The 68,948-nt window shown below is 41.3% G+C and overlaps 7 protein-coding genes across 9 annotated transcripts in view; 3 read left to right on the top strand and 4 right to left on the bottom strand.

Moving 5' to 3' along the window:
• Positions 1-6,848, bottom strand: part of aco2 (aconitase 2, mitochondrial) — a 9,471-nt gene extending 2,623 nt beyond the window's left edge. Inside the window, exons 1-15 of the mRNA XM_062442894.1 lie at positions 6,791-6,848; positions 4,735-4,877; positions 3,857-4,115; positions 3,667-3,759; positions 3,404-3,562; positions 3,147-3,297; positions 2,650-2,754; positions 2,448-2,539; positions 2,010-2,115; positions 1,712-1,869; positions 1,544-1,617; positions 1,346-1,457; positions 949-1,227; positions 604-795; positions 1-63 (exon numbers count right to left, since the gene is read on the bottom strand). The exon at positions 1-63 is cut by the window's left edge and continues 70 nt beyond it. Coding sequence (XP_062298878.1) covers positions 1-63; positions 604-795; positions 949-1,227; positions 1,346-1,457; positions 1,544-1,617; positions 1,712-1,869; positions 2,010-2,115; positions 2,448-2,539; positions 2,650-2,754; positions 3,147-3,297; positions 3,404-3,562; positions 3,667-3,759; positions 3,857-4,115; positions 4,735-4,877; positions 6,791-6,826 — 2,022 coding nt within the window. The 5' untranslated portion in view covers positions 6,827-6,848. The remainder of the gene's footprint in view (positions 64-603; positions 796-948; positions 1,228-1,345; positions 1,458-1,543; positions 1,618-1,711; positions 1,870-2,009; positions 2,116-2,447; positions 2,540-2,649; positions 2,755-3,146; positions 3,298-3,403; positions 3,563-3,666; positions 3,760-3,856; positions 4,116-4,734; positions 4,878-6,790) is intronic.
• Positions 6,849-7,296: 448 nt separating this feature from the next.
• phf5a (PHD finger protein 5A) lies at positions 7,297-9,219 on the top strand. The gene is made up of 4 exons (XM_062442854.1): positions 7,297-7,389; positions 7,704-7,727; positions 8,640-8,806; positions 9,027-9,219. The coding sequence occupies exons 1-4, from the start codon at positions 7,338-7,340 to the stop codon at positions 9,114-9,116; spliced, it is 333 nt and encodes a 110-aa protein (XP_062298838.1). The 5' UTR covers positions 7,297-7,337; the 3' UTR covers positions 9,117-9,219.
• A 1,934-nt stretch (positions 9,220-11,153) lies between these two features.
• Positions 11,154-22,956, bottom strand: tefa (TEF transcription factor, PAR bZIP family member a). 2 transcript variants are annotated; one of them, XM_062442977.1, is made up of 5 exons: positions 22,752-22,956; positions 16,472-16,858; positions 15,745-15,974; positions 13,399-13,610; positions 11,154-12,832 (listed from the first exon to the last, which is right to left on the bottom strand). In XM_062442977.1, exons 1-5 carry the CDS (start codon positions 22,834-22,836, stop codon positions 12,811-12,813), a joined length of 936 nt encoding a protein of 311 aa, XP_062298961.1. In that variant the 5' UTR covers positions 22,837-22,956; the 3' UTR covers positions 11,154-12,810. The 2 variants fall into 2 exon arrangements, with proteins under 2 accessions (XP_062298961.1, XP_062298960.1); XM_062442976.1 differs by lacking the exon at positions 22,752-22,956 and adding an exon at positions 18,471-18,778 and having other exon boundaries at positions 11,155-12,832.
• A 4,984-nt stretch (positions 22,957-27,940) lies between these two features.
• zc3h7bb (zinc finger CCCH-type containing 7Bb) lies at positions 27,941-39,580 on the bottom strand. 2 transcript variants are annotated; one of them, XM_062442961.1, is made up of 21 exons: positions 39,403-39,580; positions 38,172-38,233; positions 38,037-38,073; positions 37,640-37,837; positions 37,292-37,450; positions 37,018-37,158; positions 36,827-36,869; positions 36,481-36,722; positions 36,020-36,314; positions 35,613-35,671; positions 35,362-35,461; positions 34,935-35,096; positions 34,633-34,838; positions 34,405-34,505; positions 34,064-34,245; positions 33,363-33,442; positions 32,853-33,115; positions 32,634-32,739; positions 32,034-32,142; positions 31,243-31,376; positions 27,941-31,159 (listed from the first exon to the last, which is right to left on the bottom strand). In XM_062442961.1, exons 2-21 carry the CDS (start codon positions 38,228-38,230, stop codon positions 31,124-31,126), a joined length of 2,712 nt encoding a protein of 903 aa, XP_062298945.1. In that variant the 5' UTR covers positions 38,231-38,233; positions 39,403-39,580; the 3' UTR covers positions 27,941-31,123. The 2 variants fall into 2 exon arrangements, with proteins under 2 accessions (XP_062298945.1, XP_062298946.1); XM_062442962.1 differs by having other exon boundaries at positions 36,490-36,722.
• Positions 39,581-42,881: 3,301 nt separating this feature from the next.
• On the top strand, positions 42,882-48,912 carry rangap1b (Ran GTPase activating protein 1b). Its single transcript, XM_062442700.1, has 15 exons — positions 42,882-42,993; positions 43,119-43,246; positions 43,872-43,931; positions 44,016-44,195; positions 44,314-44,448; positions 44,934-45,092; positions 45,207-45,320; positions 45,410-45,509; positions 45,688-45,772; positions 45,878-46,067; positions 46,415-46,498; positions 46,602-46,704; positions 46,852-46,940; positions 47,182-47,303; positions 47,509-48,912. Exons 1-15 carry the CDS (start codon positions 42,882-42,884, stop codon positions 47,591-47,593), a joined length of 1,746 nt encoding a protein of 581 aa, XP_062298684.1. The 3' UTR covers positions 47,594-48,912.
• A 2,449-nt stretch (positions 48,913-51,361) lies between these two features.
• Positions 51,362-55,760, top strand: chadlb (chondroadherin-like b). The gene is made up of 10 exons (XM_062443186.1): positions 51,362-51,538; positions 51,718-51,912; positions 52,052-52,207; positions 52,305-52,450; positions 53,025-53,306; positions 53,401-53,620; positions 54,192-54,465; positions 54,555-54,967; positions 55,077-55,243; positions 55,460-55,760. Exons 1-10 carry the CDS (start codon positions 51,362-51,364, stop codon positions 55,758-55,760), a joined length of 2,331 nt encoding a protein of 776 aa, XP_062299170.1.
• A 540-nt stretch (positions 55,761-56,300) lies between these two features.
• Positions 56,301-66,963, bottom strand: l3mbtl2 (L3MBTL histone methyl-lysine binding protein 2). Its single transcript, XM_062442394.1, has 18 exons — positions 66,886-66,963; positions 65,741-66,182; positions 65,506-65,620; positions 65,281-65,414; positions 61,754-61,826; positions 61,408-61,487; positions 61,197-61,314; positions 60,740-60,874; positions 60,479-60,567; positions 59,701-59,947; positions 58,948-59,018; positions 58,329-58,433; positions 58,059-58,206; positions 57,869-57,951; positions 57,490-57,724; positions 57,322-57,387; positions 57,067-57,231; positions 56,301-56,980 (listed from the first exon to the last, which is right to left on the bottom strand). The coding sequence occupies exons 2-18, from the start codon at positions 66,089-66,091 to the stop codon at positions 56,781-56,783; spliced, it is 2,415 nt and encodes an 804-aa protein (XP_062298378.1). The 5' UTR covers positions 66,092-66,182; positions 66,886-66,963; the 3' UTR covers positions 56,301-56,780.
• Positions 66,964-68,948: the final 1,985 nt, after the last annotated feature.

The following is a 68,948-nucleotide window of genomic DNA, read 5'->3' as shown; positions in this document are numbered from 1 at the left end:
CTCTCTGCTGGAGCCCTCGCCGTAATTGTCGTCTCCAACCACGACCCATGAGACGCTGTTAGCCTGCACACAACAACAAAGAAGAAGAAGTGTTAATACTGGTTCGTGCTTTAAATGCACACAGTAGTCCTGCTGTAGAGATCTACATCGTAGGTTTAGATTTATAAGATAAGATAAGATATTCCTTTATTTGTCCCACAGTAGGGAAAATTACATTATTGCAGCAGCAAGTGAAAATCGAATTAACGCACAACTATAAATACAATGTTAAGACAGGTAGAATATTCATAAGACAGGTAGAATATTCAGTGAGAGCAAAACACAAGTCATGCCTCCATTATGGACATTTATATAAAGCATGTTTCAATTTGTAAGTCTGACTTTCAGGCTTTAAACTGAAAAATAGCGCAATATCGTTCCTGTGATTCCAGAAAGATTGTAATTGATAAAACAGGAAAAGAAATGAGTTAAAAGTAATAAGAGCAACAAGGGTTTGTATTTAGAGCATGAATAAATTGTAGTAAAACAAAGTAATATTCTGCCAAAAGAGCAGCTTTGACCTAATAATCCAGTAACCTGAACCCCCGCCCCTGCGGTCCTCACCTTGTAGTGCCGGGCCACATCAGGCACACCTCCGTACTCTCCTGTCAGGTAGTTCTTCACCTTGTTCACGCCGTCGTTCTCGCTGTTGACGGCACCGATCAGCATGTTGTTGGAGATGTTGTCCAGGTGACCGCGGAACTTCAGCCAAGGCCCGGCGGCGCTGATGTGATCTGTGGTGCATTTGCCTTTCACCTGCGGAGACAAAGAGAGAGAGAGAGAGAGACAGAGAGAGAGAGAGAGAGAGAGAGAGAGAGAGGGGGGGGAGTTAAAAACAACCACCACAAATGTTGACATTGAAAGTGCAGCAAGCTGATTTAAAAAAAAAAAAAAAAAAAAGGTCCTTACCTTGATGAGAACCTGCAAGTCTTCCAAGTCCTTTCCACTCCATTTGTCAAAAGGCTCCAGCAGCTGCAGCCTGTTGCTCTGAGGGCTGACGTCCACCTTCAGGCTGGAGCCGTCGGCCGGAGGGTGCTGGTAGGTGTCCTGGCCTGGGTCGAAGTCCCTTGAGGGCAGCTCATCTCCGTTGGGGGGGTCCAGCTTGAATTTCTCGCCGTTGGCGGCTGTAAGGTAGTCTGTCTCCGGGTTGAAGTTTAGCGTGCCGGCGATGGCCATGGCGGTGACAATCTGAAGGAAGAGGAGATGGAAAACCTGTCTTTTGGAGATGTATTCTAGCGTGGCAGCGTCGAAACCAGTAAAGCCGGTGCTGAAAACCCAGCAGTGTGCGTTAGTTTAGTGAGTTTACCTCGGGGGAAGTGACGAAGGCGTGTGTTGCGGGGTTAGCGTCGTTCCTGGCGGTGAAGTTCCTGTTGAATGAGGTGACGATTGTGTTCTTCTCTCCCTTCTTCACGTCTTTCCTGAATACAAAACACACGTCTTGTATTAACACCTGAGTCTAACTAAGCTATTTTTTTCAAGATTTAAAACTTACGGCTTCCCTTACCTGTCCCACTGTCCAATGCAGGGTCCGCATGCGTTAGCCAGGACCACACCACCAACATCGCCCAGAATCTTTGACTAGAAGAAGACGCAAACACATTTACTCACATCAGCCAGAGTATAAAAGGAGATGCAAGCTCTGATGTTTTTAAAATTAAATGTCAGCACTTACGTATCCATCTCTTTCGATGGTGGCACGGATCTGCTCGGAGCCGGGGGTGACGGTGAACTCAGCTTTGCACTTCAGACCTTTATCCAAAGCCTGCTTGGCCACGGAGGCGGCACGGCCCATGTCCTCGTAGCTGGAGTTGGTGCAGCTGCCGATCAGACCTAAAAAAGAAGCGGAGAGGAGCCAGACGTAGAATGACATAAGTAACGCACCAAGTCCAGTCATTTTAATCTAGATTATATTATTTAGTGAGGTAAGAAGCAGGAGTATATGCCATCATCCATCTCCAGTCAGCTCTTACCAACTTTAACCTCCAGGGGCCAACCGTTCTTCTCAGCTACAGCGCCGACGTCAGCCACTGGGTGAGCCAGGTCAGGGGTGAACGGTCCGTTAATATGGGGCTTCAGCTACAGAAAGACACGACGTAACACTTTAACAACAACATAGTTGGATTTGTACAAATAGTAAAGGGAAAGCTTTATTTTACAATATCTAAGACTTATAACTTTTATAACTTTGTAGACTAATATAGAGTATTAATCCCTCTAAAGTACATCTCATAAAACAAATAGTGGTATGCCTTATTAGACTAGAGGTCTAAAGTTGCCCATGGATGGTTCAAATCTACCCAAAGACCTTTGTTTCATGTCACCTCCTCCCAGTATTTTCTGTCACTCTCCACTTTGAACTGTCTAATGAAGCCAGAAGTGTGGAATGCTAATCTTAAAAATGGACAAACCTCATCCAGATTGATCTCGACGACCTGGTCATACTCGCAGCCCTTGTCTGGCACCAGAATGTCTGAGAATTGGTCAGACAGGGCGGCGATCTCTGAGAAGAGACAAGAGGAGATGACAAACAAATCAGTTTCATTGGCTCTGCATTAGTACGATTCATTTGTTATTGTGTTGACATTGATTCATTGTGAGGTCTTAACATACGTCCACGTCCAGTCTTCTCCAGGTAGGTCTTCATGCGGTGGTTGTAGGGGAACACTGAAGTTGTGGCTCCAATCTCAGCTCCCATGTTGCAGATGGTGGCCATTCCTGCACGCACACACACACACACACACACACACACACACACACACACATTAGTGAGGTTACAATCTCGCTGTATAGTTTCTATACATTAGCTCTAACACAAACAAGTTGTATCTAATGTGAAATAGAACAAATCACCATGTTTGTTCACAATAACTTTGGGTAGAAAACACCTGCGTCACCTACATACAATTTAATGGCACAGCAGAGACATCAGATAGGTCAGACCACTGTGTTTAACTATGTGTCTTTCAACGTTACAGATACGGCTAAAAACTGCCAGTTGTCTACCCAGAAGTGACTGCAGTTGTTACCGTGGTGTTACAGTGATTCAATCTTTACTACATATAAAAGTAACAGGCTAAATAAAAACTACCTTTTCCTTTTTTACTGACCAGTGCAGGAGATGGAGTCGACTCCAGGTCCGGTGTACTCTACAATAGCTCCGGTGCCTCCCTTAACCGTCAGGATGCCGGCCACCTTCAGGATGATATCTTTAGGAGAGGTCCAGCCAGACAGACTGCCGGTCAGCTTCACACCAATCACCTGAGAGGAAACGATCGGAAGGTTAATCGTGGTTAAAAAGTACAGGGTGAAAATAAAAACAGCTGCTGCTATTTACGATAATGAAAGAAGTAGGAATTCGGCTCACCTTTGGACATTTGAGTTCCCAGGGGATTCCTGCCATGACATCTACAGCGTCGGCTCCTCCAACCCCGATGCAGACGGCACCAAGACCACCACCGTTTGGTGTGTGGGAATCTGTGCCGATAAGCAAGACTCCAGGGTAGGCGTAGTTCTCCAGGATGATCTGATCATGTCAGAAACATCAATTTTAGTGCGTTAAAATTAAAGCCGGATCAACAATTGCCATTCCAGGGGCCAAAACTGCACCCAAACTTTGAGTAACAATACCTGATGGATGATTCCAGATCCTGGTTTCCAGAAGCCAACTCCGTATTTTGCGCCTGCGCTCGACAGGAAGTTGTAGACCTCCTCGTTGATTTCCTAGAAAGAGAACCATGACCACAATTAATTTCCCCAACTCATTACAACATCACTTTTAGAGAGATTCGTGTCATTTCTTTAAACAAAGACACCTCACCTTCGCCCTGGCCAGATCCTTCACTCCTCCGGTCTGGGCCTCGATCAGATGATCGCAGTGGATGGTGGAGGGTACGGCCACCCTTGGCAGGCCGCTGCTGATGAACTGGAGCATGGCCATCTGGGCGGTGGCGTCCTGCATGGCCACGCGGTCGGGACGCAGACGCAGGTAGGTGCGACCGCGATCGATATCCTGGTTGTGGGGGTCATCGAGGTGGCCGTACACGATCTTCTCTGACAGAGTGAGAGGCCGGTTGAGCCTGGGAAGAAAACAGGTAATTAAATTAGATTGGTTGAAGGATGCTGAGATGACAGAGGACGTTTCAGTGGGTTGAAAGAGGGAATATGCAGATACATAAGCTGACAAATTTTATATATTTGAAATAAATATTCATATTTTAGAAGATGATGGTGTAATAACTGCAATCCTATCCAAAAAAAATATTGAGGGTTTCCTCCTTAGATTTACTTTATACATCCTGAAGTCGTTTTTCCAGCTTAAAATACAGAAAAATCACAGGGTTTCACTCCTCGTCTCTTATAATTACCAGTTTATACCAGTCTAAAACTGCAGTGTAATTACAGAGGCGAACAAAGAGAAGCAAATGATCTACACACCCATCACAGCACCACGTCTCACACACACACACACACACACGATTACAACTGAGCTGCACAGTAATTCCAGGCCGTCAGCACACAATGACAGACTAGACTTTGTTGAGGCTACAACTCTGACCGAAAAAAAACTGTGATAAAGGGTAAACAAACACTAGAGATAGATATAAAACGTTCATAGAGATACGGGAGTGTCGGACAACCCAGTGATGTGGGCCAGAGTAAACACACACAGAGCAGCAGATTAGGGAGGACGCTGACCTTTTTCGCACAATGTCGACGTTGGATTGGAGCTTCTCGTAGTTGACGAAGGAAGAGGGCTCAAAGCGGCTCATGGACACACTGGCCTTGGCTCTGTAAGCTGCCGATACATGCAGGCGGCGCGCACCATGGCCCAGAGCCAGCTGGAGACGACAAAACATAAACAAGCATTTATTATAAACACAAAGATATAAATTACAGAGTGGAGGCAAAAACCAGGCACGCAGCAGTTTGTCCAACATTCAGGATTTATTTGAACAGCCCGAATAAATAAATCCATGAGGCTGCACCCAAAAATACTTCAGATTATTGTAATATATATTTTTATTTTAGAATCTGTCTCTTCTGTTATATAGAATGTTTTATAATTATTAATAAGATATACTGTTGAAAGAGCAGATTGAGTGATTATTGTGCTTAAAATCCTACTTGATGAAAAAAAGGATTCCATATTAGGCAGTTAGCTTGTGAATGAAACAGTGCTTTGCAGTGGACTCACAGGTGTCAGGTGTCAGAGACTCCCGGATGCACATGAGGGCAACCCCTCCTCCCCTTGCCCCCTAATGAGCCCAACCACAAATACATTCTCAACCTGTGACTACACTGCCTTTAACCTATTACATAATGAAGTTGTTCCTCTCAGAGTTGATATAAAATCAAGCACGTTAAATAGAATCTCGCACCGCTGCACCACCCTACTGCTCAGACGTCCTTGAGGAAGCCACGTTAACGCTAACTCCGTCCGGTCAAAGCTGCTTGAGTAAATGCCAGGAGAACACTGTGCTAATAATACTGAGCACGTGTTCTTTCAATAAGTGTTTGTGTATTATTATAAAGGACGGGGTCATCAGAGTTTCTCCACATGAAACCGATGAAGGTGTCTTATGACCAGACAACCTGTGGTAAAGATGAGTAATCCTACAGTAAAACACTTGGTGGTGAACAGCTGAACCTACAGTCACTAATCAGGTGACTTTTGCTGTCAAAGAACTTCTAGGTGTCAGTCAATTAGGAGCTAAATTAAGACTCAACACATCACTTAGAATTGAGTTAAAAGGGGTTCATGCATTGATCACAGAGCTGATGGATAGTTAACACTTAGACTGCGGTTTCATGAACAGCTAATATTATATTCATTGATTCAAATTGATTCGAGACTAGAGTGATATTGTTTATTATATCCATATTTTAAATGTTTGTTCTGGTTGTCTTTTCTTTTCCTTCTATCAAAGAGAGCTCTCATAGAAATCTATCAGATTCAGATTTTAGAAGAATTATAAGAGAAAATGCCATTTTAACAATGAGAATCACAGTTAAAACATAGGAACATGATAATAATCATAATATAATCAAAGCATTTTAGTGGATGAAAAGAAAAATAAGCCATAGTTTCTTCCTTTAAAAAAAAAGGTGTTTTAATACTATTCCAAGTTAAAGCCCACAAAAACAAAACAAACAAGAGACAATCGTGTAAATCCATATGTTAATACCGCAGTCATTGACAGCCCTTCGCTTACTGGAGACATGTCCCACATCCTGTTAGCTTTAAAACAGGCTTAATCAATTATGTTGTGTTTAAGCAGTCTCCACATATTAAAGTATAGGCTTGTGTTTGGTGTCTTATCTGCTATAAGTGATCAGACATATTTCTGTCTGTTTCAAGCTGGTCGCCTGTGTCTCTGCTGGCAGCTCTAACCTTGTGGTTAACCTTGCTGTTTAACACCGAGCTCCAGCTTTTAAACACACAAAGCTATATTGTTTTTTGTGACTGAGGCTATCAGCGTCCACTTCTCATCAAAGGAGACATTATTTCATAGTGTTTTCTGGAGCCTGTGAGTCGTTGTTGCCCGCTAGATGCTTCACTGCAGCTGGGACACGATGACCTGGCCAGCTAGCCAGTGACTGTTGAGCGGCTCATTTATCCTCAGTAAGGGCTCCTGACGCCTTCACTGAGCCATTTTCACATTAGACTGGGTTAACACTAACTAAAATAACAAGTGACATCCCTCTCTGCTGATTAAATATGGTAAAAAAATAAGCCAATTGAGTCTCTTACCTGGAGCCGGGCTACGGTGAGACAGTAAGTTGCCATTTTGTTCACTGACAAAGATGTGTCGGGTCAGGGATGACGTCACGTATTTATAAGCGCGGGTCTGGCAGGTCCTTCAAGATAAAAGTACTTTACAAGCTTGAAATGTTTTAATATTGTATACAAAACGTATTTAATACACATATGTTTGAATTCTTCGAGTTTATATTAGTTTTACATTCAATAGAATACAATTTCTATATATAACTATGGAACAAATCATTTTGAGATTTTATTGATCTATCCAACTGAAAGGATACATATATTTTTAATTTTATGTGTAGCTTTTATACATGATACATTTATTAATGCCCTAACAATAAATATTTTTCAGTGAAAGCTAATAGTTATACTACTATTTTTGAGGGGTGTAAATACGGAGAAATGGAGTAAAGGTGATTTTTAAATGTCCTTTTGGAGTCTGTAGGGGGCGATAGTGAGCTTCACCACCGTTCATGATATACAGGTCAAAGGTAAAAGTTGAAGCTAAGCGTCCGCCTCACGTTAGCCGACAATGGCTAAGCATCATCCAGATTTGATTTTCTGCAGAAAACAAGCAGGCGTCGGTATGTTTTAATGAATTTCTCTCGATAGGTAACAAAGCGCTGTTCAGCTGTAGCAGGATATAGTTTTACTTTGCTTTATCAAAACGATGCTAGCTTACATGCTAACGGTAACAGCATGGACTTCATTGAAAGTTAGCCGCGGTGCTAACACAGAAATGTTTACAAGTTAAAAGCATTAACAACATTACTGTTCCACTATGTATTCATGTTTGTGTATCTATTAATGTTTTTTGCTGTGAACATGAGACAGAAGTAGGCCCTTTTAATGCAGTTAATGAATATCTGTTAATAATGTCTTTGTTTTAATTCCGCAGCTATTGGCAGACTCTGTGAGAAATGTAAGTATTTATACCTAAAATGACTTAAACAGATTGATTATTGCATTCATTTCAATTGCATTCGTCGTGTGTTTTCTTCCAAGCTTAAAGTCAATACTACTACATCTACTGGTATCAGCTGTATGACTTGTTTTTCACCACTGTTTGTGTAACAGAAACGTTGTACTTACGTTAATCAGATCATTTTATTTTTGTTGAAAAGAGTGAAAAATATAGATAATGTATTACACAGTTAATAACATTTATTACAATCAGTACGGTAAAAATTATGCATTATATAAATACTCATCTCTAACTTTCCATGTTGTAGATATCTTATAGGATTGAGAATTATCTTGAAAATTCATTATATAGACGAAATCAACTAATTGAATACATATCTATTAATCTGTAATAGAAACATGTATGGCACCAAGACACACCCAGACAAGCACATTATATTCAAAGGGACATTATGATAATTGCAACCCGACTAATACTGGATTTCTGAGGCTATTACTGAAAATTAGGGAGTTAAAAATCTGTGATGGGCTATTATCGTCCGATAATCAACAGCTTTGTGAATCTTTTCAACATATATCAAATATATTTATGTCACCACTTCTAAAAACAGTGCACGTTACAGCTGTGGAAAACTTCATACATAGTTTCAGTGTTAATTTATGGCTTTAGTTTATTTAATGAGTATACCATATGTTTGTTCTCATTATGAATATCAGTTATCCTTTTGATTTATAATTTTGTCTATAAAAGTAATGGCATCACCAGTTCTGAAGTACTTGATAAATAGATTGTGATTAATAACTATCATTCTGGTCTGTTTATGCTCTTTTGTCCACACTGCATGTCTTTTTAAAAAAAAATGTTATCCTCCATCAATCTTCTTATCTGTCATTTTTCTGCTCCTCCAAGGCGATGGAAAGTGCGTCATCTGCGATTCCTACGTGAGGCCGTGCACGCTGGTCCGCATCTGTGACGAGTGTAACTACGGCTCCTATCAGGGACGCTGCGTCATCTGCGGAGGGCCCGGCGTATCAGATGCCTACTACTGTAAAGAGTGCACCATCCAGGAGAAAGATGTGAGTCATCTAATCTCAGCTTCCTCATGCTTTTTATTTCACTACTCAAGAAATGAGGCTGAGGCAGCTAACCAGAGAAGGCTGATCTGATGATCTAGCAGCTTTAAGAAAATAAATAGACTAACTTTTAATTGAAACAATAAAAATAAGAATCCAGCCTTTCTCAGATGTTTTTCATAATACTCTAACACGGTCTTCTCTTCCTTCTTTCTCTTCACAGCGAGATGGCTGTCCTAAGATTGTGAATTTGGGCAGCTCAAAAACAGATCTGTTCTATGAAAGGAAGAAGTACGGCTTCAAGAAGAGGTGAAGACTCTGCGGCCCCCGGTCCTTGTTTTAGTCTCAGCTTTTGCAGGTTTTCTTTAAAGCTTCAAGAAACATTTTGTGATATGTCAATAAAACGTTCTTTTATATTTCTTTCCTTATTTCTGTGTCACAGCTTTGAATGTTAAACTGTTCAAGGTTTTATAAACCTGCCGCATAAATCACAAAGAGCTTTATATTAGGTACCAAGCAACAAAGTGTCACCATTCACAAACACTGCTTATTAGCCGATAAGTCAATTAGTTGATTAATCAACAGAAAATAAGTCTCGATAGTTTAAAGGTTTGGGGTTTTTTTTAAAGAAAAATGCTGAAATTCTCTGATTCCAGCTTCTTAAATGTGAATATCTTTTACTTTCTTAAATCCTATATGATAGTGGACTGTTGGTTGCGTCTTAAGCTTTGTGAAACCATAATGGACATGTTTCGTTGTTTTATAGACCAAACGATTGTTCATTAATCGGTATAATATTCAACAGATTAATCTGCAATTTTTCAATAAATCATCATTTGCAGCACTACTTATCCTATAATTTAACACTTGGAGATATTTTACTCGTGGTTTGGTGTTACTTCTTCACCTTTCTGCTTAAAATACCAGTTGGATTTTGTTGTTAATTTAAAGGGGCACTCCAGAGAGTTCAGTCTGTTCACAGGTCTTGGTTTGCATGTGTGAAAGAAAGTTGAATAACACCAGCACGAACTCTGATAAATGAGGTGGACTGTGGCTGATGACTAAAAGACTGAAAATGAAAAGAATTCAGTGCTGTAGAGATAAATAGAGAAGAGGTTATTAGACCAGGTTAGGGCTGCACAAGTAGATACACAGCAGATATTATTGGTTAGTATTTACATTGTGGTTACGTTGTCATGACATCATGGGTGTGTATTTTAGTTAACTGGGCAGCATTTCAGTGCTGCATTAGATGCAGCTGTCATAACCATGTATGTATAAAGAGATTAATTAATAATTATATTAGGTATTGACATGGCTACTGAACAAACAGGAAGCAATCTTTTTAAAAAAAATCATTGACACGGGTGAACATTTAATACTCTCAGGTTTCTTGGTATCCTGAAACAATATCTCTTCTATCGTTTCTCTGAACACACGTGATACAGTCCAAACCATCAACCTCCAGACATTCAGTCTCCTGGTAGAAAATGTGAAAGAACCGCATTAAGATGAAACTGTTCAGCTTCTTTCATCAACGTTGGTCACTTTCTATGCACACACTCACAGATCTGATATGTGAACAGGAAATTAAACCGCTCTCCAGTTTATACCTCTTTTGTTGACTTGAGATATAAGAGTGTTGAATCTTTGACAGATTAATACCTGGTGCCTGGAAAAGGTTTTCATGGTGATTATCCTCAACTGTAACATTAACCATGAAATATTAGACCAGGTCAATATTACAGTGGTATTTTATTACTATTATAATCATATTTATTCACACTATCACTGAGTCACTTTGTCCAGCATAAGTCAATGGAAAATTTCATATATCTTCCATTTCCTCCTACTGCGACTAGTTTGAATAATCCGACCCAATTGTCTCCGTAGAAAAAAAAGACGTGGACACAAAGACTTTCTCAACAAGGCTTTATTTTTTACATACTGTCTATACAAGACACAAAAAAGTAACCACACTCAAAATGCAAAGACACTGTTTTACAAATAAATACAAAGACTGAACCAGGAAGGTTAAAAACAACCCCTCAAAGTTACCAAATTGACCTGTTCCAGAGTGAAGGCAGATGCAATCTGAACTGAAGCAGAGAGCATTAAAAAAATAACTGTTTAACAAGTCAGGAAGATGATCATTATCATTCATATCAGCGTGATGCTTTCATATACACTTTAATGACATCAATTATGGATGTTGTGACTCTTTTGAGAGTGAAATGAACGAGGCAGGGAGTATTGCTCCATAAGATATGAAAGATCTTTTTTCTTAACATATGTTTAAATTGCATTATTATAGGAACACAAGAGGAACCCCCTTTCTTAAAATAGATTTACTTTGGTTTAACCCCTCCCCCCCTCCTCTTTCCTGAATGGCTAAATAAATCTGTCTGGATGGAAGCACAGCAGCAAAATCTTACAAAAAATCCCTTTTTTTAAAAAATCTGAATTGTACAGTAAAAAAAAACTGGAGTCTCAACTTTCATTACAGGTGTAATGATGATTGTGAGGGATTATTTTTATACCAGTCTATACATGTTTTTTTTATAGGAAAATCCTGCATAGTAACCCTGTAAATAATACACCCCACCCTCGAAACCGGCAGACTGCGCACTGCATTGAAATGGCTTTAGACGTAGAAGACACTTGAAGAAATTCAGGGGTTTCTTGGTTGTTTTTTTTTAAGATACCCCCAAATACAGTCTGCGGTTATTGAGACTTCCTGGTTTGTCAAGAAATTAGAAAATGAATCCTAAGACGGAAATGAGTTAGAAAAGTTGAAGTTGTGCGCAAACGTCCTAAAAACTTAAGTCGATACAATCTACACGCACAAACACTGCTAGGTAGTTTTTGAAAGCCAGGTTTGGTTTTGTGTTGTAAGTTTGTAGCACTGTAATAATAGTGAAGCTTCACCTATAGCAGACCAGCTTTCACTAGCCGCCTTTAATAAAGCACTCATTAAAAATACTTCAATTAGAATCCGATAGGCTCATCTCAGAAAGATGCTGTATTCATTTCAACGTCACTGCTTGATATTCATCCAAAACTAAATGCGGGCTGTTAAAAAACCTTCGCTAGCTGTATCTGAGCTTTTTATGTCATGATGCTGAATATATTTGTAAAATGATGGGATGGGGGAAAAAAAGAGAAAGAAATAAAAGTCCTGAAAGTATCATTCTAAGCTACTTATATACAGCACATGCATCAGTGGACTGTACACGAGTCATCTGAAGCGTTACGGACAGAAATGGAGAGCGAGGCAGACGTCGTACGGGTAGCGACACACACACACACACACACTGAGACAAAGAGAACAGAGTGTTAATGTACAGATCTGTGCGTGAACACACTGCCGTGTCACTGTAATCCCCTGAAGAAGCTTAAGTTACTGGAAATGTCACAGTCAGAAAAGTGGTTGTGGGCGAAAGAAAAGCCCTGCTCTTCACGTAATCTGCCTCTTTAGAATATAAACTTTGGAGAAAAAAAAAAGAAAGGTATCAGAATTCATCAAAATGTGGAAAGAACTGGAAGAAATCTGTAAATAAGCTTATCTCTACGACACCTTAATGATGACTAACACATAACTTTTACAGCTGCTACCAAATTATAGACTATCATCTAAAAAAAATGAATTAAACAATAACAGTTTGTCCTTAATAAAACATCACAAATTATCTCTTTCGGCCAAAGGCATACAAAACATGATAAAGGGACGCCTCGTAAAAGGAGAGTCCTTAAGAAGCACTTGAATATCCTCACACACCCTGCTCACACACACATGGATGTTTCATAAAATTCAATAAAAAAAAAAAACTGATATCGGATGTTAACGTTGTATTGCATCTCATGCTCTCACACCTCCTCTTCCTCCTCTTCATCATCATCATCATCAGATAGATTATTGTTTTTTTTGTGTCACATGCCGACCCCCTTCAACGGCTTTGATTTATTTATTCATTAGAGAGAAAACAAATGAATAAATCAAGTGTGGTCTATTCGTCTTCTGGCACCGCACTTGAAAGAGAAAGAGAAAAAGGATTAAAACCAAGGGGAGGAAGAGGAGGGAGAAACATTGTTCACACATTCTGCTTTTCTAACCTGTTTAGATTAACTCTGATGTTTGACACCCCTTGTTGTACAGTAGAATATTTGGTGCGGTCTTTTACAAAGTTGAGCCTTAATGTGAACATCTATAACGTGACTTCTCTCAGCTCGTACGGGAAGCGGAAAACACTCTCTGCTGAGCTTGTTATACATTACATCATGCTCCTATTTCTAAAAGAAATGCCCGTTAACTTAAAGTCAGGGAGTGTTTGACAAAAGTATCAGATAACAGGAAGACCATCGTTTCTTTGTTGGTTTTGAAAGAGATAATCTCTCCCTCTGTGGCCCGCCGCTCCAACAGAATGTCAGCGGTAGATTTAGTTACCAATCGGCGCTGCTGTAACAATGAGGACTTTAGAATGTTTTAAAACTAAATAGACTGATGCTCTGTTGTCTCCTCTCCTCTCCTCTCCTCTGCTCTGCTCTACGGATGCCAACTTTCAACAGTTTCGTGTGCTTTTCTTTGGTCCCCTTACAGCGGTCCGAATTTGTCTTCGTAGCGGCCGGCGATGTTCTTGAAGCGGCTGCACTCCTTCCGCAGGTCGGCCACCTCCGTCCGCAGCGCCGTGTTCTCCCGCTCCAGGAACGCCGCCCGGACGGTGATCTGGTTCTCCTTTAACCTGCGGGCGTCGCGTGAGCGTTTGGCTGCGACGTTGTTCTTCTTCCTCCGCTGCCAGTATTTATCATCCTGGAGGGGCGGAGAGGAAATATGACATCATAACAGAGCTTAAATGTTTTATAATGACAAACAAAGTAAAGATGGCTAATGCCTTCTTAAATATCAGTTTTCCACTATTACTGAAAAAAAGGGGTTTCTTCTTGCCAACACTTTAGCCCAAATCTGACCTCTCCCAAAGTAATTAATACTGCCAAACAGCCAGGCTCAGTTGTGCATGTAAACAAAGCCAGTGTTCTCACGCAGGAAGGAAATAAAAACCCCAATTTAGATAAATCGCCAGTTTGCTGAGTCACAGTGAGTTGCTAGAACAGTTTCATTGTCACATGGCCTCATTTTTTTCCCCTGCAAGTCAGATATTCAAATGTGTCAATGGCTCTTTCACCCCACTTGTGGAATGGAAAATAAATCAGGGCTGCAGCTGTGTATTTTGTCCTGAACTGTTCAGGATGTTTGGTATGTGTGTCTCTTCTGTTTGGTATTCTCCCTGACTCAAAGTTATGGTCAAAATAGTTTAATAATCTACTCCAACTCCAGCATGCTCATGGATGTACATTGGATGGATGTTTGCTGGGGTTCATCTCTCGGTAGCAAATACATGATGATGCTAATGACATTTACATTTCACGTGAAGGTGATCTTTACTTTTTAAGAGTTATGTCTGATTTTAAGAGGTTGTTTAGCTCATTTATAACTAACCTGCCTTCTTAAGTATCAATGGTAATGAAAAGAGGTTTGTTATTGAAACGTATTAGCCCGAATCTCAGCCGAGTGTTTAACATGGCCAACAGCCAGGCTCACTTGAGTATGTAAACAAAGCCAGTGTTCTCGTACAGGCTGCGAGGGAAATGAAACCTCAATTTAGAAAAACTGTCAGTTTGCTGAGTCACAGTGACTTGCCAGAGCAGCCTCACCGTGACACTGCCTAATCTCTACCCTGCAAGTCAGATATCAAATGTGTCAATGGCTCATACCCTGCTAAAGTATGAGGAAAAAAATATTGCGTTATATTTCGAGAAAGAAGCACGTTTTTTAAGGTGATGATTATCTTCTCAGACTGTTTTCAGTGAGCTTTAAGGTGGGTGAACAACGTGGGTGGAACAGTTTATGTATTCGTCCCACACTGTTCAGTACAGGATGTTTGGTTTGGTGTGCAATTTCACTCATTTCGTTACTCTCTGACCTAAACAGTTCAATTGAGATCCACCCCACTTTTTGGTCTACCACTTAGCTGCACTGTGCGGGTAGCATACCCTGGTTACCAAGGTTACCCATGCTCATGTGGCGTCATGTGACTGCCACTCAGACAGTCAGTTTTTCACTCCAGCTTTGATAAACACTTTTAATTTGTGACGTTTTCAGACAACATGTCATGAGAACCAGTTCTAGTGTGTTAGAGCAGCGTGATTCTGTTGCAGCTGCTGCAGCTGGAGCTAGTTTTTATAGTTTGACCATAAACACAGCCATCAGCAGGTGTTCTGACCCCTCGCAAGAAACAACTGTTGTTTTTCTTCTCCTCTGCAGCAAAACTAAACTGCCTCTGCAAACTGCAATAGTTTTGAACAATGAGCCATTGTTGGATGTTTACATTTTCCAAAATAAAAAGGACCAAAATATTATTTTCTTTCTTTTTTCCAGCTGTACAGAAAATGTACCAAACCATGAATTATGTATACTGTTACACCCCTAATTAACAATCCCTATTCTCTGTTTTTGAGCAAAATGCATATGATAGTGTAGCCTTTTTCACACAGTAACTACAGAATTATTAATTATTATTAAAAAATAAAGATACTTTTAAATGTTGCCTGAATTTAGGATTTTAACTAGTCTGAATGATTGATTACATTTTATATTTTTTCTATCATGGTGGCAGCTAAACTGTAAGTCAGCATAACATAGGCCAACATGCACTATGTGTAATTCTACATGCTGATTTACTTGGAATAATCTAAGAACTGGAGCTTATTCTGCTATTTTGACAACGTAAAACTGATCATTAGAAAAACTCTATAGATCACTTTTAAGTGTTGAAGCTCTGATTTATGGATGAGTTAACTTTCTGTTTTAGTGACAACAAACTGCAGAAAAACCATGTAGAATTGACAGATTGTGTTTCAGATGTTTCTTCTCTTTTCCAGCATACCTTCTGTTCTTCAGGCACGAACACCTTCTTGGCCTTTTTGATCATAGGTTGTGGCTTCAGCTCCTCTTCACTGAACTTGTGTTTACGTGGGTTAAACAGTTCGCCCCCCGGCACACTTGACAGCACCAGGTCGGTGGGATCTGGCTCGTAGTTCATGTCAACCTCAATATCCTCGGGGTCCATGCCCTCGGATGCGTCATCATCATCATCATCTTCATTAGTGGTCACCTCTGAGCAGAAAAACACAAGGAAATATTATACAGCTGTAGATCAAAAATGTAAACCTGCACTAAGGATACATCTAGTATTGATCTTTCTCAAATGTATGTGTGATGGGTGGATGTTCTGACAATCCCATGGGATGATCCTACAGTAAACTATATTATCTCTACTATGCACGTCCCCCCAGTGACCATCTGAGGTCACTGCAATGTCATAGCATATCTTGTTTGTGTCACATCAGTGACGTAGCCCATAAATACATAATAACTGTAACATGGAAAATGGTTGCAGATTGGAATCTTGTGCCAGATCAGCAGGTTTGTTTATGACTCCGCTACTGTTGGTGTAACACAGTTAATTGTCGTGTCTCCTAAAGTTTTAACTCAATAAGAATAATCTCACTGAACCTGAACAGCTGGTTTTCTGTGTTGTACAATACACTTAGTAGGGGAGTTTCGTGAAACTATACAGCTGTCTCATGTGCGATCCTCCTGCTGCCACTCACCTGCAGTAACATCACATGTAATCTCAGACTCGCCGTTGGTGATAATCACCACTTCCTCCCCGCACCTATCCAACTCCTGAATGGGCAGCAGAGACACCGAAGCCACGCCTGCTCGCTTGGCACCATTTATCTGGGCAGAGGGGGAAGCCTTCAGATCCAAGATGGCATCAACATCTGTGCTGCTCCTCAGGGGGTCTTCATCGGCCGGGATGCCGTTCTCGATGAGAAACTCCTCGAGCTCCATGTACTCCAGGTGGAAGTTCTCGCCGTCGTAGGGGATGGTCTTATCCCAGATAGCGGGGGTCAGGGCGGCTGACGGCCCCATGTCACTGCATCCTCCACCCAGATCGACATTATCTCCCAGGACCAGCTTTTCTTTGTCAGTGTCTGCAACACAAGAAAGATACACATTCAGAAACAATACGTTCATGTTCATGTTTAACCAGAAGGCAGATTTGTGTCTGTTCTTATGAATCAACAGGAAATGTTCGGAAATGACGCACAGTTGAAGGAACACCCTTTTCTCAATGATTATTTCAGTCTTTATTAACAAGGGACAGTAAAAACAGATAGGAAATGACAGGAGAGAGAGATGAGGATGACATCTAACAGAGGGATGGGGATCTGGTCTGATGTGAACAGGCTACACTGCAATTAAGTTATATGGACCCTCGCTGGTCTATCATGACGCCACAGTGCTTTATTTTCTAAGAGAATAAACCTTGTTTGTTTGTCCTTACCGAGACTTGAAATCTGATCCCGAAAAGTCCCTCAGGACCCAAACCCTAGCACTTAAGTTTTACTGCATCTTTCAACGACTGGTTGTAAAATCTGGAAATTTCCATGTCACCGTTTCACCAGTGCGCTCTGCTACAAATCTCCACTTTGCAGGAAAAACTATGTCGAGGCAATGTTTACAAATGTCCAAATATCAGTGTGACATTTAAAGTCATGTTTTTGTTACGATTTCTTTCAAATGTGGAAGACTTTATCACTGAGTCCGTATAAATAATTGTACATTCAGCTCATTGCCACAGTGACAATATTAGCTTTGGACATTAAGTTCCTATAGATCATGAACTGTAGTTGCAAATGTTGATGCTCCCTTTAATACAACAATCTTTGACAGTTCCCGCACATTCCCCTCACATATTTATAGCTACATTTTAATCCACAAAACACAAAGTCAACAGGGGAAGCTTTACAACAACAAAACCCACATTTAAAGTCAGAGGCGTGTGTAGAAAGCTCCGACTTTTTCTGCGATCCTGTGATCATGGCAAACAGACAATTTAATATTTCATCCAATTATTATAGGATCTTTAATAACTCAACAGAACTACTACAGAAAGAGCTCATAAGCACCAAAATAAATCATTATTACTATTTGTTAGGATACTGAACAGTGGCAAATGTATGATCATGACACACAGGAACATTTCATATGAGGGCAAACTATTATTTTACAGAGTGGTATGTGTTTTTAAAGAGGTTGTTTAGCTCATCAAACAAAAACACAAATACTGAGACATCTCTAGAAACTTCTGTATGGTGAGGCGGGTAAGGAGAAGAAAGGACAGTGTGTACACAAACATTGTTATATGCTTCCTTTCTTTCTTTTCCTCCTGGTGCAAAAAAAATTGTATTAACCAACCAGTTCTGTCAACATCTGACCGTGATTCAGATTTTAAAAAAAATGTAATTCATTTTAATTTTACAAAAACACTGGAATTTCTTTGGTGTGTGCTTGTATAACTGATTTTGTGGTGGTGTTGACTGTAAATGAATGTCATTCGTGTCTGTGTGCACTTCAAATGGAAATGATCTAATAGTATCGTTGCACATGTATGAACTTATCCTTCAAATACAATGTTAAGGGATATTTTAAAGTCGGCTACATTGTTATGACGCAATTTCTCTCACGTGTATAGTCATTAAACAGCGGCCAATGTAGGTCCCCTGTTTATCCTGCGTCCATTTAACGGTGAACGGGCCTTACCGTCGTCGCCGTCCAGTATATTCGGCGGAGGCATTTCCATTATTTTCTTCAGAGCCACCGGGAATGAACTGGGGGCCCCGCTGGCCGTTTCCAGTGTGATGAGAATAGGCTCCCCCGACATTTTTCCCTCCGTGTTGTGACTGTAGAAACCAACAAAACTCGGCAGACCTGTTGTCTCGGTAACGTTAGCTCTCCGACCGGGTTTGTCACCGTCAACGGCTATCAGTGTAGTTTATCAATCTGATAAATCCTCTTGAAAAGGGTAACTACGACCGTCCGACTACACTAGACTGTATTGGCCCACTTCCTCTGCGCATTGGGCGTTAGAAAGAATTGGGTGTTCAGAATAAAACCGCCCCTAGCCTTTAGTCAAAAAAAAGAAACGTTCCGACCCAGCCTTCCGCTGATTGGCTGGGTCCGCCTCGTCTTTATTAATATTAATGAGCTCCCATTAAACAAGGGGCGGGGATTCCTACGAGGAGCCCTATGTCTGTCACCATATCAAATAGCTGGGATTTCATTGGTTGACCGAGTTATATATGTTATCCTGAACATCAACAGAAAAACGTGTCACGAGCTAAATGCCATTGACACAGATCCTAATTGTTCCTACAGAAACCGGCCAATCATTTAAGATCATACTGTTAGTCAAAACTTTTTAAACATATATGTAGTATATGTTCAGACAGACGTCGATTTGCAGGCTTTTAAACTTTCAGCAAGTAATGATTGGTGGAAAGTCAAGATAAACATATATGTGCCGTTTCGTCACATTATCATTAGAAATAGATAGGATTTAACACGTTTTCTACTTTTTCTTTATGTTGAAATGTAATTGTCGGTGCAACTTATGGCGCATACGTCGCCCAGACGCGTATACCGCATATAGGCGGTGTGTCTTTTGCTCACATGCACACACATGCAGTTGCAGACCTTACATATCTCCCAGCGACCAATAGCGTTGCTCTGTACGGTTCACAAGCAGAAACGTGCAAAGGGCGGCGCCGCAGTTACTGCCCATACAGAGGTTCCACCTTGCGGTTTAAATTGCAATGTTGTTGCATTGCTGTAACTAAGCAGAGATCCCCAAGGGCAATGATCTGTATGTAACACTAGAGTTGTCACAACAGTAAAGAACAAAAAGTACAAGATTCATGCCAAAACAACCTCTGCCACTTCATCTCAGGCATTTGTTTGGCTGGTCCCACCAAGGACCATTTCATATTTAGTTTAGTTCATCCTCATTGAAACGATAACGATAACGATAATCCCACTAAAAAAATGTTCCACCTGTTTTCATTGATTAAGGAATACAAAACGAGATAAACCCGCAATTGATCTTCCATAAAAACAAAGAGGACACGTCATCATCCTGTGTTCACTTCACTTTAAATGTTACTAATTCAAAATGTTTATATGCCAAAATCAATATGATCAATGGCAAAAAGCAGCTGTGCACATCTCCTTGATTCAAGCTTTTAGAGAGGGTCTGCCTTAAATTCATTGAGCCCCTATGTTGTTTCTATGTGTCACGCCAAATCTGTTTTTGGCACAACATAAAGAGGAGGGACGACAACGTCAAGGTCAGCTGCTGCAGTAAAAAAGTGCACATAAGCATGATGAAGGTTACTGTGTTCAAACTGGACATCAAAGTCTTACCCACCTACTTAATAGTGTCTCATTAAAAACCTCGGCATCAAACTCCTGGATTATCATCTCTAAATTTACCAAAATGATTGAGACTTTTCCAATGGTTAAATTACATTTTACAAGTTTTTTTCAAACCTTTTACTTTTTTGGAAAAAAAATGATAAAGCAGCACAATATAGAGGTATTTCAAATCTATGTGTTACAGTCTCTGTGCAGAGTACAAAGCTTATAGAAAACCACTTGACATCATGTGTTTGGCAAAGTAAAAGGCAAGAATGATGAACCTCTAATGGTAAGAACTATTATTCTGTCTGTGCATTTAGTAATATTATGTGTTGTGTGTGATATATATATATATATATATATATATATATATATATATATATATATATATATATATATATTATATATATATATATATATATATATATATATATATAGCTATATGGGTGATTTTACATGAGCAATACACTGCTTTGAGATGATTTAATCCATTGTATTCTTGTCTTTTCTGACTTTTGAGTGAAATGACAGTATTTCAGCACTAGGTTTAATGCAGTGTGGCAGACCTGCTCCCAGCTCATCTCAACTTCTTATTTAGCTTTTGACCATTACCGGTGTGATTTAACATGTAAGCTTGACTGGAAGCTCAGAATAATTAAGATTTTAAGGATTTTAATGGCCAGGGTCGGTAACATCGGGTGGGCGTGTTTTGTACTGTGTGACATGGTTGGGGGTCCATGGGCATCAGTGCCCAGGGGCCCCTTGGGGTAGTCATCCAGCCTTGCCTCTCACCCTGCTAATTATACATAAACACACTCCACCTCACAGTTTTAAAAAGCCTAAAGCAAACTTACATAAAAAGTTCCGTCTTCATGAAGCTGATTTTTTTATGGGGTCACAGAAAGACTTTGAACTGACATCTTCATCACAAATTAATTCACACACACTTTATACAAGCAAATATTTATCTGTATGAAGCCTCAGTTATTTTCTGAATGAACTACAACACATTGTTCAGACTTGTTGAAAGCCTTAAAATAGGTGCGATCGTAAAAGAGAAGGCTGGGAGCAGCAGACACAGCCTGTTTTGGCTCACGTGAATGCACAACAACAAATAAGTGTTGTGCATATGTTAAGTGTCTTTCCACAGGTGCTACAGTCAACACAATCTATAAATAATGAAGCCACAGCTACAAAGCTTTCAGAGCAAAATTCAACGTGCAACGGTTCACCGGGGGGTCCTGGAGCTGTACATGTGCCAGAATAATTATGAAAATCTGCTCTGCATTGGTCATGTGCCACATGGTGACTCCAACTATGGTCAGTGATCATTTTGGTCTTGACTGACAGTTTCTATAAGCCCTGCAAGCAGACAGTACAATGTTTGTGGTGTGAAAATTAATTTTAGTCATCAGTTTCTCAACCAAATTACAACAGAAAGAGTTCATAAGTGCCAAAATACATCATTACATTATTTGTTAGATTTTGTAAACAGTGGCAAATGTGATAATGGTGGACATATTGATTTCATATTAGGGTAAACTAATCATTTATGAGTCTTATCTGATATTGAAGGTTGTTTAGCTCATCTAAAAAAACAGCGATTATGAAAGCATGTTAAAATGAGGTCAGCAGCACACCTCTCTAAGTAATTATATTACATGACTCTAATCTGATTTTTGTAGTGTGGTCCAGATTGGCAACATAAGGCATACAGAGCAATCTAGTGATTTAATCATCTACACAACCCACAAGGCATTCAATCCTGACAGATGAAAGCAGATGACAAACACAGATCACCAGCACCATCAGATGGGATTTTTTTTTTTTTTTTTACCAAGGCTGACTTCATTTATTCAACATTAAAAACAGCAAACATTTGGAAATTTGTTTAATCTCCTCTCTTATCTGACTGAAACACCACAGGAAAAGAATGTGTTAGTAAGGAGCCACTCGCATGTCTCACTTCACTCACCCAGTAGGTGTCGCTGACTATTATTAGGATCCAGTTGGTGTTTAAGGACACTTGTTGCATTTATTTAAGATGCAACAGGACAGAGAGGTCCTGCTGCTGGGAGTAAATGTCAGTATGATGCATTATGTAAAGGGAGATTTCTTCTACAAGTGTTTTAACTGTCATTTGTTCCATGTATGGTATTGCAGATTGGTAATGTAGCTTGATTATTGCAGTTTTTAATACAACATTTTACTGAGCTTAGGGGAGGATATGGTCTGAAAATATTGAGCTAAATTCAGAAATTGAGTATCAGTTAATAAAAAGAAATGCATTTTAAATAAGCTGATATTTTAATAACCATAATCACTGAGTAGTTTCATATCACAATTTTAAAAAGCTATAATTAACTGCTGCTTAAAGTCTCCAAAAAGTCAATAATCCAGAAACCTACTTCTGAAGGCATGAACCAGATCTGTCAACTTGTACAAATCCCCATCCAGCTCAGCTGACTATTACGCAACACTCACGCAGTTATTTGCAGAAATTTCAGAAGAGACAGAAAATACTGCTAAAACAACAGTTCTAGCATGAAAACAAGACAGTGCTGCATGTCATTAGAATAAAAAAATCCAACAAAAAATATTTCACTGTTTGGTTTGACTGCCACTTACCATTTTCATCAAAGCTCGGGAGAGTAAACGGATGCTCAAGAAGAGACCTGAAAATCTCCGGAATCTCCGGTATCTCTGTGGTCATGTTTAGTTTTTTTATCCCTTAAACTTTCAGTTAGTGAAAAATGTCTCAGAGATGAGCAGCTCAGACTAAAAGCTAAAGAGATTCTGCAGTTCTAGTTTACACAAACCTGACAGCTCTCATGAGGAGGTGTTAGAGACTACTACAAATATGACGGGTCACATGTTGTGAACTCTAAACAAGTTACTTAACGCAGACCGCCCCCTCGGCTTCCCCGCGACCAATCAGCAGCGTGCTTTACGACAGCGATGGAAGGAACGAGCGCCGATTGGCCAGTGGGTGTATCCTTCACAGTGGTGGCAGCCAATCCGGAGCCAGGTTGGCATTACCTAAGGCAAAAAAAAGGGGAGAAAAAAAGGAAAGAAAAAAAAGAAAAAGAAAAACTGGAAAGGTAGGCCCTAAATGTTGCAGACAGTTATATAACAAGACGGGTAATAAAATCCATAACACAAAAAGTACATTAGAGATCAATTTGTAGTCTAAACTAGTTTGATAACTTTAAGGTGACAGTCCCAACTGTTATAGTAACTTCACTGCAGCACTCATTTTAGCAGGAAAATCACACGTTGCACCAATTACAGTTAATAATAGTTCATTTCTTTTTGGGTGTGCCTGAGCAATATGTTAGTGGGAGCCTGACAGCGACACAGCTGTGTGAATTATACTAATAAAAGTATTATTTACACTCAAGTTTGGGAAACCTACTGACAGGGCCCTGCTTTGAACTCTGACTTAGGGTTCAAAGTACTTTCAGCTTATGGCTCCAGGCTAAGGAGCATGCTGTGTGTAGGTTACTGAGTGCGTTCACATGTGCAGGACTGTTTGTACTATGAGTACTAGACACTTGTAAAGAAAAACCTTGAAAACGCTGCTCTGAGACATTTAGAGCACTTCTGTTAATAGGTTTTTGTTGACACTATCAGATAGGTAGTGTCATTGTCGCGTTAACATGTGTTTCTATGTAAACTCTCTTCTTCATTTACATAACCAAAGGAGACAGACAGCCTCCACCCTTATCAGTTGTCAATAGGAAGGGTTAAAAAAATCAACTTCCATTCTCTTACGAAGAACTTGATGTGCCTGTAAAGTGGGTGAACTCACCTTTTAACATTTTATTTATATTCAGAAATCTATCTATTTGGTTAATTAATCAGATCATTCTCTCTTCAGGTTATCTGTTGTGGAGGCAAGTCATTTCTGTCTTCTTGGTGGACTATTGTGCTTTTTATAATATTGTCAAATGTCTTCAAGAGAAGCAGAAAGGTTTCAAGAGCTTTTCTTGTCACATGAACAGCACACAGCAGATGGCAACACTGGCGGTGGTGACATTTGGCTTCTTCGAGCTAAATATAATAAGATAATAAAGCGAGAGAAGAAGAAAAGAGAGAAAAATTGAAATATATATAAATATACATTCTATTGAAGACTGTGCACAAGCAGATAGTAGTTGTGTTGTCCATAAAACTTAATGACGATGTTGGAGCTGCGTGTTGTCAGTTGTTGGTGAAGAAAGTGTACAGGATTGGACTTATCATACACCCCTGGGGAATTGCATAAGGCACTGCTGAGTCCAAGGTACCTGACCTAAATGACTGAGAGAATACAGTTGTGTTTAAAGCTCAAAAGTAGTCCACAAACAGTGTTCTCACATATGTGCCCCTCCGCTCCAGGTGGGTGAAGGCAGTGTGTAGGGGGAGTGAGATTGCATGACCCATGGACCTGGTTTGCTTGTTTGCAAACTGTAGGGTGTCCAGTGAGTCTAACAGGGAGGAGGTGATAGTCATTAAGGCAGGCAGTTTTTGTTTTGGGGGGACAGAAACAATGATGGTCTTCTTAAAACATGGGGCCCACAGACTGGGCCAGGAAGATATCTGTGAAGACACTGGTCAGCTTATTTGCACAAACTTTAAGGACTTAACTCGGAAGATTGTCAGCACCAAAAGCCTTAAGCTACTCCAAATCCAGCAGTGCGGGAAAAACAGCAGTCCTCCCATTCATTTGAGCAGGGGAATGTGTTTAGGATGCGGGGGTGGGGATCACATGGAGACCACATGGGGTAAAGCAAACCCAGAATCCACTTTTGCTGAAACACAACCTGACATCACGCTGTGGTGGCCAATCATGTAAGACCGAAGACCAGCACCACAGCTGTACAACCCTGCCGAGAGGGAGTACAAAGAATTTAACAGGATCACGAGGGGAGGACATTTATTCTCTCATTCATAACGCTAGAAGTTAAGTTAGACTTAGGTTCCTGACACATTTTTTAAAAAGTCACAAAAAAAGAGAGAGGAAGCTGAGAGTACGATTGAGTAAGTGAGCAGTGGTAGGTAACCAAGCTACAGAGTGAATGAAGAGAGGGAGCGGCAGTAGCGAAAACAAAGCAGTCAACAGGAGAAATAAAACTTTTTGTTCTGGTTGTTTTATGCCAGTTACATTCTAAAGCAGAAATAAATGCGCCCACACCTCCACACAAGCCTGCGGGCGTTGTCAGATATGGTGTGAATGCAGTCTTACATGCATTGATCTTCTTGAAGGGGCACAAAGGAGTACTGATCTCAAAGTGGGAGTGAAAGGTGTTAAAGCTATCTTGATAGAGCAGTTACACACCCCAAAAAAGCAGGCTCTTCCTATATAGTCTGTAATGCCTCTCAGTCCATTTCACCTTTTCTTGGGTTTGAGGTAGAGCCCAGAAGGTGCCTTTGCTGACTTGATGTTTTAATGTCTTGCAGTTCACCAATTCTCCACCTTAAATGGTACATGGTGGTATTTGTTGCTCATGTAGAGTACAAAGTTAGTTCTTCTAAAAAAATGGACAAACACTTTTTTTTTTTTTTTTAAACAGTCTGTTTATTAAATGCTTTCAAGAGATTTGGTCCACTTGTGTGATCATGAACTTCCAACCAGGGAGGAGGAAAAAAAAAAAAAAGTCAAGAAGATAAAACAAAAAAAACGTAAAACAACAAAGTGTAAAAATACAGTACAAAAAGAGGCCTTGTTTTTTCCGTTTCTTACAACCCTGGTTTCATCATCTGAGTTATTGAAAACAATTCAAATAACCAATTACTTCCAACTGAATAAAAACCGATTCATTAAGGATTTTTTTGTGGCTGTGTGGGTGTGTGTTGGTACGAGGGAATCAAATGACACAAACTATACCAAGGCCAGAGGGCAGAGGGGGAAGAGGGCGGGGAGTTAGGTCACATGAATATTTGCTGAGCAGGAACTTGTTGCGCGACCCAGAACGTGCCATTTCATTTAACCGCATTGAGGAAGAACCATTTGTTTGTAGTAACCAGAACTGATGCACAAACTCTGCTTGTATCCAGAGAACTGAGATAACCTTTAAAATCAAATGATTTTCAGGCAAATCATACCAAAAGAGAAAGTTTGCTACAATCTTATAAACGCATGAATTACTAAATGATTGAACATAATTGATTACATCTTGCCATGCCTGTGTTATCCAGCGAAGAAGTCTGACGTCTACAGCAGAAAAAAACTATTAAAGTCAGTCTGCCTTTGAGAAATGAAAAAGAAAACATGTAGTTCTTTTTCAAAATGCCACGTCACGCCTCATACTTCAAAGCTTAATCACTATATGTATAGATGGCACAGCAGGAAGTGTGGTGGTTTCATCTGCAGCCAGTCAGAGAAGCTTAAAACACTTTAACAAAAATAACTTCTAGTTTTTATACTCTTCAAGTGAAAGAAACCTGCACTGATCACGCCTGAATCGGTCAGGAACATAAAAATAAACAAAAAGTGAATGATTTAACAGTTAATCTTTTTTCACAACCAGTTCAATGTGTTATCAATGTGCAAACATGAATAAGCTGTAATAATCGAGTGATTCTGGTATCAGAGAAAAGCAGCTTTCAGGTCTTGTGGACTGAGTTTCCTCACCAAATGACTGGCAATCAGTGTTATTTAATAAGGCAGTCTTACAGGATATACATGTAATAGGATGTTGTGCACCAGTTTGTTTAAAAAAGGCAAACCTGAATCCAGTAAAAGTCACGCTATGTGGTTAGTACACCTGCCTCCCCTTTAAGTTTGTGTCATGATTGACCCGCCTTTACCAACACACACACATTAACATGCAGCACAGGTATCCACAGTTTTGTCTTGTTTTTTTTCTGTGTCAGTTATATCATCAATGCTGGCCGTCCTCCAGTAACGGAGGAGGAGGCACCTCCTTTTCAAATGCTCTGCTATAAAACAAGTCTTTAAAAAAGGCAGGACTTGTCATAGTGTATATAATACCAACAATAATCAAAAATTCATGAAGCCAAATTGGATATTCTTTTTAAATTAAATTGATAGTTTATCTGCTACAGCTTTTCCAGCCCAAAATTAAGACTCCCAAATATTTGGCTAGTAACAGCTGATGTTCATTTCCCATCTCAGCTGCCTTTTAAATATCCTTAATGGACTATATTTAAGTAAATAAAGAGCATTTGGGTGCGGAGCCCCCTCCTTACAACTTCTCCTTTGGTAAAACAAGATGGGGACACATGACTGACCACAGCAAACGCTTCTCACAGCCACAGAAAAAAAACAGCTCCACCATCTCTTATCTAAATTACCTTATAAGGGTGTCTAAGTATTATAATAGGTATCAGGTATCATATACTGTATATAGTAAGCAGGATTATACAATAGGGGTATGTATCATCTTATAGGTGTAGTATATCGAATAAGGCGCTATACGGGAGTATATAGGCCTCTATGTATGCTTTTGTTTCCAGATCTGTCTTTGCGTGATGAATCAATTATTAAAAAAAAAAAAAAAAAAGCACAGCTCAGGCAGTGAGCAGCGAGCTCTGTTGATAGTATCACTGTGACACTGCGGAGGGGAAACAGTTAACAATATATATATATATAAGTTTAATCAATTTATTTCCCCCCTCTTTGGTCAATGCCTAAACTATCCTAATGCTTACAAACAGAGCTCAGTTCACATGAATATATATATTTATATTTATATATATATATATATATATATATATATATATATATATATATATATTATATTTATATATATATATATATATATATATATATATATATATATATATATATATATATATATATATATATATATATATATATATATATATATATATATATATAGCAGGTCTACAATACTGTGTAAAATGTCTTGAACTACTGACAACCTACAGCTGCTGCTGGCGGTGGCCGATGACTTGCTTCACCGCCGCCGTACTGTTTCCTGCTCACTGCCTCCACAGACAGAGCTGTGCACTGCCGCATACACAGACGCATATTTACTGTTAATTATTATATTCATACATGGATACATATATAAAGAGAGAGTTATACATTGCAATTAACATACATATATCAATAGCATATAGAAGAGAAATAGAAATAGTCAATAGATAGCAATCATTATCGTCATCATATTCATCATAATACTAGTAGTAGTAGTAATACGATCCCTCAGAGAAGCTAATACCTGGGCTGTTCCAGATGAGGGTTCTTAACGGCAATCCCCCAAAAAACCTCACTGCTGAGCGACTGACCTCAGATCTGCCACTTAGGCTTGAATTATGATCAGGCATGAAGTCAGTTTTTAGGAGTTGGATTATTGAAACACAGCAGCCTTTGGTGTCACAACGGTGGACAAAAATTAAGGGATTGCAGACGAAGGTGGATCATCATGAGAGGCAAGTAGATCATCCTGGTGTTTGATGACCTCATCTACAGGTCTTTTTTTCCCCTTTATCTGTTTTGCTCCTACCGAGTATAACCCTCCTTAGCACTGGTTGAGTGTTAAAGATTGAGCCGATGGCACTCTGAACACAAACATCGACTAATATTTTAAATATAAAAATTAGGCTCGGTGAAATTTCCACCTATGCCTTGCAGAGAAGTAAAAAATCTCCTTTATTCTCACTCTGCAGTTCTGTTTCCGCTCAATTCGCGGTCTACTGCTGCAACCCCTTCGCACGAACCCCGTCTGGAACAGCCCGCACAGAAGGAAAAATTACAAAATAAAAAGAAATCATTAAAAAAAAAAAAAGAAAAAAGAAAAAAATTACTATAGTCATCTAGTTTAGCGATACATGTCATATAGCAATACCTCAATAACAAGAAGTTCTTCTATGTAATCAATACAGGTGTTTCAGGTTATATATTTATTAAGCTTAACCGCTAAGTTATCAATTATTATTAGTAGTATACCATTATTTGTAAATATGTATAATATGTGTGTATATGTATCTGAATATAGACATACCTCCATCGTGTTTCCGTCCACATTTAAAGGCTAGAATAAGATGGCCACAGATATCCCGCCTCTCTCTCTCTCCTCTTCTCTCTCTCTTTCTGCGTGCATGTTTTTGCATGTGTGTTCGTGTCACATGTTGATGTGTTGTTTATAGGCACAAAATGTGGTGCGAATTGGTTTCCCGCTCTCAAGCTAGCAGGTTCGGCTAGTCGGGAACGTGATATTTGGGTGCGTATGAGGAACACAGGTTTCTGTTTGAAGGCTGTAAGGGAGTGTGATCGGTTTTTCGGTGAAATAAATGACCCCGGATGGACTGAAGACGTGTCAACTTGCCTTTACCTTCAAACAATCTTAGATATTCTAAACGATCGGCTACAGAAAAAAAATATATTCGCCATCATCTTCAAACTTTTCATTGAGCATTTAATCCTTAAGCTTTCTCAGTCTTTAAATTATCATTCATTTCTCTTTTTTTGCCTCCTTAAATTATTACTAAGCCCTTTTCTTTTTTGTCTTGCCCTCACACAAGTCTTCTGCAGTATTTTCACTGTGCTTCAGTCCAAGTGAGGGTCATCATTTCTTAATGGGCATCTGCGGTCTGATCTGATCTATTGCTGAGAGCAGTTGTAGCCAGGACTCAGTATGTGTGCTGCAGTTTGCTTCTTTAGTAGCCCTCCTGCACCAGCTTCACATCTCTGTCTTACCATGGCAGTGTGAAGTATGTGATGGTGAATAGGCCCCTTTTTTTTTGTTATTTTGGCAACTGTCTCAAGCCAGTAGCTCTCGGAACTTTCGCCGCAAACGTTGAGTTGCGATTTTGTTTTTGTGCCAAACTGAACTGTCACGTTACCTCTCTTTCAGTGAATCTGAGAGGAGCTGACACTGAAGCCTGCTTTGATTCACCGTGGCGACTGGCTGACAGCAACTACAAGGTTAACACGTGAGAGTGTGTGTGCGTGTCTGTGCTCGTCCCGTACAGGAACGGTTGGTATGATTACAGAACCAGCTATCAAGGGCTTATATTTTCTTTCTACCAATAAAGGAAGAAGGGATGGGGGGGGGGAGGTTATAACTGTAATGTTACACAAGTTCAGTTCTGGGTATGTAAGTATACTTCCATACATCCCACAACCACAGCATTGTTCTTAAATGACCGATTTCCTCTTCTTTTTCTTTTAAAGGCCTGTGCAGGCGTTACATTCATAGCGTTCTACCAATATGGCAGAAATTATAACAAGGAAGTATAACTCCCATTGACAAAAAAAGGAAAAAAAAAATCATCTTGCTGTATTTCCACAACAGGAAAGAGAATAGGATTTGGTTGTTTAATGAGGAGCATCCACCAAGAGCCTCTTTGAACCAGGCTTCGTAGTTCCTTCAGCCTCAAATCGCCACCGGCAGCACTGAGAGATCGGCTTTTTTTGTTTGGCACTCTAAAAGTCAAAGTAGACTTTTTTTCTTTTCTTTTTTTTTTTTTGAAACAGAAGAGCGCCGTGCTAGAACGAGCTTTGAATTAACGCCGAGCTAAATTTAAGAGCCGCGACCAGCGCGTCTGTCTGAGAATTACTCCAGTGCTGCAAGGATTAATAAAAAAAAGAGAAAAAAAAGAAGGTACCTGGTGGACACAGACGCTCGGTCTCAATAGCAATAGGTAACGCTAATTGATTATTTTAGGGGGGGGGGGGGCCTAAAGATGCTGTGTGTAACTGCACGATGATAGAAAACAAAATGTTGAAGCCAAGTCCTGTATTTTCACTAACAAAGCTTTCTCTTTGTATCTGTGCCTATTATATGCCGTGTGTTAATTTGTTTGTATGCGTGTGTGTGTGTGTGTGTGTGTGTATGTGGGGTCGACTGTTCTGCCGTGTGTCCGTCTGCTCTCACACTGCTGGCTAGATGCTAGAGGAGGTCAGACTGGTAAGATGACAGACTGTTCGGTTGTAGCTGGTGTGGCAGGCCTGTCTCTCTCTCTCTCTCTCTCTCTCTTTCTGCAGCTCAGCGCCCGTCAGCTGCCTCCAGTCGACGCGGCAACCCTCAGAGGTCGTCTCCGTCGGACAGCCGCCGTCCTCCCTGAACGAAACAGTTCAACTCTTAGTCAGACATAAACAGTAATATAATAGTGTAGTCATATATAGTGTAACGTGTCCGCTCACCATGCTCTCCGTGTAATCTGCCGTTATGGTGACCTGCTTGTCCTCTGGGGGAGGGGTCACCACGGAGCTGTCTGTGCGTCTGCTCTGATTGGTGAGCTGCAGCCACAGTTCGTACATCTGTTGCATGTCTCTCACTGCGGAGGACAGAGGTGAGGGAGAAGAAAAAAAGGGAAGAGCGACCTTGAACGACAACAATCAGATGATCAAGTGGAGTGTGAGTGGAGGGAAGTGGGCACTTTGCCTGAAAATCTATGTGATTGCAGCCTTTTGTCTAGACTGTAAAGGAGGGCAAAAGGAGAAACAGATCAGAAGATGTGATGAAAAACAGGCCTTGATAAATGTACTTTCTTACCATTATAAAAACTACAAAAAAAACCCCCAAAACCAATAAACACATTAGGTCTATGTGTGAAGTACTGTTTGTATTTTGATATAATCTTTTAAAATTCAGTAGGTGAATCAGGAAACATTTTAATCAAGCTCAATTTATATAATTAACAAGAGTTTAAGAATGGATCAGGCTTGATCTAACAGGCGCGAGTTAGTTTATTAAAATGTCTCCTGAACATCATCCACATTCAGTTTAACCCTCGGGTCAATTCTGAGACGGGAGGACAAAAGTTGCACTGTTGACTTGAAGACAACAGGAGGGGTAAACAGAACTCACTCTATTTGTACCTGTCAAGTGATGTTTATCTTGTTGTTTATGCACAATTTTGAGCTTCATTCATGTTCTGAATCTCTAAATCACCTGATCTGGTTTATATATGTTATAGCAAACAGGAGCTTACAGCTGTTGTTCTTCATGTACGTCCACACGTCCCTCTCCTCCAGACTGTGGGCGAACGAGCAGTTTCCAATATAGTGGCACTTCTTCTGCTTCATCACATGCACGCACATCTGGGAGAAACACAGGCGAAAAGTGAAAGTAAAAGTGAAAGAGTGATACCAATAACGTCACAAACACATTTTTCTGTTGTATTTCTGCTCTAATTAACTAGGTTACGCTTTATTTTGTAAAAATGTTGCTGTTGTTTATGTCAATGGAGAAAAACTGTTCCAACTGTTACCACCAAATTTGTTTTAAATGCTCACTAAAATGTGTTAATCCCGCATTTACTGGAATGCTGTGTTAATTAATACTATTAATAGGATCAACCTCCAAAAAAATTGTCTTGGGGGTTGAAAGTAACGTGACAACACCGTCACAGACACAATGTTCTCTAAAGTAGACAGAGCTGCGGGGGTTAGAACATTTACTACAACACCTGTCCCTCAAGGCAAAAAGCAGTCAGCTGGATTTAGCATGTGAGAGACGTGAAGGGGGCGGAGAGAGAGAGGAGAAGAGGGTGTGAGGATTGTATAAAAGGGAAAAGAAAGGAGGAACTCACGTCGTATTGCTGCGGATAGGTGCGGGAGAAAGGCAGTGGCCGAACGACAACCCACTTCTTTTTCTCAAATGATTTCACCAGCAGGACTCGACGCTCCTTCGTCCAGCTGGGGATGCAGAGAGAAAACATGAATACAAACACAAGAGACTTAACTCTTGTAAATAAAAATCAGTGACACAAAGTGTGACATCAGCCGTAAACATCTGAGCCGAATCGCACCTGTGTCGCGCTTTGGCCGTGCAATACTTGAGGTTCTTGTCGGGTTCGTTGACCTGTCCTTCTCTCCAGCACTGGCCGCACACAAACTTCATTTTCAGGTTGAGCGGACGCCCCCTTCCCACCCCTGCTCCCAACCCTCCCACCCCGAGCCCTCCCATCGGGCTGACCCCTCCCCCGCCGATACCGTCTCCTCCTCCTCCGCCGCCCATTCCCCCTACTCCTACCGCAGATACGCTGCTGCTCGGATGGGAGATGTGGATGGGCTGGGGAAGAAAAGAGAAGAGGGGAGGTGAACATTGATTGTGTAGAAGAATGCGGTTTTGCTTTACACATTTTGTGGCTGTTCGAGGAGCTTAAAGCTTCGTTGAACATTATAATAAACACAAATGTGACAAAAATTGGCTGAGGAGGTGTGGTGCCTGAGTCAGCGCAGTGGGAGGGTGGAGGGGGGGAGCTGGCCATGTCAAAAAATCAAAAAAAAGTGTGAAATACTAAACTTTCCTGCCTCACCTTCTGCTGCTTCTGTGCGTTCTGCTCCAGCCTCTGCCAGTGTCTCTTAGACTCCTGCACCATCTCTTCATGGGTGATTCCTGAAGGAAACATGATAGAACAACAAGACAAGACATTGCACAATGATTAATAATCAGTTGCTGGTCAGTCTACTATATGCTTACATCAGGCTTTGATGCTGGGAATGACTGATCCCAAAAGACTCATCTTTGTGGAATGGGAAATCAACCTCTCCCTTTTCTTTTTAAAGATGGATGACTGACATGATCTCAGTCTTGGCTGGACGAGGCCGGAATGGGATCAATAATTCATCCGCTTACTCTCTAACGGCCTTTGTTTGAGACTAAATGTACAGCACTCTAAAGCATCCTGCATAACTGGTAGCTTGAAAGTTAGTTTATCTCACTTTCTATTTGTTGTTCTACTGATTTACCTATTTATTGATCGCTCTCATTATTCCTCTGATTTTTCTTATTCACTTTATGTTACATAAATGTCTGAGCCTGTTGTCTGTTTGTTTATGTGTTGTTCTTATTGTTTGTTTCTGTGTGCCAGAACTCTATTAACCATGACAGAAAGCAATGTTGTACTAGATTACATGTTATCGTGTGAAGCCTCAGTTAACAGCAAAATGTAATTGTCCCGACCTGGATTTTTAATGTTTGTGTGTGTGTGTGTGTGTGTGTGTGTTCTCTACCCACCGGTGTCCTGCTGCAGGACCCAGCATTTCAGCTCTATGACGGAGTGTGCGAAGGAGCAGCTGTCCTCCCGCTGGCAGCCGTACCGAACCTCGTGGCGGCACACGTCGAACTGGCAGAGCGGGTGCAGGGGACGCACCTTACTGTAGCGCACATTGGCTGACCTCACCACGTGCACCAGGCACCTGGAGAGCAGAGCAGAGGTACACAATCACACATTTGTCACACATGTCAAATTCTGTAGCTTACGAGTGTCTTTATCCCCTTTGTTTTATCACGCTATTAATATGCCTCACTTTAAATGAGAAGTTGTTGTATTTGAGCGAAACGGAGAATGCGCTCACTTGTTATCGTCGAATGGGTGTCGAGCTGTGAGGTTTGAACAGACTGCTAAGTTTTCTTTGCTGCGTTTGCTGATGATGCGAGGCTTACTGTCAAAACATTCCTGTGGAAAGAGGAAACGGACACAATAAGTCAAAGTCTTGTTCCGATGCTCCAGAAAAGCAAATCCAGAGAGAGAGGGAGGGGGGAAAAAAACCAGTACAGTACTGCTTCACTGACTGTGATCTCACCTCACAGAGGAACATGAACATGCCCATGTGGAGCTGCAGCAGCCTGGTGACGCTGAGCGCGCGTCTCTCTGTGCTGCCCAGCGGGTCGAACAGCAGCTCTCGGCTCAGCGCGCCCTTCCTCTCCTGGGTCCACACGTCAATCTCCTCCTGGCAGTAGGCAAACGTGCAGTTCTCCCCATACTGACACTCCTGACGCTCCTGCACCTCTGCAGGACCCAGAGAGGGGTGAGAGTGAGAACATTAAAGAGAACTATAAAAACAACTTAACTGCATTTGGCTGCCAATAAGAATGTGCCACATACCTTTGCAGAGTACAAATGCCCCAAGGAAGTTGTTCCGTGCAGGCCGGGGCCGGATCCTCTTCCAGGTGGGGTCATCTATGTTTTTGAGGCGACAGAGCAGGACGTCCCTCTTGCATCGATGAGCTGCCTCTGGCTGATATTTGTAGTCCATCACTCGTGGCCCTGTGAGCAAAAGGAGAAAGAATCAGGTGAAATTACACCGAAGAAAATAAGGATTTTTTTGGAAATGCTTTCTATCCTTGTGGTTACTGATTGATGCTGTATGTCTTTAATGACTTAACATCCCTTAAAAAACAATGCTTGACTATTTCACACATAACAAAACAGTTGGTGTGCTAAAAGAGAAGGAAGAGCAGCAACATCCCACTGTGAACTTTTGGGAAAAAAGACAGGAGAGGCTTGTAAGACCTCGGCTGCTTGAACAAACCTATTCGGCTGTAACAGGCGTGACAGGCTTGCCGAAACTCATGTGTTGCTGCTAGAGGATTCCTGGAGAGCAGAGACAGGTTGGTTCCTGCTGGACCGTTCTACAGAAGAAAGATGAGGAGAACATAACATAAAGGGATGTTAATTAATGGAACGGCATGACTAAAAGCTCATTTTAAAAATCTGGGGGGAAAAAAGAAAAGAAGAGATGATGCAAAGAATGTGAGCAAGTAACGTATGTTTGTTACTCACTGCATGTGCAGCGTTGTGGTTGCGCATTCCTGGGATGAAGCTGTGACACACTCGTCCCCCTGAGGACCACAGACACAAGGACACTGATGGCAGACGCTGTATTCTGAACGGTGCTGACTCACACACTGCCTGCTGCTGATGTGAGTATCAGGTTAAAGCCAACTCCCTGGGAACTGTGCTACGTTAGCTACGTGAGAGAATGCCAAGACACTGAAACTAATGCTGGTCTGGTTACCTCTGTGTTACTGTGTCTCAGTTTTTTTAAGCTCTAGCTCAAATTCATGTAGCACCATATTTCTGAGTAAAGAACAGTACGCTGTCTATAGCGGGAAAAAAATGCAGTGTCTTTACATAGTGCTGAGCTACAGAAAATGAGTGTTAAAATGGGTTTCTAGTCTTCAGCTCACCAGGGAGAGTGTACTCAGACAAGGAGTCCAGCCCGCCAGCGATGACTCCTGCCTTCCCTTCTCCGTCTGTGGCCCCGGTGGAGAAGCCTCCCAGTGCGTCCTGCGCCTGGGTGGAGCCCTGGTCCCGCTGGACCAGCGGCGAGTAAGACTCCAAAGGGGACATGTCACTGATGTTGGAGCTGAAGTAGGCGGGGGGAAGCTGGGGCGATGGGGCGGGAAGGCCGGGGGAGTAAGGAGGCCGGAGACCCACTGCTGTGTTGGGAAGGTTGGTGGGGATAGCACCCTGGACTGGACTCTGGAGCGGGAGACAAGATGGAGCCAAGAATTACTTTGCACGTCCCGACTGATAACACAAATATAACCCTGCAAATTCCACTGGAAATTTTTCTTCCTGCCTTCCATCTCTAACACCTAATAAACAGAAAATGGTGCGTGATTGGTTGCTTCTGCCCCTCAGTCACCTCACTGACTTTCTTGGGGATGCAATCCAGCATACTGTCCAGCTTGTCCTTCATGGCGCTGCTGCCGCATTCGTCCATGTGCTCCGAAACGGGGACAGAGTACTGCATAGGAGGCAGGGCCTGGCTGCTGGGGCTCTCCGACAGGTCGGTGCACGGGGTCACCTGTGAGCTTGCGGGGTCGTCGCTGACAGGGATGGGCGTGGCCAAAGGCGCAGGGATGCACTGAGCACTGGACAGGTCGGCTGAATAGGAGGAGGGGGAAAACAGAAATGGAAGAAAGGATGAATGAGGGAACTGGATGGGAGTCTGGGAGTGGACGTGTTTATGGTTTGTCAGTTTGCCGTACTTTGCCCGATGTCACGTAGAGATTCCAGCCCATTGGAGGACAGCTAGGGAAAAGGCAAAAGAACATAGCACAGAAGATGTTCATTGAGTCAGCACATCACTAATATGTAAAGCTTGCTTCTTTTTTTAAAAACATACAGCAGTTTTCAATCTGAACACCTGCTAACTCTACAATATCATAGCAGCACCCACCTCTCCTGTAGGTGGAGAAGTCTCCCCATGACTGTCCCCTTCTGTCGCCGTGGACTCTGTCTGAGGGCTGACGTAGGCTTTACGGCCCTTGAGGCCCAGTTTATTGGCCAGATCCTGAGCCAGCTCGCTCACCTGCCTGTCCTGGAAGAACAAAAACACAAGAGGTGCCATTTACCGCTACTGCTACTTATTTCCAATTTCTGCATGCACTAAAAATGAACTTTTAATGACTGCTAAAAATGTCTTGGCATCAATATTTTCAGTGTTGACATACGTGTGGCGCTGTGAGGAGACATTTGGTTCCACACTCGTAGGCCTCTCTGAGTCGTCCCAGCTCCCTCAGACAGATCGCTTTGCGGTACAAAGCCCTGCGACTACTTTCTGACACACACAGTGCACTGTCACAGTCCTGAACCCCGCGCTCATACTCCCTCTGAGACAGAAATAAACAGTTAGAAAGAAAACACATGCAAAATTAGTGTAGTAATAACAAAGTCTCTACATGTGTTGTCCGACATCATTTTAAACAGTTTTTGACTTTTAAAAAGGAGAACAGACACCCACTCCCTACTGTGTATTCTACATAAACATCTGCAAGTGACACATCCCCTCCTCTCCTCACCGTCTGGTAGTAGGCAGCCGCCCTGTTGATGTACAGGCTCTCGAGCAGCTCTTGGGGGATGACGAGAGCTTCAGCCTGGGCGTAGCGGGCAACGCTGATACCCTCCCCGTACTGCTGGGTCGCCTGACGCCAGTCCCCTTCTCGGTAGCATGAATTGCCCTCATCCAGCAAGTGACACACCAACTGGGTCAGAAACGCCTGAAAGGGAATGGGGGGGAATGATGAGGGTCAACATAAAAAAATAATGGGGGGGGGGTTTGGGGTATGAAATGGTCAGAAAGACAAGATGTGTATATGTGAGGATGACCACATTGAAGCACATGTTTATATAGCAGGTTTGATATATTAAATCCAACAATTGTGAACAGAAAAGTTGAAAAGTTTTTTTGTTTCAGACCTCATAACTCTCTGGCTCTGGGAAAGGTAATGAGGACCTATGGTGAGAAAACAGGGAGGCTGTCAGTGTTCTCCATGTAGTAGGTGTCTGCACTTTGCTCACAACGATGGTTTAGTATGTTACTAATTTACTTACTGGATAAAACTCATTGCTTTCTGAATCTCTTCTCTTCGCTTCAGTCGTTCAGGATCCATAGCCTGAGGATGGAGACAAGATTGAGACAAGGCAACTAACCACTGTTTTCATTATTGATTAATCTGTTGATTATTTTCCTGATCAATCAATTAGTTATTGCCCAAAGGTGACATCCTCAAATGTCTTTTCTTCTTCAGTTTGACTTTACTATCATAGGATACGTAGAAGAAGAAAAAAACAGAAAACATTAATATTTGAGATGCTGGAATCAGACAATTTAGACATTTTCTTCTTCTTCTTTAAAAAAAAAAAAAAAAAAAAAGTGACTCAAAATTATTAATCGACTATAAAAGTAGCGATTAATGTATTATTTTGCATCTGAACGATAAACGGACTAATAGTTGCAGCTCTACTCGCAACAGCTTGAAGTACAACAACAAATTTCTTACACAAACACAAACAGCTCTGACAGCTATGGTAAAAATACCCTCAGATATCATTAACGTCCTGATGAATAAAGTTATATCTCGTAGTTATTAAAAATACTGTTGGTAGTATGAAGCCAAGGCCTCCATTAAAACACGCTGAGCAATCATTGGACTTGCTCAAACCAAACAGCGGGGACAGCTAAAGGGGAGACTGGCTACTAGTTAGCCTCAGCTACATAAACATTATGTTTATCTGGAAGTGACCCTGGACACTAAAGATATAATTAACGCATAATCTGCGGGTATTTTAAAAGAGGGGGCGTCTGAATGGTTAACACAAGTTCAAAACGTTAGCCACAGCAATGTTGTGTAAATGATAGCTAACGTTAGCATGTGCTAAACAGGCTAAAAAAAGACCGACAATTACAACTAATCATTGCGCCCACAACAATGCAACTAAAATAGACAATTTGCATCGGATAAGCTGCTAAAAGTCACTGACGTGCATGTAACCTCAGTTAACACCACCTGAGTTTACTTACTGGTGGTCAGGATTAGCCAGCTAACGCTAACGCTACTACTTCTGACTCGGGCTAAAGGCTAATCACTGTCATTTAGCTTCACTACATAGAAATGCAGAAAGTTAGATTAGCTTGCGAAAATGGAGAGGTTACAGTTTGCAGGAACCATCTGTTGAGCTGACAGACACTGCACACACACACAGTAATTACTAGCAACTAGATAAGTTAGCTGGCTCACTCTTTAATTCACTAGTGAAGCCCCCACTTAGCACAGCGACTCACCCACAGCTGTTATTAGCTTGTTTTCAGGTCAGACACACAGCTTCACAGCGCGTTGGCGATACTGAGAGGGAAAAAAACAAGCCAGCCAAGTATCAGTCAATATCCAAGCGCATATTTGTATATGTAGTGTTCCTGTCATTGACGTGTGGACGGAGCACGATGCTGGCTGTTTTGGACAGTGCAGTACCGCAACAAGTATCCGAGAGCAGAGCGACCACCAGAGGGCAGCAGAACCCCGCTGAGCTTTGATTTAACTGAGCTGTGCCTCACTGGTCATGCTGTGAGTGGTGACTTAGCTTTATCCTGCAGGTGTGGAAAAAGTATTAAAACATTCTTATGGTTATGTAGCCTTACTGTGATGTGTATAATGTTTATGATGTAGACTGAATTTATTGCGCATTCTTTTTTCTTGTTTGTTGCAGTGTTGCAATTTGAATTTCTCCTCTGGGAATCAAATTTAACAGACTGCTATTCATCCATTTGAGTTTAAAATAGGCTACTCCTAACACATACTTAAATTTAGGTGAGTTGTTACATTTGATTATATTACAAATACTAATCACCAGTAACTATAAGTGTTGGACTTTATAACATTTAGCTTGATCTCAGCTGTTAGTTACCTGTAAACAAAGGTTTTAAGAAGCCCCCACAGGTGTTTCTCTGATATGGTTATCCTGCTTAGGGGCCCCTTGGTAAACATTATTTGTAGCCTAATAATGTGATTTACACTTCAAAATGTTGGTCATCAGCAAAAGCTCCTATATCTCTGAACTGGATTTATATGCAGCGCACTGTGTCCTGTTACACTGGACCGTCATTAATTCAGTCAGAGGCTTTATCATAGCTACTGAAGTAAATAAGTGGAATGTTCACCTGTTTTATCCATTATAGACAGTAGGAACAATAAGTACATGTTGTTGTGAATGTGAGATTTGGGAGGATACATCATGTTAATTTTGATACTGGGCCCCTACACCAGACAGTAAAACAGGACAGGTAATGATGCAAGACTGTATTAGAGCCTTTAATCGTTCTAGTTTATATTGTGCTTAAAGATCAAATAGACATAAAATACTCTGCTTGGAACCTCCTTGTGTGTCTGATTTGTTATTTCCACAAAAAGGTATACAAAAAGTATACAAGAAAGTATAACTACCATGTTAAATCCCTAGACAGATATACTACTTCTCAGACTATGTCTACTGCTTCACTGTAAAGTTTATTCTCAGTGTTTGTACCCTGGAGGCTTCAATTTTCATCATGCTTGTGTAACTTTTTGTGAAAACACATGTTTATAGGCCCACCCTTTCAAACTGGATTTTCACATAGAGAACATTTCCCTTCTCAGCAGATTAATGTAAAATAGCCTCCCAAACTCTGCACAATCATCATTCTACACAGTGTAGCTCAAACATTCAAGTGAAGGAACAATAAGACACACATTTTCAATCGATTCAATTATTATAAACCAATGAACACAGAGAAAATGTGGGGCTTTTTGAGCCTTCAAGGGCATGGTGTAGTTACCTGTGTTGGCCAGTTGGTAATCAGGTGTCTCTCAGGTGGAGGTATGTTTGTAACTGCAGGAGGGTTGACATGTGTCTCTGGATCAGTCTTCTGGGTGATGGTGGCTTTATTCTCTTTGCTCTGAAGCTCAAGGTCCTCACTGACACTGAGACTGGCCTGTCTCCTGGGCTCGGACTCTTCACATGATTGAACCAAATCATCTTCTCTGCTCTCCTGCAGGCCTGGCTCCTCACTGATGAGCGTCCACATGGACTTCTTAAACTCCAACGTCTTTCCAGTAAGGAAACCAAACAAGTAAGCAAACGTCGCTTTAAAAAGGGAGCCTAGCCTTGCAGAAGCATGCAAGCTTCCTCGAATAACTTTTACTGGCACTTCAGCGATAGCCATGCTGAGGGAGGACGACAAATGGCGCCAAAAAAAACAACCCTTACTGGTGTTTTCCTAAAATCTCTTCTTCTCTGCTGCAAACGTAGCCTACATCACAACCTGTCCCGCTTTGGCGTAAAGTCAGCGCAAATTCAGGCTGATGTAAACTTTCCAAAATATGCATTACATTTGAGTTAAGCAAAGCATTGATGACCTGGCTTTACATATTGACGGAAGTTGAGTTCAATAGGTGAAGTAGAGAATGGAAAAGTTTGTAAGGTAGCTTTAATTAAAAATAAATAAATAAAAGCCCGAACTCAATTTAAACTCGGTGGTGGGCTAAGTGGACTTTTTTTGTAAGATTTTGTCATATTTCTTTTTTTGATGACATTTTGAATTTCTATACTTTTAAGTTTAAAAAAAAAAAATACATTTTCAGTTTTTGTCAACATTGTCAAAAAAGTGATCATTCTACTTTATGTTTATTACTGAGGTTGTACTTAGTGGTGGTGGTGTACTGGGGTGCATTATGTTGACTGGTGTTCCTAATATTTTCCCCTCTCATGTATGTAAATAGGGTGGACAAAATATAAGAAACACCATTCAATATAATGCACCCTAATACAACACCATCAACCGAGATAACCTCAATAATAAACCTGTTTTCACCTTCTTGACAATGTCAACAAAAACTGAAATGTATAAACTTCACAAATATAGAATTGAACGCAGAGCTGTTGTATTGGATTGCATTACATTGCACAGGTGTACCTAATAAAGAGGCCAGTGAATGTATATATTAATTTACTGTTTTTACTGTTATGGAGCCTCCAAGTGAAAGTATTTCACATGATTGTACTGGAGTGACAATAAACACTGAATTAATGTTCTCCCTCCTATGTCATGCTTTAGAAATATATTTTAAAAAATATACTCACAAAAATGTCAAAAAATAAATAAATAAATAATATCATATTTGAATAAAAGTAACAAATTATTATTTTATGTTAATACTCCACCCAACTCTTGGATATATTTCCAGGACTGATGAATTAATAATATCCTGAGTATTTACAGAGAAACCAGCAGATGGCGCCAACACACCTGCACGTTGTACGCCTACAGCCGCCGTGACATAGGCGGAACCGGGCATGACGTCACGTGGTTTAGCAACCGGCGCTAAAGCAACAACGGCGGCGTGTGTGTGTGTTGAAGCTTCACTTTCTTTACGCGGACATTACTCCTTGAGGTGAGGCACAGTGTTTGTTAACAGTTATCTTTCACCCTTATGACGATATTATGACTGAGTCGCCGACTGAGAAACACGATAATTCAACTTTTATACAGTCACATTAGTTTTAATGGAGCTAACCGTTAGTGTATGTTAATACCAACTAGCACCTGTGAAGCTAGTCGCTAACGTCATTGTTAGTATTTGTGTTGATAAAGAAAATGATAGGCTTAAAAGTCTGTCATAGAGCACACTATTTGGTTTTGGTTACTAATTTAAATGTCACTTCTTCTGGTTTTGTATGTTGACTCTTCTTCCCTTATGAGTGACTTCTGGATGTCTCCATAGAGTCGTTATGGCTTCAGATGACATATCTCAGCTTGCTGATGCTCTCTCCAAGACCCATGTCGGAGATGGAGAGTTGAGCTACAAGGGCCTGGGACTGAAGCTGGACAACGCTGAGTCAGGTCAGATGCTTGGCAGGAACAGAGATGGATTTCAGTGCGTTGTTGGTATCAGATGGCTGATCCCTGTAAGCGTTTCCTCTTCCGATCTGATAACCTGATCTTTCTCTCTCTCTGTACTCTTACAGTGGAGGAGCTGGTGCGTGACATCGAGCAGTACCACGGTCTGAGAGCTCTACGCCTGGAAGGGAACACTGTGGGAGTGGATGCAGCCCGAGCCATCGCCAAGGCTCTGGAGAACAAAGATCTGCTCCAGGTACTCCTCATTTCATGGTTTCAAGTCCCTGAAAAGTAAGCATGATCCATATCACAAATTTCAGCTGTAATTGATCAAGTAGCCTTAATTTGGGGAGTTGTCATCAGCAATAAAACTCTTGAATCAATATAAGGAGAACAACATCAACATGATAAACATTTGATTTTAGGAGCAGGTTGATATTATTCAGCTGAACAGCTAAAACCTGTTCATGTAACTGCTGCGTGGCAACAAAAACAGGAATGTTAGTATCTGTTTAATCACTCTTAAAGTGCACAGTGCAGCATGTTTATCTCTTTATCACTACAGCTGGAGTTCATTTTAAACCTTTGATCCCAGTGATAATAAATGCTTCCATGCCAAGTGCTTTAAATACCCTGATGTACACTTTCCAAACTGCTCAAATGCATCAACGTTTTTATTCCACACTCAAAGCTTTGCTAAAGTGGACACATTTTTGTTAATAAAACTAAGAATTTGATTAATCATTCATGCCAGCTGTCAGTACTTTTGTCCAATTTGGTTGGCATTGGATTTATTATGATTCAAACGGAGCTTCATAGTATTGATGGATGCAACACTCCACACTGTTTACACTCTGTTAACATCTCTTTGTGTCTTTCAGAGATGCTACTGGAGCGACCTTTTCACCGGGAGACTTCGTTCTGAAATCCCAACAGCCCTGGTGAGAATTTCACCAACTGGTTTACTAAAGATTTTTTATAGGTTTATGCATAGTTTCCACATCTTCTTTTTGTGCTCTCATCAGAGGTCCCTGGGCAGTGGATTGATGAGTGCAGGGGCCAGGCTGACTGAGCTGGACCTGAGCGATAATGCCTTCGGGCCGGACGGCGTGAAGGGAATCGAGCAGCTGCTGAAGAGCCCATCCTGCCACACCCTGATGGAGCTGAGGCTCAACAACTGTGGGATGGGAATCGGAGGAGGGAAGGTAAGCTGGCAGCCATGCTGAATGCCTTGATGTGTTTTGACTTGTCACTGTCACGGAAAGGTATAATACATGTTAGCATTGTGGTACTGACAGTGACTGTGCTGTCTGGTTTGTGTAGATTCTGGCTGAAGCTCTGATCGAGTGCCACAGACAGTCATCGGCACTCGGAGCGCCACTCAAACTGAGAGTGTTTATCGCAGGGAGGAACCGCTTGGAGAATGAAGGAGCCAGAGCCCTGGCCAAAGCCTTCCAGGTAAAATACACACAATAAAACACACACTACAGCTAAATAGCCAAAAGCAAAGACAGAAAATAAACAAAACTATATTTATTTGATTAATTGTTAATTGTGTCTGTGTCTTGTGTGTACTTCTAAAACCTTTACTGTGAGGAACTGCTGATTTTCTTTGTTTTATATATTCATAAATGGAATATCTTTTTATTTTGGACTGTTGGTCAGATAAAAGAAGACATTTAAAGATGGAAGTTTTAGGAAATTGTGATATTCCCCCGCACACTATTTTTAACTTTTTATAGACTAACAGATTAATTGATAAAATGGTCATCAACTGTGTAGTTTTATATTTGCGCTGATATAGTGTAACAGATACTTGCATTATGCCCGTTGTAATTTGGCTCACAAGTTTTAAAGTCACATTTATACGAATAATAGAAATCGTGATGGGGAATTGCTATAGAAGCCAGTTATTAATAACAGTTTGTGTTTCCTCATGTAAGCTGATGGGCAGCCTGGAGGAGGTCCACATGCCTCAGAATGGAATCAACTACGCGGGTGTGATGGCGTTAGCATCTGCCATGCGACACAACCCAGAGCTCCGTGTCCTTAACTTCAACGACAACACCTTCACAAAGAGGGGAACTCTGGCCATGGCACAGGTGAGGCCTGTTAATTTTACAGATAATACATACAAACAAGGTGGATATTGCAAGTGTGTTGGAGCCAAAGGAGTTTTTTTCTGACTCTTGTCCTGTCCTGTCCTGTCCCCGCAGGCTCTGAGGCACCTGAGGAACGTCCAGGTAATCAACTTTGGCGACTGTCTGGTCCGCTGTGAGGGAGCCATCGCCCTCGCTGCAGTCCTGAGAGAGGGGCTGCCCATCCTGAAGGTCAGTCATCAACGGTCATTTAAGTTCAGCCGTCTGAGTCTATATACGTCAGCTTGATCACAGAGCTCTGACGTGTGTCTCATCTGCAGGAGCTCAATCTGTCATTTGGAGAGATTACTGAGGCAGCGGCTCTAGTGGTGGCTAATGCTGCCATGGACAAACCTACCATGGAGAAAGTGGATCTGAACGGTACACACTGACTGTTTTCAATGTAGAAGAGGCAGTCATATGCCCGTTGTGTTAAAAATGCAGGAGAATTTGTGGAATGTTCTTGCATAAGTGTTAAATATGATGAAAATATTGGAAAAAACAATATTGTTAGAAATGAGCAAAGGTTGAGAATGAGTGTTGTCTGTGACTCTGACAGGAAACTGCCTGGGAGAGGAGGGCTGTGAGGCTTTGAGGGAAGCTATGGAAAACTTACACAAAGGAGACATGCTGGCATCACTCAGGTAACAAGTGTGTGTTTGTGTAACAACGAGTATACAAACACATATTTCACATCGTTTTAACACTAAAAAGGTCAAATTTGTTTTTTCTCTGCCTTTCTTCTTTAGTGACGACGAAGGAGAACCTGATGACGAAGATGATGAAGACGGCGAAGAAAATGATGATGGTGAGGAGGAGGAAGCGGAGGAAGAGGATGTTAGCGACCACTGTAATGAAGATAATGAAGAGGACGATGAATTTGTGAAGGAAAACGGAATGTCGAGAAAAGATGACAGTCCTGCTAAACCTCAGAGTCCAGTAAGATGACACCAGATATATGTTGTACTGAATTTACCAAACAACCAGACACACAGTGACAAACATTCGATACTGGGTCTTTTTTGCTTATTAACAAGTAATATTGTATATGAATTGACAGCTTTTAAATTAACCCTGTTTAACAAAATCATTTACATCACAAATATGATAAACTTTCATAAATAATAAACAATACCCGATCCAGCTAGCTGAGTCAGTATCAGACTGATTTCAGTTCCAGTGCATCTCTCATCATTGGTATATCCTGCAGTAAACATCCTACTGAGGTCTTGAAAGCCTCTCAAATGTTTGCTTCTCAGTCATGTTGGTTTTGTGTTATTCCTCAGGCAGAGATACTGTCTTTCCTCAGCTGCCCGTCTGCTGAGAAGCTTCTTCAGCTGGGAGAGATGAGGACAGATCTGCAGCAACAGGTGGGAATTAAAAAAGTGGCTCCTATTTAATCTGATGTAAGTGTTCCTAGCAGTGAATAGATATGCTGAGACTCTTCTCTCTCTCTCTCTCCTCTCTCACCAGGTGGATGCGACAGACCCAAACAACGCAGCCGATGTGCTTCTGAATATCGCGTCTTTGTACAACGAGGAACCAGAGACCAAGACAGCTGTCCTGGAAACTATAGGTGAATAAAACAAACACTGTCACTAACGTTTCCTTTCTTTTGCTCATATTGACCCTGGTCTCGTTTTTACAGTAACTTTAATAATGCAATGCAGGTGGACGGTATCTGCTGCATCGTTTTAATAACTGGTATCTCTGTGTCCCTCAGACTCGTTGCTGAAGAAGCTCCTCTGTGGTTCAGCCCTCCCGTCATACTGCTTCCTCTCCACGCTGCTGGTCAGGATGGGACTCCTGAAGGTACAGTGCTGCTTTTACTCTGGCACCCCCTGCTGTCAAAGCTTAATTACTGCAAATGTTTCTGTTCACAGTTTGTCATTTCCTCTTATAACAAGTACAAGAAAATCCTTACAAATTTTTTTACATTTGTCACATCATCAAAATATCACACAGTTGTATACTTAAATGTCTGAAGTAACCAAGTGTTGGTTCAATCTGTGTCGCATGATTTAGTCCTTTACTTTTCTGTCCTGTGTTTCAGGGAGAGGGGAAGATGAAGAAGGTTTCGCTGGTCCCAGGTCAGCTCCTGTGTTTGGAACATGCCGTCCAGCAGGACTACTTCACCCAGCACCAAGCCTCACTGCTTCACACCTTCCTGTCCAAGTAAGACTCATTTTCTGTCTACACAAGTCACCCATCAGTCAATGTGGTCAGTTTGGTTTTCATCAAAACATATTGAGAAACTGTGTTGTCCCTTTTAATGTTTCATTAAAGTCTAACCTGTTTAGTTTGAGAAGGATGCATTTAAGGAACTTATTACTTAACTCTATTAGAAAAAAAGTCTAATATGTTGTGTGTGAATGTGCAGGAACGGCGACGCTCTCAAGTCCTGCAGCAGCAGCAAAGACAGGCTGAACTCTGCTCTGGAGAAAAGGTGCCTTGACCAACACTGATCAACCACTGCCAATGCCGACACAGGAAAACACACACACACACACACACACACACACACACACACACACACACACACACTGTACTGACATTCATCTTTTCACCTACAGGGAAGCTTTTACACTTGAACAAGGGACAAATACAACCACTGATCTCCACTTTTCTTGACTTGTATATTTTATGAAGACATGACAAAGACTGTCCAGAATGTCTTCTGATTTTTATTTTTCTACTTATGTTTGTGACTTATATTTTTTATAGAAAATAAACATACAAATAATAAAAATATAGAACTTCATATCAGTTAACCTCAGGGTTTATGCTTAAAAAAAAACCCAAACTGATTGTAACTTTGAGTGGAGCTAACATTAGACAATGTTGGCCTGACACCTTGTGTAGCATATTGCTTCACATTTAGTGAAGCATGTCATTTTATATTGTTTTAAACGTTATTGTTAAATCTTTGAACAAAGCAGCGCACCTCTTCCAGATGAGGTGACTGAGGTCTTATTACTGGTGAGTCTGGAAATTGGCAACATAAAGCAGATGCTTTTAAAATGATTACAGATTTGCTGAGTCAGACCTGCATCACACTGATATTCGCTGCTGTGAAAACTTCACTATTGGAGTTATGAGGTATAATTAGTAGGGACAAAACCATTATTCATGTAAATCAAATGGAACAAAAAAAAAAAGTTCAGAATAAATTCATCATAAATAAAGAGCTGGCTTTATTGTTCCATTTTATTGATATGATGCATTACACACTGTTTTGTTTGTTGTTGCATATCTGAAAAGAATAAAGGGGACCAACTTTTAGGGCACAGACATGCTGCTGTTGCTCGTAAGGTTCAGTCAAGTCAGGGTGCTGTGTGCATCAGACTGTGAGCAGGAATGAGCTTCTCACACACACACATTCACATACACACATACACACACACTCATGAACTTGAATACACACCGCATGTGTGCATCACCCTGCACTGAGCACAGTCATAACACTGCACAGCTCAGGGGACCGCTATCACTTCTACCTGCTGTTTCTCTCTCGTCTTCGGGATCCATACTCAACACTCTTATTCAAATAAATCGTGCTCTTGTATGACTGTCACCCGCAATCAGTTGTAATATGTTACCTCATGTAGCTGTTCATGCTCGTTGTCGATGTTTTAGAGCATTTAAGGGAATAGGGTGAGAACGGGATGTTTTAATGGCATTTAGATAATCTGAATAACATAGACAATGAGGATTACATGTGTATTAAGATGTTTGTTTAATGTTTTGTATTGAAGCTTTGTCATAAATTTAACTAATCTAACAAGCCTGTCTCTTCGTCTGTGAATGTCTGTCAACATGCCTCTTAAAATGTACATTTTCCTCAGTGATGGTGCAACTTATAGTTTGTTACTAGTAGTTCTTAGATAAGACGGCATCTTTGGTGAAGATATTTATTTTTAAATCTGAAGATATTGTTGCAAATACTGGACCTGGATGAAAATAATAGTTGATATTGTACGCCCTTTTTTATTGGAGCTGTAACTCCGCTACAAGAAAACTACAAGTTGGTTTTTTTTAGGTTGAACTATTCCTTTAACGGGTGTTAGAGGAGGTGTGTGTCGGGGGGAGTGGCAGTGAATGGAGGGATAAACGGAGTTTGTTTTGGATGGGGGACAGCCGGGGGAAGAGCAGCAGAGGGGGCAGAGACCGTGAGAGAGTCGGCGGCCAGTAACGACCAGCAGCAAGACGGAACCAAGGTGAGTCCTCTCTGTGCGTAAAATGGCTTTCCATCGACTGAAATTATCACACGTTATCATCTCAAACATGTATTACTTAGTGTCTCTAGACTATGAAGGCTAAAGTTAATTTGAACACTTACTAAATCAAACTTAAAATTGAATGCTCAAATTACTCCGTCACATTAATAATAAGTACTTCCAAAAGTTAATTGAATGTCCGTTTACGCACAGAATCACGTTCTTATCAAACATTATTTTTAGGAATTATTTCAAAGTATTTTCTGGTTTAAGTATTCAGAGCCGATGGGGGAGCACTCCTCACTGTCCCTGACCAGGGGACACACATTTTTTTCAGGGGAAACGCATTTTGGCACAACACTGGAGACAGACACTGTGCGTCTTTGTGCGCGGCCGGCACGGCTGCCCCTCTGCGGTCTGGGCTGTGTTGATCCCTGGAGGGAAGCAGACAAACAGTCCGGCCGGGGGAAATTCCTCCGTCTCTAGTTTCTTTGCCCCTTTCTGCTCAGTGGATGTTAGAAACAAAACATATGATACTGCTACAGTATCAAGACGTTTCATTTCGGCTACTGCCAAGTCAACTTGGTTTCCCTGCAGCCTTAAATAGGGCTGAAGAGGTTGATTCAATATAGGAGTTTCTGGCATTCTGAGACGATACAAAGACACTTTTCCCCATTCATACCAATTTCATCATTGTTGACTTCATATGTGCATAACAAATTAATTTAACTGTGCTGTCTGTGCTGTGATTTATGCACTCCCATGAGTGCATAAATCACAGCACAGACAGCACAGTTAAATTAATTTGCTAGTCAGGTCCATCTCTGGCAGGATTTGGTGCAGCAGTTTTCACAAAAAGGTTTTAGGCATTGCACCATTTCACCGTGTCAACATTCTGAGACTCCAAATTTCAGGGCATGGAGCTGTGGAGCTTTTCATGTCCATTCCTGCGGATCAAGACTGTTGATCCGACATGGGAATGTGGTTTTAAGGCATTCCAGTGAAGACTAGGGCTGCCCGATCTGACCAAAATGACACTAATCCCCCAAAAGTACAGAATAATGGAGATATTTACAATCAAACTGAGCTGCACTAAGAAAAAAAGTAAAACAATGACACACAACTTTTGGAATAGAGTAAAACATTTTCAAGTGATAGTGTAGTGTACGGTGTAGGTACAGTACCAGTCAAAAGTTTGGACACACCTTCCCATTCCCTTGAATGACAAAGTGTGTCCAAACCATTGAATGGTACAGTATATCCTCTCATATTCTGTAAGCCATATAGCTTCACTAAATAGTAACAGGTTGCATCATAGGGTCTGTATGTGAAATCGTGGCCTCTGTTTGTGTCTGAACTTGGAAAATTTATAAAATCTTGATAACACCTGCACAGGCACATATTCTGCATGAGATTAGATGCTGTAAACATTTATCTACATCCAAAACTGTGGTGCTTGAAGCACTGGGATATCTAACGTAGATGCAGGAAACATGGCATCATGGTATCAAACAAATGTAAGCTTTTTTTAATAAGGTCTATTAATAAAAGATGGGCCAGAAGATTTTCACCAAGTACAAAAATAATATAACTAATATTATATAATTAATAAATATATTAGAGGAATATTTTAAAAGATAACCCCTTATTAATTTAAAAAACAACAGTTATAGTAGACGAGAAGCACTTTACAGTTTGTAGTAGATGTGAAAGTTTGCTGTGAGGAGTGAATGATGAATGATGTTGATTCAGGGTTTCCTCTGTAGACACTGCCGTGCCTCTGAATGTCCACTAAGCAGCAAAAAATCTCACCTCACTAAAGTGGTCGGTTGTTTGTAACTTGCCCCTTCTAGATTTAATGGATATGGCATGAGTACTTCTCTGTAAATATCTGACTTCAACCTTTTTTCTTAACTGCAACATCACTTACTGTAAAAGCCTCAAAAACGATGTTTACTAGTTCGCCGGTTTCCAGGAGTGTGAATGAACTAATGAAGTTGTTATTTTCCCTCTCAGATGTACTCCCAGCTCTGTCCGGACACCCTGTGGGTCCGGCTGCTCAGCCTGCTGCTCTTCTGCATCCCGGCAGCACACGCAGCAAAATGTCCACAGCAGTGCGTCTGTGATCAGATCCAGCTCACCGTGACCTGCGTCAACAGGAACCTGACCCAAGTCCCTCCTACAGTGGACGAGGTTTCTTATTCACACACACACCGATATTTCTAAAGTGGATCCTTAAGTGTGTATAGACAACATTAGAAAACCATCAAAAATACAACCCATAATGATGATATTTAAGGACAAGAAACCTCTAGATTAAACTCTTTTTTTTTTTAAATTACCATCTAATTTGTAATTCTCTGTTTTTATAGATCACAGTGAAATTGGATCTTCGAGGAAATGACATCCAGGAACTCTCAACCAGGGCTTTCAAGCACACTCCCTACCTGACTCACCTGTCGATGCAGCGCTGCAACATCCGCAGGGTGAAAGAGGGGGCTTTCCGCGGTCTCGGCCGTCTGGTCTTCCTCAACCTGGCCAACAACAACATTGAGATTCTCTACCAGGTGGTCACACACAAATTATGCTTCTCATAAGAGTCCAAACAAACATATCAGCATGTCTCCATCTGCTGTTCCGGTCAGACTTTTTTTTCCAGAGCAGCAGGATAAAAACGTTGCCTTTTTTTGTGCTCTGTGAGTCCAGGAGTCCTTTGACGGTCTGTCCTCGCTGAAGCAGCTCATGATCGACCGTAACCGCGTGGAAGAGATCCAGCCTGGAGCTTTCTCGCAGCTCGGCTTCCTCAACCTGCTCTCCCTTACACACAACCAGCTAGTCTACATCCCTAACATGGCCTTCCAGGTACACACCTACACAAAATACCTACAAACATGATTTAAAGAAATACATCAGTGTCTCTGAGAATGTGAATACTACAGCCAGTGTCTTCTCCTTTCAGGGCTTGCAGAACATCAAGTGGCTTCGTCTCAGCCACAACTCTCTAAACTATCTGGACATTGAGGCATTCGCTGGTCTGTTCACGCTCACTCGTATAAGTCTGGACCACAACGAGTTGCAGTTTTTCCCCACTGAGACCATGACCAGGTATGCTGCTTAGTAAGCTGTGAGGTCTTCATCTGTGAGGTATAAAGCATTAGCCAAATTAAAATTTCGACCTGATGATGGTGTTAGATCCAAATCCAGGGGATCACAAAGGTTATTACAATTCTTTCCTGTAGGGGGACATGATACATGTACAAAATTTAATGGCAATCAATCCACTGGTTGTTGAAATATTCCTATTAAAACCACAAATGTGAACCTCACAGTGGTAGAGAGGAAGGGCCAGGGATCTCCCAAATCAATATTATTCAACTTGGAACCACAAATGTCTGTGCCAATCCATCCAATAGAGGATGGAGGGATATTTCCCTGCATGACTGAAAACTTTGATCTGTTGTTGACACTAAAAGAAAGTCAGGGGATCACCAAAGTCATTAAACTTTATCCTCTGGGAACCATGAATATCAGTCCAACCACCCAAACAACCGTCAACATTGCTGGTAAAACTCACAGTTGTCTGGTGGACGGAAGACGCCATTCTATATAAGAAATATTTATATAAGAAACCTGAAATTTCTGTCCTGATTTGCCACATTTCCACCCTCTCGCTGTCCAGACTGCCAGAGGTGACACGTCTGGATCTGAGCTACAACCCCATGACTTACCTAGGGGAGGATGCAGTGACCATGTCCAAGCTGACCCACCTCTTCCTGGACCACATGTCCCTGCAGGACTTGTCCAACACAGCTGTATCAAAATCGCCCAGCCTAGCACACCTGGACATCAGCCACAACCAGCTGCGTGTCATCCAACCCTTTTCTGAAGGCTCCCCCAAGCTGGCACGCCTAAACCTGGGTGGGAACCCCATCTACTGCAACTGCTACCTGCGTCCTCTCAGGTACAGCAGACCTTTGTGGACTATGAACTGACTGCTTTCTGTAAACCACAGGGGACTCATCCTCACTTTGACCTTTCTTTTGACCGTCCTGCAGGGAGTGGTCCATCCGTAGCAAGGTGAAGCTGATCGGTACGTGTGGAGGCCCGGCTCATCTCTCTGGAGAGAACCTGGACGCTGTCTACCCTCAAGAGCTGCGATGTCAGAGCCAGGAGGCCATGCTGAAGGCTGAGTTCGAGGAGGCAACCAGGATCACGCCACCACCCACTGAAGAGCCTGCGAACAAGGTCAAGTGTCCTGCTAACTGTGCCTGCGAGGTAAGTGGAGTATATGAGGTGTTTTCACAAAAAGACTAACTTCTTGCTAAAAATGTGATGTAGCTAGTATTCACACTTTCTTTCAGTCTGGATGTTTACTTCTTGTGTTACTGTTACACAACATTCAGCATTTTCTGTTATCCTTTGAGTGCCGCTTGTGGAAGAAATAGAATATTTCTCTAAACTTGACTTCATATTCAATAAAACGCAATAAATCCGCAGCGTAACCTGTAACATTTATCTTTCAGGTAAATCTAGTGGTACCATGTTCTCCTCTGAAGTAGAAGTATTTCATTTTTTTATTTCTTTTGGGGCCTGTTGCTAGTTACTTTTGGGGTACAATGAGTTCAAATAGCAACATAATTCAATATTCTTTATATCTTAACATCATAATGAATATGTAGCTGTTTGGGGCCCTTTTGGTTGGAGGCCCCAGGCAGTTGCTACCTTGTCTAATGGTAAAGTCCGCCCCTGAATACAGTGTACATCTTCAAAGGTAGAGTGTGGAAGAATATATGATGTATGCTGGTAGAGCGTCTGTCCACTATACTCCCTGTACCTCCGTCTTCAGGCGGAGACACACCATTCCTCGTGTGAGAACCGTGGTCACACCAAGGTACCTCGGGGTTTCTCTTCCAACACGCGACTCCTCGACCTGCGTGGCAACAACTTCCACTACATCCCTAGCAACAGCTTCCCCGGCGTCGCCCAGGTCGTGTCCCTGCACCTGCAGCGCTGCAAGATCGTGGAGGTGGAGGGCGGAGCTTTCAGTGGGATGAAGGGACTGATCTACCTGTACCTGTCGGAGAATGACCTTACTTCCCTCAGCCCTGATGCATTCAAAGGTCTTATTTTTGTAGTCTCATTCTGAATGACTTTACATGCTTGCTGTTTAAACACCATTTCAGTCCAATGCATTGTGTTTAATCCACAGGACTCCCTCAGCTGACTTACCTCCACCTTGAGAAGAACCGCTTCACCACCTTCCCAAAAGGAGCCTTCAAGCTGCTGCCGGGCCTGTTGGCGCTTCATTTGGAGAACAACTCTATCACTAAGCTGGAGTCGGACATCTTGAGAGGAGTTGAGGGTCTCAGAGCCCTCTATCTCACCGGGAATGCCATTGATCACATATCATCCAGGTCTCTGGACCAGGCCAGTGACCTCGATACGCTCCATCTGGGAGGAAACAAGCTGAAGGATGTGCCCACCGAAGCGATTAGCAAGGCTGGGAACCTCAGAGACCTGAGGCTGTCTGCGAATCCAATTCGTTGGGTGGGTCCACATGCTTTTCGAGCTTTGGACAGATCACTGAAGGAACTGTATCTGGATAACATGGGACTGGAGAAGGTGAGACATTGCAAATCTTCACAATTCTTTCTTCAACCTTCCCCATTTACTTGTCAAACAGCAGGAGTAGCATTTCATCAATTTTGCCTTATATCTCTTCGCACTCCAGATGTCACAGAACTCCCTGGTTGGCCTGGGTCCAGGGTTGAGGAGTCTCTTTCTGGAGGGCAACCAGCTGGAGGAGGTACCCGACTTTCACCCGCTCTCCTCTTTGGAGGTAATCAACCTGGCCAACAACCCTCTGATGTGTGACTGCCCTCTGCTGCCTCTCCGCATGTAAGTCAACATTCCTCACAACATTGTGCATGCAGGCAGAAAGGATTGAGGTTTGACCCAATCATAAATCTAAAACATTAACTGCAGTGGGAAAACTTTATTATTCTACTAACTGAGATGTAGGTTATATTTTAGCAGCTGATGTGTGTTTATGATGGTTTCCTCAGCACCTGGGCAGTTCTACATTTTACAGTTTGGTCTTTCTTCTTCATCTAGGTGGATTGAGAAAGTCAACCTGAAGGTACGAGCCACCTGTGCCAACCCGCCTGAGCTGAGGGGTCGCAAAGTAAAAGACGTACACGTTTTCAAGGCCTGTCCCGGAGGAGAGAGCCTCCCCTTTCCCCCTACTGTCACCCCGAAGCCCGCCAAGGCACCCAAGGCAACAAAACCCAAACCAATGCACCTCAACGCCTATCGGCAGGTCAAAATGCTCAAAGCCAGATCAAAACTTCGCAGGGGTCCAAACACGAAACCGGCAGCCGCCAAAAGAACCACCAACAGACGCAGCATGCCATGAACCTGCTGTGTTTGAAGATCGGTCTGGTTTCTGTACTGATGTTTTTGATACCACAACTTCCTGTAAACTGTCAACGGTTTTAAGATTAAACCATGGATTGGACACTCCGCTTATAAAAACTGAAACCTCTGCCAGCAATGAAAGCTGTAGCTAAGGGTTCCTCTTCAATCGCACCATCTTCCAGCCTGTTTTTTTGCAGTTTTTCCCCTTTGCTTCAGGGTTGAAAACATCTAAAAATTATTTTTATAAATACTCATGTCAGCACTGTCCTGCTTCACATTCACAGCATTTGATACACATTCCATCTTAAAATCATTCTGGTTCAACCTTTGAGCTCCTGATCAAGCTGTTGGAAGGAAGCAAATGAAATGAATGTCATCGGGCAAAAAATGAAACACTGCTGTTAATTGCTTAAAAATCATCATTGGCTTCATGCTAGTAATACTTAACCACTACAAAACTGAACAATGTACTGAAATCATTGAAGTCCCAAAAGCAATAAATCAGTGACAGTATTTTTTATGAGTGCATATTTACAAAAAACACATCTGGATATAAAACAGGAAAAATAAATCTTTACAACAAACATTTGTCTGTCATGTCATTACAATTCAGAATGAAGAAACACTTGAGACATTTTAAGCCACATTCAATAATTTGTTAATTATAAAGACTTCAACTCAACTAAAGTCAAAAGCAATCACATTTGCACAAATGGCATCGGTCTGTTGTGGAACTTAATTAGAAAATGAGGTAGTTTCAAAACTGGCTATAGTGTTTCTTGTCAACCATATGAATTGTGATTTTATGGTCTATAAAGTATTTAAACCCCCAAACTTTAAACGTTGCACTGGCTCTCCCATGATGTTGCTCTTAATATATTCCAGGCTGCTTTTGTTTGTCTTATTTTGGTCATTTTCAGTCTTTCCTTTATTGACACATAGGCTTCACCTTACTCCATCGTGGAGTCATCCAGTCTCTTAAGTTCTCCTCTGCATTCTTTGAGCAGACATGCTCATCTCATGTCTCCATTCTTTCAGTCGTGTTCTGCTTAGTTTTGCTCTTCGACATTTCATGCCTGCCATCTCCTCTGCTTCCCTCCTTCCCCACTTTCTCTTGTTTGACCTTACTCAGAGAGACTTGTTGAGGGTTATCTGGAGGACCGTTGGGGATCCCCATTTCCATCTCTACCTCCTCCACTTTAACCTGCACCGCAAAGACTGAATCGACAGGACACCAGTCAGCAAATGACCCAACATGTAAACAAACAAGTGAGCAACACGTTGTACAAGTTTGGTCCACTTACTCTCCTGTTCCTCTGGCTCACTTTTGGGCTGGATGGGGGGCAGCTCTGCTTGGGGCCTGAGGCCTACCGACTGTGGAGGACTGTCACTAGTGACCCCAGGATGCTGACCATCATCATCATCTTTGTTTAGGTCATGAGAGAGTCTCTTCTTTGAATTCCTTTTTTCTTAGGAAAGCAAAACGATAAATACAGATGTAAGAAACACTAAATGTGACAAAACACAAAACTCCATGTAGACTTCTGGTCAAAACTTACTCTTTTTCCCGTAACTAAACGGCTTGGAGGTCTTGTTCCGAGCCGTTTGGTTTTCGGCTGCATCAGCTTGAACACAGCAAAAACACCCATCAGTTTTGTACACCATGTAAAACATCGACACTCCCTCTACGTAACAGTAGGTGGTATTCTATTAAATTCACTGTTTACCGAGTCCAGGGGGCGGCTGGAGCTGGTAGCCTGTGAGCTCGCACCAGCCGATGGGGTAGATGTCCGGAGACTGGTGGTCGACCCACTGGTCGAACTCGTCCTCCCAGCCGTCGAAGTGGATAAGCAGCAGTCGACCCACGCAGCGTTTCACGGTGGCCACGCACACCAGGCGCGGCTCCATGAGGTCCACTGCCTCCAGCTTCAAGTTAGCAGAGAAACCATGACCTGGGTAGTCCTGAGGAACATCACACACTGCATGTTCATGTGCGGTTTGATAAAGTTTGCACCCCTTAATATCTGGGCGTAAATGTTTAATCATACGTTCAAATTGACATCAAGTGCTAAACTAAATTTGCTTCCTTTTAGCTTTTTGTCTTACAGTGTTGAACAGGTGTGCCGGTGCAGGTTTAACTTTGGTCTCCTTCAGGTATTTGTCCCAGGAGAAGGTCTTGGAGTCATAACCTGGCAGATAAACATCAGTAAGTACTTTCACTGACAGTGTACTGCGAGTGTGAGCTGAATTAGAGACTGAATCGAGCAGAGCGTGTGACGAAATACACCACGTTTACCTTGAGGCACGGTGAGAGGGATTTTGTTCTTCTTACAGTAATTTATAGGAAGGATGGCGTGAGAGGATGCGTGGTAACAAAACCAGTCAGAGCCGCTGTTTGATATGGTGCCATCGATACCAACCATCAGGTAGCCATCCAACAGCACCTGGCGGCAGAAAAAGACAAAAAAGAAAGAAAAAAAGACGACGATGTGAGAGTTAGTGTTTTTAAGACTGGATCCAGCTCTTAGATTTTTTTATATGATCTGCTGTCTCTCCTCTGCTTTACCTTGTGCACAGTGGCCACACAGATGGCCCCCATGTTTAGAGGGTCGATGGCCTCCAGCTTCATTCCTTCCTCAAAGAAATCTCCCTGCATGTAGACGATCCTGGGCTGAAGATCATACAGTGGGGGGGTAAAGAGTTGTGCTAACAGTGGTTTTATTTGTTCACAGCTAGTGAGTGCAGAATACTGTTTGTGATCATACTGTATAAAATAGTGAAGAGACAATAAAAAATAAAAAGCACAGATGACTATTTGTGATTATGAAACAGAACCAAAATATAGAGTTAAGAATGTTTTTATCTGTTGTTTCTTCTTATTTTAACATACTTATAAGCTAAACTCTAACAAGAGTTAGATGCTAATATAAGGTTCACTGGTATTCATTTAATCATATCACCATCATTTTAGTACATATATACTAAATATCACAGCTAAAGAATCTCAATACAGATGTGTTAAAAACAAACTGCAGTGCTATCAAATGTAGATAAACACTAAGGTTCTAGTAGCTCCAGCAATGCTTTTTATCACTTAATTAAAAGTTATAATATAAAGCTGCTGTTTACTTTTGCATCTTGAGTTCATTAGATAACTTCTTTCTTAGGCTTTAACGTCTCCTTACCTTTTTAAAGAGCAGGAATGTGCTGTCACTGTTACCCTTAAAACCACTGGCAGCAGCTTCCGCACTGCTCACTGTAACAAAGAAGAAGATACATTTCCATTTTACTGCCAAAAAAAAGAGAAATATATTAAAGTTTAAAGCCTAAGTTCAGGACAAGTGTTGAACTTAACTAACCTTTTCATCCACTAGCCACAGAAATAGGTGGATAGATTTCTAGTTTCTAATTTCAACTATTTTAATCATTGCTTGTGATTTTTAAAAATATTTTAACCACATATGACACCTGTCAAGGTGGGAGGGAGATTGGACAGTCTAAACACACCTGACCTAAATAAACCAGTGTGTTCGGTGATGTCTTGCACTCTAAATCAAAACCTTTAACCCAACCAGCTGCTCTGGACTGTGCAGAGGCCCCAAGGGGTCATTTGATATCTGGCATGGAAACCTGTGCAGTAGGTGTGTGGCTCATCCAAGCGAACAGATGAAACTCAGGCAGGCTTCTGGAAAAGGTATCTGCCATTAAGAATGAATGAAGACTGTAATATCCCATACTGTATGCTATGCTTTGGGGGCCTCTGTAACTTGGGCGCCCCTGTAACTTAGCGGTTAAGACACTGAACAGACCTGATTCAACAAGGGACTTTTGTTGCATCTCTCTTTACCTAATTCCTTGTCATCTCTCTACTTTCCACTATCAAATATAGGCAAAATGCTCCAAAGAGATCTTAAAAAAACACTAAATCCTCTACTCACCAGGTGCTTTAATGTCATGACCCACTTTGTTGGACCAGCCAATCGGGTGCACGAGGGGACTCGACATGTGGCACCAGAAATCAGAGATGATATTCTCAGGGGAGTCGCTTTGGTCTAGATACACCAGACGCAGACGGCCGCCGATGATTGTGTCTATGAGGGCCACGCGGGTCCGGCTGACGTATTTGGGGTCCACCACCTCAACGCGCATGCCGACTCTGAATGAGTGTTTCATGCTCTCTGCCAGCTGTGAAGAGGACAAGAGGAGGGCTAAATGCTTCACATGTACAGCTCCGCTTAGCATTTAAGAGCCAAATCAGCATAATGTCTTAATGTCAGCTGTTCTTAAGTTTATTCTAAAAACAAACACTTAAAAAACTTAAACTGTATATTTTTCTACTTGAGAAGCTCAGACTACTAAAACCTCTTGCATCTAAATGCCAATTTTATAGATATTTAACTGCTTTTGCTCGTCTATACAACATAGTTCAAATCTAAAAAGAACAAATAATATAAAGTGCAGGGAGAAGCAGAAAACCCAAATGGGCTTATTTAAAGCCTCCACCTAAAATATTTTCAAATTTCACACAAGAGTGACAGAAAACTAAGTAGTAACAATACATATATATTTTTAAAAAACTATGAAAAAACCGATTAATAGTATCCTGCTGTTCCTGGCTTTGAACCTGATATAAAGAGATTTTAAAAAATACATCAGAATTGTAGACAAGGGGATAGTGGGAGTGTTAACTTTATTAAACTGTATCAGCAGTTTTACCTTCATGTACAAGTCAACGGGTATTGTGTAGGCGCCCAGCAACTTTTTCATCAGATACTCTTTCCAGTCTGGGATGTTCTGATTCACATCTATAAACACACAATTTGTCACATTAAAATAATATCCTGATCACACCATAATTCCTTTGATTAAGTTTACTCTCCTATTGCTGCATTCTACTGGCCCCTTTGAGAAGTCATCACTGTTTAACCCTGACATGACTTTAATAGGTGCAGCTCAGGTTTGTGTGTGAACCCTCACCTTGTGGAGGCACCAGCAGCTTGCTGGTCATGGCGCACCATCCGATCGGGTGCAGCTCTCCTGAAACGAGGCTGCACCAGAAATCGCGGCTGCTGTCGTGCTCGAAGCCTTCGTACCTCAGCAGGGCTTTGTAACCTGGAGACGAGGAAGAGGAGGAAGGTAAGAGTTGAGTTACTATTGATGCTACTGTGATGCCAAAACGCCTGGACTTTTGTGTAAGATCAAATATATTCGTTTATAGAAGTCCATTGTGCCTTGTATTTGCAACGTTTCGACAAACTAAAGGTCTTCTTCTGACAAAAACAAACAATTTGCTTAAAGAAGAACAAGCAAACCAACATTTTTGTATCATTAAGAATGAGAAAATCAATGTGATGATGACTCATGATCATAAAGCTGATGGTTCGGTGTTGTAATTCCCTGTTAAAACAAACAGTGACAGACCAGATGTACACACCTGCTACCTGGATGACAGTAGCGATCCAGTAAACTTTACTGGGCAGGACAGCGTTAGTGTTCAGGACCTCCACCTTCATTCCTACAGCGATGTCGTCCCACTGAGCACACAGAGGAACCTGTAGAGTACAGAGGTACAAATCCCTAAACATTTACCATCTTTTCTGTGAGTGAACAACAGTTTCTTATTACACATGGCAGAGAGGACTCACGTGTCTGAAGCAGGAGACGGAAGCAGCCAGAGATGTTTCTTTATCCAAGTACTCGCCCCACTCAAAACCCACAGCAGATGCTACAGAAGTGACAGAAGAAAGGAATCACATATGTACAATTAAAGTCTGTGTATGAAATGACCAGAGAGGAACCAATACCTTAAAAATGTGTGTAAGTATTTTGTAAGTTGAGTTTTGTGGTCCCCAACACACTGCTGCTAACTCTATGACCCTATTTAGTATCTTGTATCCAGATATTATATATGTGGAGAGAAATTTAACATGACATAGACTTTTGAAATGCAATGAAGTTGATTGTGTGTGTGTGTTTGGTCTGTGTCCTCACCATCCAGTAATACAGGAGCCGGAGGGGCTTTCTGCACCTTGTTCACCACTGTGCCTTTTTTTGGCGGCCTTCCCTAAAGAGAGAGGAGCACAAAGACAAACAAAAACGTTGAAGACAACAATCCATTTGACTATTTTGTGCCTAAATGTTGGTAACAGGAGACTAAATGAGTCATGATACATTAACTGCTCTCAAAGGGTGAAAACATTTTGGAAGTTTGACAAAATGCGGTTTCTACATGCTGTGACAAAGATGGTGCAGTAATCATAGAAAGGCAACAGCACTCTTACAAAAGCGAAAATGAGTACTAGTAGCAGCATTAACACTTGACAAAAATCAAAGAGGCAACTTCTCTTCATACAAAACTACAGAAACAAACATGTTTGTTTTTTCCTTTATTGAATGGTAAATGGTAAATGGTAAATGGCCTGTACTTATATAGCGCCTTTCTAGTCTTTTCGACCACTCAAAGCGCTTTACAATACATTTCATTCACCCCATTCACACACATTCATACACTGATGGCAGGAGCTACCACGCAGGGTGCCAACCTGCACATCAGGGGAAGCTAATCATTCATACACATTCATACACCGTTGGCACAGCAACGGGAGCAATTTGGGGTTAAGTGTCTTGCCCAAGGACACATCGACATGTGGACTGGAGGAGCTGGGAATCGAACCGCCAATCTTCCAATTGGTGGACGACCGCTCTACCTCCTGAGCCACAGCCGCCCAGTTTTAGAGCAGTTTTCCCAGTTTTTCACACAGTTACAGTTACAATGTTGGCTGCAACTAATGTCTGTTTCCTAGAGATTAATTTGCATCTCTCTGATTATATCAATTAAAGGACGTGTTCACAGTTTTTTTCCAGTGTCTTAAACAGTGATCAGGCATCCACATGAACACAGAAAAATGTTTTGCTTGCTGAATTCATACCTCCTACTCATATGAACCTTTAGACCTTCATAATGCACTTACAATGCAAGTGATGGAAGACAAAATCTTCTGTCCTTGTTTTGAGCTACCTGGAGATAACATGAGGCTTGTGTTATCTTAGTTAGTCGAATGAAGTGGATATCCTCAACAGTCATAGGCCTACTCTTTTTAGCATAAAATTCCCTCTTTGTTACTCGACGGTCAGTGTTTTCCTGTTCAGCTGCAGAGGAAGTATTGAAATAAAAAGAGGAAATTTGGGACTAAAAAGAGCAACTTTGACTTGTTTTGACTGATTTGGAGAACTGAAACTTGGTATTACCTTCAAATGAACTTTTAAATATATTTTGTACAGGAGGACGACTATGAATTTGTCCCCCATCCTTTACATTGAGAGTGTATGAAAGAGGGATCTCTTAATGGTCAGTATGAACAGGAGGAATGGTTACAGCAAGAAAAACATGTTTCAGTGTTCATTTGGGCCCCTGAATGTTGTTTTAGGACAGACTTGAAAAACCGTTCATTTATCCTTTAAATCATTTATCATTTGGTTTATTATGTTTTGAATGTAGAAAAAAAAACACCCACGAAATCTTCCCAGTCAAACTGGATGTTGTCAAATAGTTTATAAAAGTCTAAGAAAACCAGCAAATCTCACTTTTGCACAAAATAAAAAAATAAAATACTGAAACAATTTATCAATTCCAAAAGATCATCAATCATTTCAGCTCAAGTTTGAGCATTCCTTAGGTTTGCACTTCATGGGCTGCAAATGATCGATATAACTAACAAAGTTAATAAAAGTTCAAATTAATCTAAAAAAAACCTGATAAACAAAAAGGGAACCCTAACACTTATCTGCTGCCCTGATGTGATCACAACCTGTTTCAACAAGTTGTTAAAGATCTACTCTAGACATGAAAATACTTGGAACAATAGTGTGTTTCTGGTGTTTTCTCTTCAAAAAAGTATGATTAATGTGTTAAAAGTCCTTTAAATGACCTCTACTTCTTTTCCCTTATTAAAAATTCAGGCTGTATGAATATGCAAATATATTTAGTATCAAAAGTCCATTCTCAGTGCTGGAGGCTTCAAGTTTCCACATCACAGTTATGTGAGTTGAATATTGGACCAGAATTTGCTTTTATACTAGTTGTGATGTCATAAATCATTCTAGTAGGCCTTAAAATCTGATCTTCAGTGAGCACAGAGAAACTTTCTCACTTTCATCAGGTGAATATTTAAAACATTCTTCTAGTATCAAACTCTGCACATTCATCATTCTGCACAATAAAGCTCAAACATTCAACTCTTGGAACAAGAAGAAAAAACACAGTTCTGCCTATTTTAGAACATTTTTATTAGTCTCCATGTAGGTCACGTCTTCAGGTTGCCGTGTCCAGACTTACCAGTGGATCCAGGTAAATGTCACCGGCTGTGGGGTCACCTGTGTGGCTGAACAGGGTGGGGACGGCGGTGTTTTTCAGGTGGCGGGCCTGGTGTCTCGGCTGGTCCGGGCTGTTGTGGTAGTCGTCGGGCTGAAAATGCGCCTGGCAGACGAACAGCTTGTTGAGGGTGTGGAGCGGCGTGTTTACATCCATGTTCAGCGCAACCAGCCACTGTTCCAGTCTCTCCGGGTTCCCGAGTGGGAGCCGGTGAAAGACGAGGTTCGGACGTTTTAAGTTGTAGCATGTCTCCACGCAGCACTTGTGAACCATTTCTGCGGTTTTGAATACAAAGCCAGTGGAAATGTCTCCCTCAAATTAAAATGTGAGAGGAGCCCATCAGGTTGGAGCGCGTTGGTATTTTTTCCCCCCCTAACCACATTCTGCGAAGACCCGCCTCTACTCCGCCTCTGATTGGCTCTAACAGTGATACTCTCACCCTAACCCAATCATCTCACTCCTCATGCCTACACCGAACCAATCCAACCAGCGAAGGCAACGAGAGGTAACCAATCAGAGACGGAGGAAGGCGGGTCCGTGCGGAATGCGGGTGTGAAAAGAAAGGCGTTTGAAGCGAGGATTTCAAGCACGGCGCGGTCCAACTCTTCTTCTCTTTCTACTACGGTGGCAGCTTTTGGCGAAATAGTGCCACCATATGCTCATAATTATACATAATGAAAACACTATTAAACGCAAAAAAATATATGAGAGTTTCACTTGCTACAGAACTGGAAAACAATATTAACTCTGATACAGCATTAGCATGCTTTGCAGGCAGAGCTGTCAAAAAGACACACTATGGACATTTCTTTCAGAAAATCCTCTTATGACATATTGAGTAAGGTCACCAATGTGTCAAGCTCCCAAAAAGTTAGTTTAATTTCTTTATTAAGTGATTCAATTAACAACAACTGCCCCATTAGTGCTACCCAGTCATCTGCAGTAGAATGTGATTATACTGGTTTTAACTGAACTGATAAATGAAGCAGTGTGTTATTGTAAAAACAGAAGGCACAGATGGCAAATATTCCTTGTAAAAAAAATATGGTTTAATATTGTGATGTGCATTATATAAAATGTTAAAAGCTTTTTGGGAGAAAAATATTTTCTCCTTTTGAAAAACACCCATGTGGGCACTCTTTCTCACCTGAAGACGTGCCAGTATGGAGGACTTCTTGGAGTTGGATGAATAGGAGCGGGAGCAGGATGTACTGCAGAAACGCTTGGTCTTCGAAAAGAATGTGCTACTAGTGCCGGCGGTGCCACACATCTCACACACCACTGTAAAAAATAAAATAAATACATTTTTTACACAAATTTGTTTTTTTGTGCTCTCAATGTCTGTTCTCTCATCTCCTGGTTTGCACCTCACCTCGTTCTTCTGGGGGGTTTCCCCGTGGCTTCACCCCTCCTCCTGGGCGATGTTCATCCTCACCACCTGCATCCATGTCATCAGACTGTAAGGGCGCCATTTCATTGTAATCTGCCTGTGAAGAGCAAAATTCAAAGAGGTAAATTCTCAGGTAGACTCTGATTTTGATTGTTTGAAGGCTTTCTCTCTTTCTCTCTACAGAGACAGTCCCTACTCCACAAAGATAACTACTCACAGTAACTTTACGCTCTCTTGGCTCAGCCGCAATGCCCCGTCGTTGGATAGCAGGCAGGCACTTACTACAACCAGCTCCGTTGCAGGAGGAGCAGTGAGGACGGACGAACACTGTGGGAGCAGCTCCCAGCCTCAGCTTCAGAGCCCCCGTGGGTGCCTTGGGCTCAAAGTACTCCTTGCCAAAGTGCTCGCTGCAGAGGTGAGAGTTGGGTGTGGCGAGCCACTTGCTGCGGGTGCGCTGGACCTGCTTCTCCCATTTGTGAAACTCCTCGGGGTCTTTGGGGAATTTGAACAGCGTCACACCATCTTCAGCAGTTTTGCCACATCCATAAGCCACACAGTGGTACGGCATCCTGTCTGCAGAGCGCCACTGAGACTGAAGCGGGATCTACAGCTGATACATCCTCTCTTATTTTGAGCAGTGTGGAATCATTCTATGAGCTCTGCAGAGGAAAGTGGTTGTATGTTACAACTGAATAATAATAACAGTAATAACCTTTAATTGCAGACAATTTTCTAATTGTACAGAGCGATACACTCATATTAAATGTTAAGTAAGCCCAATTTCTAGACACAAAAGATGGAAAACAGTTGGTAAACAGGGGCAGACACAGGCATAGTGGAATGATAGGATATAATGTCTTAATGCTGTATTACAGTTATGTGATACAGTCAGCTCTAGTACCTGAGTAGCCATTCATATCAGAAAAGACCGTTTCTCTACATTTTCTCATGGGTAAACATTATGTTAAAATACACTGTTTTATTATTCAAACTGAACTGATTAATCAGGAATTGTAATATCTCATGTTGTCGATCACTGTCGATCATAACAAACGCAAAACGTGTTTTCTAGGCAAGACAAACCTCTACTAACAATAATATTTGTTAAAGTGAGCACAATGTAAACCCAACATGCGCAGTAAAGAACACCTTACATTGGTTTCTGAAGTTAACCTAACTGTGGTCGCTAACATCATTTATCAACAAGTCAAAACATAAACACAAACGTGGCTAACGCATATGCTAACGTGACTTACTGTACATTACAACCTCACTGCTAATAGTGCTGGCGGCACATATCAACTTCGCTTATTAATAGTTTAATGTAATATTTATAGAGGATAATAATGTTTAGATACTCACTGAAGTGTTTCGTTCAACTAAAAATCTACGTGATAAGTTGTTCAGCTGTTTTTTGTTGCCTTCCCGGTACAGTATAGCGGTCACCTAAATTGAACGTCATGGCGGTTCCTCCTCCCACAAGGAATTATGGGAGTTGGTGTTTTAGCAGGCTTGGAGAGGGATCTGTAGTTATCCCATCCTCCTCATCACAAATACATACATGTACAGGCTTAAAAGTAGTAGAATCTAGCAGAAATAGTAGAATGTAGCAGAGATAGTACCAATTGCAGTTTTTATTGGTTTAACCCTAACCCTTTTTGGTTCTTTGACCTCTCGTCACATGTTGAATTGTCTACCAGTATTGTCTTGATTCATTACTTAATTATTTAAACAACAAATGTCAGTAGATAGTGTGAAATTCAGTCCAAAGATATTCAGTTTATCATCATGTTTTCACTTTTGCTTAAAAAATGATTAAGTGATAATTTAGTTATCAAATTAGGTATACTCGTTAACTTTCTTCCAATCATCTGGTCGATTTATCGACTAACCTTGCAGTCCAAGAAAAAAAACGTATTGTGTTTTTTTGATTTGAATAAGTGTCAGAGGCTGAGGAGGTAAAACACTAATCCACAAGAAATAAAATAAAAATTGGAAGAGAGGCCTGACAAAAAATTTACAATTTTGTGTGCCAAAAATATGTTGTTGTTTTTTTCTTTTTTCAAATCCTCACCTGTTATTTTGCAACCCCTTTGATTAATCCTGCGACCTTTTGCTGGGGTCACGACCCCCAGGATGGGAAACACTGGTCTAGCCTACTTCCTTTTAAACCCAGTCAATAAAGCCTGCTTCCTCTGAAACTTCCAGTAATCTTTAGTTTTGCATCTGCAAAATGGTACTTTTTTAAAACCACATCATCATATTTAAAGAAGTTCTTACTTACTTGTGTGTTTATACAATATGCTATAGAGTTTTTCTGGTTCTCTTGTTGATGATAATCCAACAGCCATTGTGAGTAAAACAGAAAGTATAACTTCAAGTAAAACCCAACCCTTTTTCACATGAAAAAGAAAAAAGTGCAGAGAAGGTGTGAACCCAACAGGAATTGAGAGTATTACCCTGTTCAAGAACGGCTGTGGCGTATTTTCATTTGCATGCACAGAACTTGGGGAGGGTTTGGGCCTATCAAATAAATATTAGCTTATCACATGTTACTTTGAACATTTACAGTTACAATTACAATGAATAGTTACAATGTTGTATTAAGTTAATTAATTAAGAATTAATATTAAGATAACATATACGATTACAATGACACAGCATTACAATGCACACTTATCTCCTCTAAAGTCCCCAAGAAATGTAATTTTCTTTTTGTTTCCTCAGTCACGATTCATCCTGAGGCAGACATGAGTTTATTAATGTATAAAAGTTTCACATTTCACTCAGAACCACTAATGTTAACATAATGTTGGGGCTAGATGAAACATTGGGGGATCACCAGTCATTAAGATTCATCCTAAGGAAACCCCTAAGGAAGGGTTTAACATCAGTAAGCCAACATGGAGAGAAGTCCAAGACATTGTACGACAAGCCTGATCAGCATTCGCTCCAGGTCCGAATGGTATACCTTATAAAGTATAGAGATCTCCAATGCTACTCCGCAGGCTATAGAAGCTTTGAAACAATATAGGAAAGCAGACCCAAGCCAGAGGAGAGATTTGATCTCAGGCAATGTCTGACACCTGGCGGAGGAAGAAGGAAGATCAAGGGCTGTGGAACTTGGATCATAAGGAGGTTGGACAAAGTGGGGCCTGCCAAAGCGGAATATCACAACGCCTGAACTTTGGACACTGGAGCCGTTTCGCGTGTCTTTCCTGCTCTAATCAGTGAAAAACACTCTCCCAATCCTAACAAACCTGCACAAGTGGGGAATTAGGGAGGACCCAGCGTGCAGGTTATGTGGAAGGAGCAGCATGTTAGTGCACATATTGGCTGGGTGTAAGATTACACTTAGCCAGGGGAGATACAGATGGCATCATCACAGGGTCTTCAGAGCACTGGCTAATATCTTGAAGAAGGAG

Source organism: Scomber scombrus, chromosome 21, assembly GCF_963691925.1.
Source record: "Scomber scombrus chromosome 21, fScoSco1.1, whole genome shotgun sequence".
Classification (NCBI taxonomy): Eukaryota; Metazoa; Chordata; class Actinopteri; order Scombriformes; family Scombridae; genus Scomber; species Scomber scombrus.
Note: the sequence above shows the minus strand (reverse complement) of the source record. Positions and strands in the feature narration are given on the sequence as shown.

Excerpts from the sequence above, each read along its gene's own strand:
- rangap1b (XM_062442700.1), top strand. The coding sequence starts at position 42,882 with ATGGCTTCAGATGACATATCTCAGCTTGCTGATGCTCTCTCCAAGACC. Across the intron at positions 43,247-43,871 it reads AGAACAAAGATCTGCTCCAG|AGATGCTACTGGAGCGACCT; the intron begins GTACTCCTCATT and ends TGTGTCTTTCAG. Across the intron at positions 45,093-45,206 it reads GAACTCTGGCCATGGCACAG|GCTCTGAGGCACCTGAGGAA; the intron begins GTGAGGCCTGTT and ends CTGTCCCCGCAG.
- tefa (XM_062442976.1), bottom strand. The coding sequence starts at position 18,591 with ATGTCGGGGGAGCCTATTCTCATCACACTGGAAACGGCCAGCGGGGCC. Across the intron at positions 15,975-16,471 it reads TACATGTGATGTTACTGCAG|AGGTGACCACTAATGAAGAT; the intron begins GTGAGTGGCAGC and ends TTTTCTGCTCAG. Across the intron at positions 12,833-13,398 it reads GAAGACAAATTCGGACCGCT|TGCGGTGCCAGAAGACGAAT; the intron begins GTAAGGGGACCA and ends TTCTCTTTCAAG.
- phf5a (XM_062442854.1), top strand. The coding sequence starts at position 7,338 with ATGGCTAAGCATCATCCAGATTTGATTTTCTGCAGAAAACAAGCAGGC. Across the intron at positions 7,390-7,703 it reads CAGAAAACAAGCAGGCGTCG|CTATTGGCAGACTCTGTGAG; the intron begins GTATGTTTTAAT and ends TTAATTCCGCAG. Across the intron at positions 8,807-9,026 it reads GCACCATCCAGGAGAAAGAT|CGAGATGGCTGTCCTAAGAT; the intron begins GTGAGTCATCTA and ends TTCTCTTCACAG.
- l3mbtl2 (XM_062442394.1), bottom strand. The coding sequence starts at position 66,091 with ATGCCGTACCACTGTGTGGCTTATGGATGTGGCAAAACTGCTGAAGAT. Across the intron at positions 61,315-61,407 it reads CCGTCTCCTGCTTCAGACAC|GTTCCTCTGTGTGCTCAGTG; the intron begins GTGAGTCCTCTC and ends TGTACTCTACAG. Across the intron at positions 60,568-60,739 it reads GCTGCTGGTGCCTCCACAAG|ATGTGAATCAGAACATCCCA; the intron begins GTGAGGGTTCAC and ends GTGTGTTTATAG.
- chadlb (XM_062443186.1), top strand. The coding sequence starts at position 51,362 with ATGTACTCCCAGCTCTGTCCGGACACCCTGTGGGTCCGGCTGCTCAGC. Across the intron at positions 51,913-52,051 it reads ACATTGAGATTCTCTACCAG|GAGTCCTTTGACGGTCTGTC; the intron begins GTGGTCACACAC and ends CTGTGAGTCCAG. Across the intron at positions 52,208-52,304 it reads TCCCTAACATGGCCTTCCAG|GGCTTGCAGAACATCAAGTG; the intron begins GTACACACCTAC and ends TTCTCCTTTCAG.
- zc3h7bb (XM_062442961.1), bottom strand. The coding sequence starts at position 38,230 with ATGGATCCTGAACGACTGAAGCGAAGAGAAGAGATTCAGAAAGCAATG. Across the intron at positions 37,451-37,639 it reads CGGCTGCCTACTACCAGACG|AGGGAGTATGAGCGCGGGGT; the intron begins GTGAGGAGAGGA and ends TTTCTGTCTCAG. Across the intron at positions 36,870-37,017 it reads CTTCTCCACCTACAGGAGAG|CTGTCCTCCAATGGGCTGGA; the intron begins GTGGGTGCTGCT and ends CCTTTTCCCTAG.